Source organism: Dermacentor silvarum, chromosome 8 (genome assembly GCF_013339745.2).
Source record: "Dermacentor silvarum isolate Dsil-2018 chromosome 8, BIME_Dsil_1.4, whole genome shotgun sequence".
Classification (NCBI taxonomy): domain Eukaryota; kingdom Metazoa; phylum Arthropoda; class Arachnida; order Ixodida; family Ixodidae; genus Dermacentor; species Dermacentor silvarum.
This window is the reverse complement of record NC_051161.1, coordinates 61,876,979-61,948,465: the sequence shown is the minus strand read 5'-3', so window position 1 is coordinate 61,948,465 and position 71,487 is coordinate 61,876,979. Positions and strand designations below refer to the sequence as shown.

General features: G+C 49.0%; 3 protein-coding genes across 3 annotated transcripts; 2 read left to right on the top strand and 1 right to left on the bottom strand.

Annotated features, from left to right (window-relative positions):
- The first annotated feature begins 9,535 nt into the window (after positions 1 to 9,535).
- LOC119462163 (uncharacterized) lies at positions 9,536 to 11,547 on the top strand. The gene has a single exon (XM_037723508.2). The coding sequence runs from the start codon at positions 9,757 to 9,759 to the stop codon at positions 11,113 to 11,115; it is 1,359 nt and encodes a 452-aa protein (XP_037579436.1). The 5' UTR covers positions 9,536 to 9,756; the 3' UTR covers positions 11,116 to 11,547.
- Positions 11,548 to 29,539: 17,992 nt separating this feature from the next.
- On the top strand, positions 29,540 to 31,308 carry LOC125947540 (uncharacterized). The gene has a single exon (XM_049672467.1). It carries the CDS (start codon positions 29,836 to 29,838, stop codon positions 31,159 to 31,161), a length of 1,326 nt encoding a protein of 441 aa, XP_049528424.1. The 5' UTR covers positions 29,540 to 29,835; the 3' UTR covers positions 31,162 to 31,308.
- A 3,445-nt stretch (positions 31,309 to 34,753) lies between these two features.
- Positions 34,754 to 66,294, bottom strand: LOC125947659 (neprilysin-11-like). The gene is made up of 8 exons (XM_049672858.1): positions 66,142 to 66,294; positions 61,280 to 62,143; positions 57,098 to 57,184; positions 50,748 to 51,058; positions 48,729 to 49,254; positions 40,067 to 40,645; positions 38,910 to 39,293; positions 34,754 to 35,368 (listed from the first exon to the last, which is right to left on the bottom strand). Exons 1-8 carry the CDS (start codon positions 66,292 to 66,294, stop codon positions 35,084 to 35,086), a joined length of 3,189 nt encoding a protein of 1,062 aa, XP_049528815.1. The 3' UTR covers positions 34,754 to 35,083.
- Positions 66,295 to 71,487: the final 5,193 nt, after the last annotated feature.

Sequence of the window (71,487 nt, the reverse complement as noted above, 5' to 3'; positions counted from 1 at the left end):
ACAAAGTGAAATATGTTTGCTTTAAGCAAAACCTCAGTAAAGTCATGATATCATCTACAGTCAGCGAAGTTCGACTTGTCAAAGTACAATCATCTTGTAGGCGTTTCTCGATTACATCGGTAGCCAGTTTTATCGGCACATTGGTGAATAAAGACGTGACATCAAAAGACGCCATAACATCCGCGTCACCCAGCTGCTGCTGACGTATCGCGGTGACAAATTCTTTGGAATTCTTAACCGTGAACGTGTTATCCTCCGCAAGAGGATTTAAGATTTCAACTAAGAACTTTGACAAGTTGTGTGTCGGAGATCCAACAAAAGATACAATAGGTCTCAGGGGACAGCCCTCTTTGTGAACTTTTGGCAGTCCGTACGCTCTCGGCGTTGCCCCGTCAGACGAGAAGAGACGGCGGTATAACGATTGGTCCACCATTCCTTTCGTTTTTAGCCTACGCAAGTAGTCCACTAATTGTCTTTCGGTACTTAAAGTAGGATCGTGCTGCATCTTTTCAAAGTGCAAAGAATCGTCCAAAATTTCTTGCATTTTTCCTTCATAGTCCTTTCGGTCCATGACAACAATGCCTTTACCCTTATCGGCTTCCAGGACCACGACAGAAGGGTCGGACCTCAGATCCTCAAGTGCAGCACGTTCACTACTAGTAAGATTCGAACGAGGCGTTCTGGAATTAGTAAAATGAGTAAAGCCAGTGAATATGAACGTTTGAATATGAATTCCCCTGGCTTCTGGAACATTTTTTCACGACATCCTCTACGTAGCTGATGTACGTCTCGCCGGGCTGTTGAGCGCGCTGGCGTAGACGCTGTTCAGCACGGAGCTTTCGTAAGGCTGGGCGGCCGAAGACTTCCGTGAATTCTGCCTTGAAAGCGGACCAGGTTTGGAGTTCCCGCTCATGATTGTGTAACCAGAGGTTCGCAACGTCAGCAAGATAGAAGATGACGGAACGTAACTTCGTCGGGTCATACCCACTTGTTGTTCTCACTGACGCGCTCATATGCAGAGAGCCAATCTTCCACGTCAGTCTCACCGGCTCCGCTGAAAACGGGCGGGGGGGGGGGGGGGGGAGGGGGGTCCCGCTGCCACTGGACGGCGCCGCAAATGATGGGCGCGGCGTAAGCTGCAGGCGGATTGTCGGTAGTCTCGAGCATGGTAGCGGCTGAAGCAGTCGGCAACGTTCGGCTGCGAAGTTCCAGGGTGAGGTCGAGGTCGGGGATTGCAGCACCTCCACCAAATGTGATATGACGATTTATTAGACGTCTCACGCAATCGAGGCAGTCCACGAACGCTGATGGTGCGCACAGCGACAGACGCAAGAGCACTTCTTCCTCTTCTTCACTACAGTACTATTAAAGAATGAGAAATATATATGATCCGGCGGTTTTCATTTATTTAGTGACCGCAGGGACCATGGCCTTATGGTCGCTATGGTACACCGCCATAGGGTGCACGGCAAAGGTTGGCACGTTCTTCATAAACACGTCACCAACGCCGCGCGCGTTCGGTACGAACTCGGGCAAAACGCTGCCGCCGTCGACAACAGTTCTGCGCGTTGTTTGTGTGACCGCACACAACTGCTGTCAAAACGCTGGCGTGAGCAAGCGCGCCAACAGCAGCGAGCTATCATGCGGTCTATCGCTTTAACGGAAACTGAGCGGCGAAAGCACAGCGCATACAAATGTAGGAGCCGTGTTGCAGATCGCTTTCAAGATACGGTGCGCGCGACCGCCCGGTGCCGCGCAAAGTACAAGTTCCTCGCAGAGCAGAAGCCGCAACCCTTCCCTCCCGCACTGCCTTCTCGCTGTCCTCCTTTAGCGTGGGAGATTGAGCCACCAGTTCCACTTGCGCCCTCAGGCAAGATGCGCATTCGGTGCCGCAGCTAAACGTCGCCTCCCCTCTCTCCCTCCGGTCCCCCCACGGCCTTTCCCGCAACGGAGGAAGTGGCATTTGCTCTCCGCCGTGCGTTCGCTCTCCGTAAAAGCATGCGTCCCTCGCGCGCTTTCACTCGCACATACAGCATACGGCAAAGGAGAGTTTTTTTCTACATCCGGACGCGACCATCGAAGACTGAGCCCTTAAAAGCTTCGCTGTAATAAAAAAAATTATCTTAATCTCAAGCCGTGAACGACTTGGCGGAAAGGGCAATCCAACCATCTCATAATCGTATAGGTTTCACTCTTGTTTTTTTTTCTTGTTTTTTTTTTTTTGCACTGCTCATCGTGCTGTACTATAATTGGCATTGTTTTCTTCTATGCGATAACCAAGAATCTAACCAAGATAACCATATCTCGAACAAAACAGATGAAGTCAATAGGTACAACCAACTGGCAGCTATAGTTGATGCTGCATGGGTGAAATGTAAAGAAGCCTATACGGCCATTGTGTCAAATTCTCAAGGAAAGGTGCAAGACGCTATCACTATTTTTACCAAGGAACCCATGGTGGCGGAACAAGTGGTAATTGCTCATCATCAGGACTAATAAGTGGGCCTTCATTTACAGTGATTCAAAAGCCGCTATAAAATGTTTTGATAAAGGCTACGTAGCTGGAGTTGCAGCTAAACTCTTTGAAAACATTGGGATTAGGAGAACAGAAATCCGATGGTTTCCTGCGCATATCGATGGGGAAAGTGGACGAGATTCGGGTAAACCTCAACGAGGTTGCGCATGACTTGGCACGAGGACTTGCTAACCGTGACAGTCATAACCGAGCCGTTCACCATCAGGCCGGGGAATATAGAGATAATTTAATAACTTATAGCGAGATTGCCAAACATTACTATCTAGGACGCAGGTAATTCCAATTGCCACACTTAAAACTAAACAGGGCTCAGGCAGTCTCGCTGCGCTTATTGCAAACGGGTACATACCCCACGCCGTACCACATTAACAAAATATATAGAGAGAGGGAGATTAGGAAGGAATTTAATTATTGTAATGGCGTCACTGAAATCAAACATATGCTCGTGGGTGCCCCGCAACTCTTCCCAGCCTCCTGGAAGAATGGACTCGATGGCAAAAAAGAGTACAAAGCCCATTGCTTCAAGACCAACTAAGGGCTGTCCAGAGGTCCCATGATGTCGCTGAAGGGCTTGGCTTGACAGTGCCAACGTGGGAGCGCCCCGCCTCGGCTTAAGTCGAGCCTCCGGACCTCTTTAAATAAAGTTTACACAAACACACACGCACACTGCTCATCGTATGTGACGTCAAAATGTTACAAATGAGGTTGCGCAGGCTGTTACTAAATCCCTTATATATGATTGTGACGCTTCTGAAAATAAATCTGTTGGAAGTTAGCGCCTGTCTTCGTCGGTTATTCACTCTGTCATTGTCTTGTGTTGTGCGCTAGGTGCAGAAATACGTTTGCTTGTTGAAACGTTGGCTCCAGGCTGAGGCTTTCCTTGCTCGCCTCTGTTACTCATTTGAAGTGTTCATCTCCTCGCAACCTTTTTGCATTGTTTGAATAAATAAAAAGAGTTTTCTTTTCTTCAACGTGAAACCGTAAATCGCGTTTTCCAAGGATCTGCGAGCATTAATTGGGCTTGCTTAGATGTTTACTTAGTGTATGTTTATTCACAGAATCGTCGCAGAAATCCTTGTAAGCAGTGTTGTCTCCATAACAGTCCTTTGCTTTCCTATGAGTACTCCACTTGTGTCAAAGCCTTTACTGATGCACCTGAACACGAAATGTGCAGCAGAAATATCAAGATCAGACATTATGTGCTGGAAATTTTAGCATAACGTTTTCTTTTTCTTTCTACACTGCATGCCGCTCACCAATGTGTTATGAAAAGAATGGGACATTGCACGTCAAGCTTATCTTGCTGACACTACATATTTGCCGAGAACTTCGCTTCTTTCGTTAATGCAGCTCAAATCGTCGAACGCGGACAATATACGTACAGTGAGAAACATGGCAACCAGCACTGTGCGCAACTACAGTACGATGGTAGTCCTGCATAAATATCGTTGTCTGAAGCTTCGCTCTTCCTGCCTTAAGCGGCACGCCAAACACGATGAGAAAAAGTCGCTCAATTTCAGCTTTTCATTCCATTTATTAGATAGCTATCTCTGTTTCTGTATGTTGCAAACTCACTGACTGACAAAATTAAGTCCATCTGACCTGCACCAAAACTGTTGGCATGTACTGCTTCATTCACCATTGACAATAAACACAATTTACGCTTACTTGTTTGAAGTGTTACTTTTTTTGCCAGTTGAGACCTCTTGGTCACCTGGCGACGTAATAAAGATATCTGTGGTCGTGTTAGCGTACCGTACACACGAATACCCCCCCCCCCCCCCCCCCGACAGCGGTAACAAAATGTCCATAGCCAGCGAGAGCGAGCAGCACGACCAGCCCCACCAGCCGTTACCGCAGAGGTCCTGTTATTCACTAAGTAATCATGATGATATTCGTTTTGATTCTGACAGCACCCTCTCTCAGTCGTATACTTTAGTTCACGATGCCACCGCTACTGTTACTAAAGCGAAGCTTTCTCTGTCTCACCCGCCGTGGTTGCTCAGTGGCTATGGTGTTGGGCTGCTGAGCGCGAGGTCATGGGATCGAATACCGGCCACGGCGGCCGCATTCCGATGGGGGCGAAATGCGAGAACACCCGTGTACTTAGATTTAGAAGCACGTTAAAGAACTCCAGGCGGTCGAAATTTCCGGAGACCTCTACTACGGCGTGCCTCATAATCAGATCGTGGTTTTGGTACGTAAAACCCCACAATTTAATTTTTTTCTATGCCTCACTGATTCGTCCGAGAGCGCCGAAAACGCACTGCAGGAAAGCCTACTTACACAATGGAACTATCTGCGCACGCAATAGAACAACGGCGCACGACATACGTACCGTAGAACACTACAGTTTACATTCGCAGTTGTATCGATAAGAACAATGGGAACTGCAACGCCACGCTACCCAGACGAACTGTATATATCTGCATTGCATTATGCGCGGCACACAATGCATTCCCAGCCGTCACCATGAGTAGGCCGCGGGTGCAGTTCACGGCAGAAGAGGCTGCCGCACGCGAACGTAAGCGCCAGCGCGATCGTGCTCGTAAGGCCGATCCCGTGTATCGGCAATGGCAGAGCCTCTAACCGTCTGCCACAGCGATCACAAGGCGATACTGTGCAAGTGTAGAGTCTTCCGTGAAAGTGAGAGTGTGGGCGTGTAATCAACGGCTACATGATCTAAAACAAAGGCTATGCAACTTAACGAAATGTGTCTTCATTCAACTTCAACGTTCAAAAAATACAATCCTAAACAAGCAATCAAATCATCGGGTCGTACAGCATTTCCTGGGTTCGTTGCGTGGTGGTTGGCTTTGGACTTCGATTCAGTTTGCATGGGAGAAAGCTTCGCGTACAACCATCTTTTAACGCGATAGCGTTTAGGGCCCCGTGTCGCAGAAAATCCGGCGTCGGCGTCGGCGTCGGCGTTGGCGACCGCGGCCGAGAAAATCATCCCCAACCACGTTTAGGTATGCCACACCATTCTATCATTAATGTTGCTCATACCTTGTCTTGCATTCTTGGTCTATGTGTGTGCATTTTTCTTTATCTTTCTGTCTCCCCTTACCCCTTCCCCAGTGCAGTGTAGCAAACTGGATATCTACCTTCGGTTAACCTCCCTGCCTTTCCCATCTCATTTATCACTCTCTCTCTCTCTCTTACACAGTAAATATACACAGTAACAGTAGGAAGAAGAGCACTGATCCAAACACCCTTCTTGATTGATGTCAGCTATTGGCCAATAGTAGCCGCGTATGCGAATCTGCTATATTACGAAATAAAACGTCTTGAAAAGAGTGAGGAGCAAGCTTCTGTTGAAAAGTGAGTGTGAGAAAAAGGTGACTTCGCGCTCCGCTTGCGAGCTCCACGCGCCGCGCACGACTGCAAAATTTGGCTGAGATGTTCGCAGCAGCGTATGCTATCCACCCGCCGTGGTTGCTCAGTGGCTATGGTGTTGGGCTGCTGAGCACGAGGTCGCGGGATCGAATCCCGGCCACGGCGGCCGCATTTCGATGGGGTCGAAATGCGAAAACACCCGTGTACTTAGATTTAGGTGCACGTTAAAGAACCCCAGGTGGTCCAAATTTCCGGAGTCCCCCACTACGGCATGCCTCATAATCAGAACTGGTTTTGGCACGTAAAACCCCATAATTTAATTTTTTTAGCGTATGCTATCCGCGGACTGTGTTTTTTCACCAAGCCCGAGGGGTGGTTCAGGACCACTTTAGGCATAAATGTACTTTTTTATTGTGATAGCAATTATATGGACACTTCTACCGGATTTCTGCCGTCGCCGTGAGGTTCCCTATAGATAAAATCTTCGCCGCGCGCCGTATGCCCGAGCGGAAGCGTGCGGGGACGCGCGCTATCACGCAGAGCGAACGCACTCAATCACCCACGCGCAAGCAAGGAAGCGGGAAGCCAGCGCCGGAGGGAGCGCGGGGGGGGGGGGGGGGGGGGAGAGGGGGCACACTTCTACTCTGCCAACAACCGCGCTCGTCGCTCGTCCGCACCGTCTCTTATCTCCACACGGCTCTGACCTTTATGCGCCGTGCATTCGCCGCTCAGTTTCCGTTGAAGCGATAGACCGCACGTACCTTCGCCCGCTGCGGCGTATGGGCTCGCTGCCAGCGTTTTGACAGTCGTTGTCTGCAGTCATTCAGTGTGATCTATTCATGTTTGTTTGTGCGCGCTCACACCACGCTTGTTCATTCAGTTAGTAACAGTCGGGCCACATTTTCCAACGCACGCTACACATGCACTGCTGCCCGGATCGGCAGTCCATTGATCGGCAGTCCACTGCTGCCCGGATCGGCAGCACTACAGGTGTGTCCCTTCGCACGCGCTGCCCACGGGAAGCGCTTCTCATCACCACCACCGTTTCACACGCGCCTACTCGTGGCCATCGAGTCTCTCTTCATGTCTGTCTACTTACGCCGCAGCACACCTGCTTACTTAATCAGCTCATGTTTACTACAATTCATCTTGCTACCAAAGCCGCTCACCTTACTTCGTATGACATTGCTGTGTTGCTATCGTATTCATTGCTTCGCGCTTAGGGCGAAACTGTGACATTTTTTTGTGTGTGTGTTTGTTTTCTGCCGCGCGGTGCTGGCGCGCGCATTGCGACTGCAGCATCGGCTTTCATTCTATATTATAGCAGTTTCCTTCGAGGAAAATTATTACAGCGAAGCTGTATATGGCTAGGTTCTGGCGGATCGCGTCCGCGGACGAAACGACGCATAGAACAACAAAGTGGGTCGACCCTGGTGATAGTACAGAAAGGGTCCAAGCTCAATGGCACATATATACCCCTGTCATGTGAGCCGATCCAGGTGATTGTGTAGAAACGGTCTCCGGTCAATGGCACATACCCCTGTGGGCTCGGGTACGTGTAACGCGCCCTTCAGCTAGCCTTGTCACACGTGGGATGCAAAGAGACAAAAACAATGCTCTGGGGCGATGAACCCTTTTGCCCAAACGCTAGTCTGTGACGATGCGTGTCGAAACGACAGTGATAAAACGTCAACCAACCAATACTTGTGTCTCATTCTCTCTTGAAACAGCCATTTCCCTAGTGACGTCATCAGTTGCCCCTTGGACTTGGTATTGGTAAGAACCGTGTCGCACGCTCCGAAGAGGAAGAGCGTGCCTTTAAGGAGCGCCGGCGCGCTCAACATCGCGAATGGATGCGAAAGCGACGATACGCCGAACGCGCAGCTGCCCAACGTGCTGCAGCCGATGGTGCAATGTGGTGTGAATCTAGTCGCGCATACAGCCTACCAACAAAGTTGTGTGTTATGGGAAAACGGCGCCGCGGTAGCTCAATGGTAAGAGCATCGCACGCGCAATGCGAAAACGTGGGATCGCTCCCCACCTGCAGCCAGTTCTCTTTTCATCCATTTTCATTGCCATTATTTATCATTTATTTAATTCAATTACTAAGTACAAGTAATTTCCCCTATGTTGTCCTTCGTGCCATTGTTTGTTGGCTTCTTATGATCTGACCAATAAAAATCGGGCACCTTGCTTCCATTTCTTCTCGTTCAAATATATATTATTCAGTACCTGCATTGCCAATCAGGCAACAGCAGGGGGGATTGAAAAGATGGAAGAGAAAAAGTATCAGACATTTTATACGCACTAAACGGAAAGTAAAAAATCCCAGCCATTCCACCCTGTTAATGTGGGCGAACAGAGGAGCTGATCTTCGGCAGTACACACTTAACGCTGCCTCTACATGTGTCGCTGCCTATGTATATATATATATATATATATATATATATATATATATATATATATATATATATATATATATATGTCCCCTTTGATTTACCGAGCAGATCTAGTTTTAGACACCTCCTTCTCCTCTTCACGTCAAGCAGTTAATAAAACTGGCTAATTTCATTATAATATTGTTTTCTGCGATTATTTTCACAGTTCTTTATTATTCCACCAATAAGAAGCGGGCGTGCAACAGCACGATATCAATCACATTTTCTTACGTAGCTTTATGTTGCAGATCGGCGGCTCGTGTGACATTGTTGAAGCAATTCACCTTGCAAAAATTACTATTTGCACCAGCCGACAAGATTCATGTGCGCACCAACCAAATAAAGACATAAAACAATTGGGAGGACGCTTAAGCTTCGCTTTTAAGAGTGGAACGCGATAGCATTCAAAGATCCCTGACTGCTACTCATGGTTCCCGACGATTGTAGCTTACGCAACCGTAATGGTTACTGGCAAACACTAGCGGAGAACGCTATGCACGTAGGCGAGCGTTCTGGTGGAAACGCGGCCTCTTGCGTGGGCCAATCCCGGAGATAGTGCACAACTGCGCCAAAGAAATTACATCATTTTCAGGTTTCCGTATTTGTTTCGAACTTTTAATACTTCCAGTCTGAGAAGACTTAACATAAAAGGCATGCGCTGTCGGTGTTTTGTTTCATGATATTTGTTTGTAGATTGTCATTCTCAAAATTCCGAGGAATAGCTTTGCCAAGAATGCAACGCAAAGTATAAGCAACATTAATGATAGAATGGTGGGGCATAACTAAACGTGGTTAGGGATGATTTTCTCGGCCGCGGGCGCCAATGCCGACGCCGACGCCGGATTTTCTGCGACACGGGGCCCTAAACGCTTTCGCATTAAAATTTACTGTACAAACTTTCTGCAACAAAAGTGGGCGTCCGCCAGCGTCCGCACAATGAACGCGCCCTCGCTAGCAGACGACGCACTTGACAACGGCAGCAAAATCGAAGACGTCGTGTTGTATAATCCATGCTTCCGATATATACAAACCTGGCAAAAAGGGTGTCAATAGAAATTTGCAGTTGAAGTAAAGCACCAATCTAAGAGCGTACATGCGCCATCGTTCTCGACGCCCGCAGTGAAAGTGCGTTGAATATGCCGCGCAGCGCTTCTTCGCACCAATCCAGTTCGCTCGCAGCAACGTTTATAGATACTTTAAACGTTGGCTCGCAGCGTCCTTGCACAATTCTCCGCCATGCGGCGCTAGCGGCGCCGCAGCGTCCACCTCGCTCAACCGTTACGCCGACGACATCGACGCAACTCGCCAGGCGCGCACATTGGGGCGTGTCACCGCCGCCGCTTTCAACACCTCCCCACACTACCCACCTTACTTTGGTCTAGTTTGTTCTGTCTCGCCTTGACACGTGTTGCTGTGTGGCGAAGTGTGATTGCATTTCGTGAAATGGCTCTCCAAGGGTCCCGTAAAGAGAACTTCGCCTTGCCGGCGGAAGACAGGTGGCCTTTGCGGACGCTCGGTGAGCCCAAATCTCGTCCTCCCCCCGAGTACCCGTCACAGTGGTTCGCGGCGCATCCGGGATCGAAGCCAATCGCCTACGTAAAGCGCTGCTTCGCTTCGGAAGAGGATCTCGCGAGAGCCGTGTCGGCAGGCCTAGCTTCCGGCCGCTTGCCCGTCGAGTACGTCGTCCAGTTCATGCACGTCGAAGGGACAAAAATCAAGGATACGCTAACGGAAGATTGGACTTCGTTTGGTGTGACCATCGGCTGCGCTGGCGAAAAGATATCGCCGTGGGACCTTTTGACCATCACGGAACAGTCAGTACCCCCGGGAGACCTTGTCGACACAGTGCCGGCTGCGAATGACGATAATTGCTCGCCGGACTGTACTGGCCTCTTGGCGGTTGTGGTGTGCATCTACCGCCTTCTCGTAGCCAATTGCCTCGGAGGAACGCGAGATTACATACAACACTTGCAGGACAACAACCTTAAACGGATCTTGCAGATATTTAACAGCAGCGGTCGGTATTTGGAGGGCGCTGAGAAGAACTTCGGCCAATGGATTAAAGACAGATCCTACCTGTCGTTAATCGCTGCCTTGGACATGTTCCTGTACCGCTTTAGCAGTCACAATATGGCTATCCTGAGGGCCGGAACAAAGGTGTCGAGAAACAAGCACTGTACCGTCCGCGACGATATCGCACGCTTGTGCAAGGAGACCGGACTACAGCCACCCGAGCTTGTCGAGTGGGTTTTTATTGAACGGGCTGCGAATGAACTACACGTGATCTTTCGAAAAGGTCAAGAGATGGACGTCAAGTATTCTTACGCGCCGTACCTCAGTGACCTGGGCCTGTGTCAGCGTTCGCCGTACTCTGCGACCGCGAATCCCTTGGTTCACTACTGGTGCAACGCTACAATAGCACTTAAGGGCTCATGGGCAGCTCAGAAATCGAGAATTACGTACGATGGTGATCTCTCCGGCGTAACCATCAATGCTGTGGTACTTGCTTACGCCAAGCATACAGTCAGCTTCGGATGTCTTGTCGCCTCAACATTGAAAGAGGATGAAAAGATTCAGAAGATGCTGCTAGCCGTACAAAATGCCCCCAGGGAATTTCGCCACATGCCCAAGAAGTTCGAGGCTGCACAATGGTACCAGTACCTCTGGGAGAATTCATTCATTATCGACCCTAAAATTTCCAAATACTGCGTCTCGATGCTTCGCACTGCTGAAATGGAGAAGGGTTGTGGGAGCCGAATTGGCTCTGTGGGAGCCAAATTGGCTGAGCTTATTCCAAAGTAATGTATGAAAATGGCTTTCTTTTCTTTTTCCGCGAGGACATTGGTCCATTTGGTCTTCTATATACAACCGCACTGAAGATACCCATGGTGCCTCGTATCTGCTATTTCGTTACAGCTAATAAAAGGTCCTGAGCCGTTTATGCGTTTATACCGGCTGTGTGGTGCAATTTACTTCGTGATTTAAATCATCGCTGTAGCGCTTGAACTATTTTTTTCTGGCCACGTGCTAATACACTGTTCTTGTTTGATAGTGTGATTCACGGTGCATTTGGGAATGCTGTCATATTCCACCATGTTGTCATTTTGGGCTAATCGGTGAAGCTGTACGATGCAGCCCCGTGAGCCAATCAGAACTCGCGAGATGGTGAATTCGAAAATGTGGCAGTATAAGAGCGTGTGCAGATACCACCCCCGGTGTTACATCCAAAACGCAGTGCCTCCGCTAGTCAGAGATGTTTTCAAGTGGACAAATCCGAGCCGCACGCTTACGCGTTGTTGTCTATTGAATGACTCGTTCGGTTTGGGTTAGCTGTGTCACAAGGGCACTTTCCGTCGCGATCAGGGGCGGATCCAGGTTTTTTCTGAGGGGGGGGGGGGGGGGGGGGGGTCACTTTCTGTCAATGATGATGATGATGATAGTAGCCTTTCTTATTTACCGAAATTTACCATTTTTCCTCACGATAAACCCACGTTTTATACGGCTTAAGCAACACCTGTAGCCCTCCGTGGTGGCTCAGTGAGCTCAGGCGTTGAGCACGAGATGGCGGGATCAAATTCCGGCCGCGGCGGCCGCATTTCGATGGAGGCGAAATGCAAAAACGCCCGTGTTCTTGCGTTGTAGTGCAGGTTAAAGAACCCCAGGTGGTCAAAATTAATCCGGAGCCTTCCACCACGGCGTGCCTCATAATCAGAACTGGTTTTAGCACGTAAAACCCCAGAAAGAGGAAGAAGACCTGTAGCGAAGCCAGGTATCGGTTTCTCCGAGCTTATAGGAAAAGGACGTTACCCAATACAGCCATTTGCTTGGCGGCTGCGCCTGATAATACAGGGTGTTCAAAACTAAGCTTTATGGTTTTCTTAAAGTTAGGCACTGGGAGGCACGCGAAGACCACCTGTGCAAATAAGTTATGTGGCTAAGGGGGCACAAAGTGAGATAATAATTATCGCTGTGAGCATCCCAATTAACTAAAATTGAACAATTATTTTTTTGTTGACTGCAGTAAGTGGGTATGTTTGTACTGAAAACTTGGAGACAGTCGAGTTTCTACACAGTATCAGTCGGAAGAATTATTCTAGCGTGTCCGTGCTCCGAGATATCAGACTCCAAATTTCAATTGTCGTACTGCGCAGAATAATCGAGAATAAAGACGCGACAATTCTCATGAATTCCCGTGAATGATCATGAAGCTCAGTGACCACTTCTGTAGAGGGATGGCGGTGCCATCTTCTCTCTTGAGCTGTGGTGGTGGGTTGACTAGAGGAACGTTCTTGAATACGGGCGTAAGGCTCCGCTCCAACGCAGCAACCACTACGCTGGTTGTTTACGATATGCGAATCACCACGTATGAAGACTCACGACGCCACCTACAAGAATAACGATGTGGCGTAGTAGGCGAGAGCGCGAGCCAGCGTCTTCATGTTTTGTTTCCCACGCGACGTCATCCTTTTACACAAGGCGCGCATCTGCTCCCGTTTCTCTAACCACGCGACGCCATCCTAGGCCCGCGCGCTGGCGTTGGCCGCTGACGTCACGCTCCCCCACTTCGCAGCTGCGGCTCGAGGCTTCGCCCCGCTCCGCGAGAATGCCCACTCAGATAAACGGATCCGGTGGGCTCGAGCCTCCTATGCTTAATGTACGACAATAAAACTGCGAAGTTACAATGAAAAACTTGTATCGTACGAACGGTATTGTGCTTGTACTGGATATTGTCAACGTGCAACTGTGATCACAGTGAGTGCTACAGTTAAAAAAAAGTTGCCTATGCGTAGTTCTTAGTTTAGCTGTTAGTTGTTATTATTTATATATGAACACTTCAGCAAGAGATCTCTTTCATTAAGCAGGTTGGTCGCGGAACCGATGACAGCCAATGAGGCAACCGTTGACACCCCAAGGGGAAAGTAAGTTAATCAGGCGCGAAGGCGCTCGAGCGGACCTCGGCGTGTTTGGCAAAAGGGACGTCCCCTCGTTCCCTCGGCGTGTTTGGCAAAAGGGACGTCCCCTCGTTCATTCGATGTCACCGACGGGACGAGTTCATTCGATGTCACCGACGGGACGAGTGTCCCGTCGGTGGCATCGAATAAACGAGGGGACGTCCCTTTTGCCAAACACGCCGAGGTCCGCTCGAGCGCCTTCGCGCCTGATGTCCCGGCGGTGGACCACATACTCGACGGCACAAGTGCCACCCGCCGTGGAGGTCTGTTTAGAAGTAAAGTTACAAGGTCTTCAAGAACGCCAAAGGCGAGTAGACGCACCTCACGCTACTCTCAATCGGCTCGATAGCGTATCCAATTCAGCGTTCAGCCTTTCCCTGCTGGCACGAGCGTTGTGGGCTCAAACACGAGCTTTCCTCGTACCATACCTAGGCTCCTACAGCGGTCTGAGCGGAATGGACAGTACACTTCAAGCAACAATCCTTCTTTTTCATCTCATATGCCATTCATGGGCCGTATAACGTTAAACTATCCCATTATGATTCTGTTCCAACTTCCTGGCGTTAAATTTGCGTAACCGTCAACGCAAGCATCGGGCGGTGATCCTCAGCGTTCTTTGTATCGCCCAATCAGACGCTCTCCTCGTTCATAGGAGCTCACTTTTGTTTGATTTCAATGCGAATAGGATTGCCTACCTTGACAGATTTTCCTTACCTAATTGGCCGGCAAGAGGGCAAGAGTGCTCAGAAGTGAAGAATGTTTTGGTGGGGCCAAGCTAACGCAGTGAAAACAGTGCAATCGGGGGAGGAGCGTGGTGCCGGCGTCTGCGATTGGTTTGTTTCCCTTTGCTTAGCTTGCGGTGGCTGGTCTAAAATCGCGGCGACGTGCATCGGGAAGTTAAAATGCCGCCAAAATGTTTCCTCAGCAAAGAAGATTTAGCAGAGCGAAATCGTATACGTGCCAAAAGGGCTCGACACCATTATGCTGCCACGCCAAAAATGGTTATTATACCAAAAAAATTCAATTCTCGTCCACGAAGGCCTGTCGCTTCAAATTTCCTTCAATATCACTATGATTCCCCTCAGGAATTGAAAATGCACGCATCGCTGTATACGGTGACCTAGGTGCACGGGACTCTTTATATTGAATGCTGTGTTTGGCCGGTTTCTCGACGATATAAACAAGGAATGATTTCAATTAACAATACGACGAAATATAAGTGATCACTTTGTAATATTATTCTATATCATATAAGTGATCATTTTCATCATTTTGTAATATCACAGCGAAGTGCACCGGAGCTAAAACTTCCCTGAGATGCAGCCATATTACTCAGGTCACAAATGCAGAAGCCCCAGCAAAGCGCCCGCATTGGCGCACCTCTTGGCACCCTGAGCACTCCGGTGCGCTTTCCATGCCCTTTCTGCCATTCCCCTTGCCTCTTCACGGTGCCCTTTCACCACTTCCTTCTGCCTGGCTCGGGGAAGTCTGTTGCCAGCGCAACTGCGGTCGTGTGAAGCTCGTGGAAGAATTCGCTACTGTATTGAATGATACAACTTAACCGCGCTGAGGGCGACTGAAGCTGACCGAGGTATACCGACAACCGAATTAGTTTGGCACCCTTTCGCGCATAATTGTGGTCGACTGTCGCCATTGCCGAAGAGATCGCTGCGTGCTTTCTTTCCTGGCGCCGTCCTCGCCGTCTGCTTGGCCTCATAACAGGATGAGCATTCCGCGAAGGTGTCTTATATTGCTTAGTGAAATGAAAAAGAGATTAGTTTCCTTTGTAATTTACAGTGCTCTTGGATATCACAGTGCACGTTTTCGCCGGCATCGTTCGGCATTTGATTTTTTTTTTTTTTTGCAGAACATGTGACGGCAGAAAAGAAAATGTAAATTATGGTGCAAAATACTATATCTGTAACGATGCCAATATATTTGGCTTTCATGCTGTGTTTCTCTTGATATATGGCAACCTGCTACTAAAGTGGGGACAGGTGCTACAAATGACATTCTCATATACAAAATCTGCACCAAAGCGCTCTTGACGATTACCACCACCGTATTTGCAGAAAAAGTATGTACAGCATGCTGCAGCTGAATAAAATTAACACTCATCGTACTTGTATGTCTGGTCATCTTTTTCTACCCTGACAACGTTTTACAAAATAAATTACTGAAGCTTAAAGTACTTGTTAGCGAAGCATGCGCCAACAAAACATCGATTGTTCCTATTTCGAATACCTTGCTCTCGATGGCACTTTCAGGCCTCCGTCGGACCTGATTTGCGTCGGGCCGGGGCGGGTCGGGCAGGAGAAAATTGTTTTCTGGCTCGGGCCGGGCCCAGCTCTCGCTTTGAGCCACCGCGCCGGGCTCGGACGGGTAAACCTTTACAATGGCGGGACCGCTTCCGGGTCAAGTATCACGGCCCATGCAATGCTATAGTGCTTAAAGGGAAACTGAGACATCCACCCAAATGTAGCAATTTGCTACCAATGGAAACCCAACCGGGTTCCTCGAAAGAAAGCCTAGCAGTTGAAGAAAAATTCGTCCTGGTCCGGGACTCGAACCCGGGACCACCGCCTTTCCGGGGCAGCCGCTCTACCATCTGAGCTAACCAGGCGGCTAGCAGACCAGGCTAGCAGACCAGGACGAATTTTTCTTCAACTGCGAGGCTTTCTTTCGAGGAACCCGGTTGGGTTTCCATTGTAGCAAATTGCTACATTTGGGTGGATGTCTCAGTTTCCCTTTAATTACTTATCTCCCCCTAGCGGATTTCCGCTGAACTATTACGTCATACACTTGCATTTGCTTCAAGTTGTCGACAAATTCGACTTCGCCCTGCCATGTGCTAGCCGCCTGGTTAGCTCAGATGGTAGAGCGGCTGCCCCGGAAAGGCGGTGGTCCCGGGTTCGAGTCCCAGACCAGGACGAATTTTTCTTCAACTGCGAGGCTTTCTTTCGAGGAACCCGGTTGGGTTTCCATTGTAGCAAATTGCGACATTTGGGTGGATGTCTCAGTTTCCCTTTAATTACTTATCTCCAGCTAGCAGATTTCCGCTGAACTATTACGTCAATGCTATAGTGCGTACTCGTCATTTTGATGGGGCGAATTCCCACGGTTGGTAACGTTGCGCGACAGAGAAATTAAGTGGGCGCAGCCCGAAAGAATGTTTACCAATAGCTGAACGGCTAATGACGACAAGGGCATAGAATCGGTAAGAACTTATTTTTCCTTTGTTAGGCCTGATCATGCATACTCAGCGTGTACACGTCATATCAGATGGGGAGTTTCCGCTGTTTTAGTGACGTCTGTGACAGACAGGCGAATTGGACGCGGTTCGAAAATTTTTAACCACTCGAGGAGGGCTAATGACAGAAATGGACCAGAAACGGATTTAAACAACTTTACCTTATAGTCAAGAGAGGTTTTTTGTACTCCGTAGATTTCTCGATTACCTGATTTATGGCATGGATGTGATACATCGTAGAATATCCCTTCCTGAAACCAGCCTCTTCTCTTGGTTGACTGAAGTCCAGTGTTACCCTGATTCTATTGGAAATAATTTTGGTGAATATTTTATAAAATACTGAAAGCAAGCTAACGGGTCTATAATTATTCAATTCTTTAACGTCTGCCTTCTTATGGATTAGTATAATGTTGGCGTTCCTCCAGCTCTCTGGAACACTTGAAGTCGTGAGGCATTGCGTATAAAGGGCCGTAAGCTTTTCAAGTATGATATCTCCTCCATCCTTGATTAAATCTACTGTTATTCCATCTTCTCCAGCAGCTTTTACCCTGTTCATGTCTTTCAAGGCCCTTTTAACTTCATCGCTAGTTATAGAAGGGGCCTCTGTATCCTGTTCATCACTACTTCGAATGAAAGTAGCTTGGCTACTCTGGGTACTCTACAAGTCAGTATAGAATTTTTCCGCTGCTTTTACTATGTCATCAAAATTGCTGATGATATTACCCTGCTTATCTTGCATTGCATACATCTTGCCTTGTCCAAGGCCAAGTTTTCTTCTCACTGAATTCATGCTGCGCCCATATTTTACTGCTTCCTCAATCTTTTCCACGTTATAATGTCGGATATCCCTTACTTGCTTCTTGTCGATCAGTTTTGACAGCTCAGCGAATTCTATCTGATCTCTTGAGCTTGACACTTTCATGCTTTGTCGTTTCTTTATTAGGTCGTTTGTTACTTGGGAGAGCTTACTTACTGGTTGCCTTGGTGCCTTACCTCCCACTTCAATTGCTGCTTCTGAGATCAGCCTAGTTACTGTTTCAATCATTACCTCTACGTTGTCTTCATCTTCCTGTTCTAAAGCTGCATATTTGTTTGCGAGCAACAGCTTGAATTGGTCTGCTTTTACCCTTACTGCGTCTAGGTTGGTCTGATTCTTCTTGACTTATTTCATTCTTTCTATCTTCAAAGTGGGAGAAATCCTATACCTCACTAACCTATGGCCACTGCACTTTACCCTACCTAATACTTCTACATCCTGCACTATGCTGGGATCGGCAGAGAGTATGAAATCTATTTCATTCCTTGTTTCTCTATAAGGGCTTTTCCAGGTCCGCTTCCTGTTGCTGTGCTTCCTGAAGAAGGTATTTATTATTCGGAGCCTATTCCTTCCCGCGAATTATACCAACATGTCTCCTCTATCGCTCCTAGAATCGATGCCGTAGCTGGCAATTGCTTGCTCGCCAACCTGCTTTATCCCATCTTTGGTATTGAAGTCGCCCATGACTATAGTATACTGAGTTTGCACCTTTCTCATCGCTAATTCAACAACTTCATAAAACTGTTCTATTTCTTCATCATCAATATTAGAGGTTGGGGCGAAGGCTTGTACTACCTTCATCCTATACCTCCTATTCAGCTTTATTACAACGACTGCTACCCTCTCATTAAGGACAACACAAGAGCGATGGAACGAAAATGTTACGCCTAACGTTAAGAGAGAGGAAGAGAGCGGTGTGGATCAGAGGAGAGCAAACGGGGATAGCCGATATTCTAAGTGACATTAAGAACGGAGTTGGGCAGGCCATGTAGTGCGTAGGATGGATAACCGGTGGGCCATTAGAGTTACAGAATGGATACCAAGAGAAGGGAAGCACAGTCGCGGACGGCAGAAAACTACGTGGGGTGATGAAGTTAGGAAATTTGCTGGCGCAAGTTGGAATCAGCTAGTGTAACAAAGGGGTAATTGGAGATCGCAGGGATCGGCCTTCGTCCTGCAGTGGACATAAATACAGGCTGATGATGACACATGATGACGTTATAGCGCCCCAAGTGCAATGCCTGCAACGTCGTGGGCGACATTCCTCACCAGTTCAGATTAGGATGTCTTGATGTCCTCCACGCCCGCCGCTCCGTACCGAGTGAGACGCGAGGAGGACATTGGGGCACCCTAGGTCAGCTTTGCGAGACCCCTGATAGCGGCCAGGGCACTGTTTCCGTTGCGCAGAAAAAGTTTCTTCGCATGCGGCGCCGCGCCAACTTGTCACCCCCGAGTATTCTTACAAGTTAGAAGAACACTGTCTGTCGAGCTTCTGTGCAAGGCTACACCTTTCTATCGTTTTCAATGCGTCGCCCTTCGGACGAAACTGACATTTTTTTTTTTTTTTACAGTATCTGGCGTCTATGGGGAACTTGTTACCTTGCGTATTGTAAAATAATCGCAAAAGACCGTACATGTTTTCCTGTATTCTACCAAGAAACCAGGCACTACATTCATTAGTGAAATCCAACCCTGACCTCAGCGAGGCCAACCTGGGTAACACAACCGGAGTTGTGCCAGACGTGGTTCCGACACATACCATCACCATGTATTTTACGAAGTGCAGCGGCAATCCAGGGGGTCAATTAGAAACTGATATTTAATAATATTAATAAGGGCGCACCACAGTAGTTATGGCAACGACAACCTACTTTCAGCATGCGTTGGCGCTTCTTGCAAAAATGAAGAGTGGCACAAACACACGGCGAAAGTCGGCCATCAGTTAAGGTAAGTGCTCATTGTAAAACATCAGCCTGCACGACTTATGTGCTGTGTATGACTTCGGAAAGAACCGAGAGAGCTCCAGACCACGGTGGAAGAATATAAGAGCTGCATGAACTGACCTCCAAGCTAGAGAGCAGACTCGCTAATGTTGCGCGCTTTCTATAGGGTAGATGGCGCGGGAGAGCGGGGGGCATTCAAGGAGGTTATATACTTATACAATAAAACTTCTGGAGTGGCAGCCGCTGTTCCCGCCTAAGGGTGCGAGTGAAGCCACTGGCGGCCATATTGCCGGGGGCAAAAGACGGCGAGCCCAGCATACAGGCGGCCGAGGAATACGCGCGGCACTCTAGTGAGTTGTGGGTTCTCCGATCAAAAAATTGCACAAGAAGTATTTTTTTTTTGTCTTACATAACTGTTCTACTTGCGATGAGGCAATTTAGTTACAGTAATATATGATACATTGATTTTAGTGCGATATCAATTATATGGACACGCCAAGCTCATTTCTGTCACCGTCGCCGTGATGTTCCCTATAAAGTCCGAACACGATAACATCGTCGCCGCGCGCAGTACGCTGTATGTGCGAGTGAAAGCTTGCGAAAGTCAACCGACGATCGCGGCTAAATCTCGCGCGTGCGAGGGAGTAAGGCGGCGCGGAAGCGCGCCGTCTTCTGTCGCGCGCGAGGTTTTTTTTTTTTTTTTTTCTCTTTCTCCTCCTCTCTCTCACTTTCTTTCCCCTTTCCTCCACCCGCACAGCGCTGTTGAGGTGCCCTCTCACGAGAGGCAGTTATGGCGCTGTACTTTTCTCTTCCATTTTACAATCACTCACACACACGGGAGGCGAGGGAGGGGGGAGGAGGACTTCTATTCGGGTGGCTGCTGCTAACGGCGCGGCCGCCGTATCTTGAAAGCGACCCGCGACGTGGACAAAGTGTGCCAACTGCCGGTAGCTTCGTATGCACTGTGCTTTCGACGTTTATAGTTCGCGTTGAAGCGAGAGGCTGCACGTAGGTCAATTCGCTCGCTCCTACCACCGCACTTTCTCACACCGGCGTTTTGACAGAGAGTGTGCGCGGTCATCGAGTGAGTTGTGTTCAGGTTTGCTTGTGCGCACTTCACATCATGCTAATTGATTTACTTAGTAAGCGAATGTTTACAAATTTATACGGCTGATAGAACTACTATACTTACTTCGTATACTGTCTACTAATTTGCTATCGCAATCGATGTTTCGACTTTTGGACGAAACTGCGTCTTTCTTTAAACATGCATGGTTACCACGCAGCTTCTATGAGAGCGAGCCTGTCGTTACGAAGTTGTGTACACGTAGCAATAAAATTAGCCCATTCAGGCATGTACCTCATACATGCCAAAGAGTATAATCACGATAACGGAAATAGTAAAAGAATAGTGTTCAGATATAACTTATGTGATTCGATGCGACAACCTAAAAGCATTAAATCGCGTGACTGTTTCGGGTGCACCTACGATAGTACAGAAGCTTATTGAACAGAGATAACATTATTGCAGATGCACTAATGTAGAACATGTGGCTGTAGAACATGAGCTGTAGAACATGTACAAGTAGAAAATTGTAAGGGTGCGGTAAAACACAAGACAAAAAAATAAGCATACACCACGTATAGTGGGAATAGGAGTTATGCCAAGCATTTTGCAGTTATCTGTCTATGGCGTCAACCCTGCGCTGGTGCGCCATGACCTGCAGCTCTTTGACTTTCTCGATGAGGTCAAACAGGCGTTCATTGTAGACCTCAGACATGCCGAGGGTGAGAAAGAGCGTGGGCTTGCCTACAGCTGCTCGATCTTTGCGAGCACGTTCCTCTTCCTTTGCGTCCAGTAGTACCTCAGTAGTACCTCAGTAGTACGCCATGCTCGTGCTCCTGAAGTAAAACCCTGAGGAAAACAAAGTCCGATTTGTCGCACGTTTTGATGAAGCTGCATACTGCCCTCTAAGAGCTTCCTTGCTAGCGTCAAAAGCCAAGCTCTTCGATCCGAATCACTGTAATGACGCTGCCACGGTGGAGTTCGAGCGCTGCATTTTCGTACTCGGACTCCGTGTGCAGCACAAAATGGATGGACTCGGTGCTTGATTAAACGGCCGGGTAAACACGAGAAGGGCCGTGGATAGTCCGGTACGAGCGTAGGGAGGAAGCGAGGAGGCGGCGCCTTGCTGTCAGGCGATCCGAAATCAACGCTCGTGAGCGACTTGCTTTTGAATCGCTGTTCGTACGAGATGACAACCAGCCGGTGTACCGCAGCCGAGATGCCCGAATCTGAAGTCCATATATAAGAAAAGTACCGCCATCTACTCTTTCCTCCGCCACCTCCTCTCCTAAAGCGCTTGCTTTTTTCTTTACTTTTTGCTTGCGAAAGCCAAGTCGACGGTGGCGCACCTAGAAAGTCCACATTGAAGCTTTCAGGCCGGGCGCGCACCGCCGCCGCCGCCGGCGACTGCGGCTGCGCAGAGGACTTTCAACATGGCTCTGAGGCGGAAAAAAAGAAAATGTAAAGAAGTGAAAAGCGCGCGCTATCATCATCCAATCGGAGATACAGGAGAGAGAGAAGCGGCGTTTATCAAAGAATGGCGGTACTTTTCTTATATAGGGACTTTACCTGAATCTTCTTACGCGCGCCACCTGGCTCGAGCGCAGGTAGTAGGCGAGAATCAGAGGCGAGAGTCGGATGACGAAGCTCGAATGACGACCTACGATGCAGCGAACGCGACGTCATCACGCTTACGAGCCTCAAGGCTCACGTTGGTAGGCACCGCCAGCACCGCAGCGTAGAAGGCTCGATAGACAGGCACAGTCAAAACGCTTCAAGTTCGCAAAGGAACGCTTCGCATTAAGAAGAAGCTTTACGCCGGGGGTTCCTATCTAAATGCATGGGAAAAGAGAAATCGTTTTTCTCGGCAACGACTGCTCCAAATTTGATGAGATTTGTTGCATTTAAAACAAAAAGTTAAACTCTAGTGACTGTTCGAAAATTTTAACTCTATAGTGACTGGTAGTGAACTTTTGATTTATGTCGTCGATGTTTTAATAGAATTTGGTGAAAATCGCAAATTCGCAGAAAACGAAATTATCATGTTTACAACTCCGTAACTCATCAATGACAACCAGCATCAAAGTTCTGTAAATTGCACCTAATAGTACATCTAAAGCGGACAAAATTGATATGTTACACATTGCTCTCAAAAAGAAACGAGTGATATGTAAGTAGATCTTTACCCGTGTAAACAATGAAACAAATTATGTAAAATATATTTATTTGAGTGGTGCACGGCGTCGGCGGAAAGATCATTCTAATCCCGGGCAGTCATCACAAAAAAATAAAGTGGGTTGTGGTCCGAGTACGCAGATTTTTCGTGAGGTAATCAGCAAGATTGACGGTGCGCTGGAATGATGGCTGAAGTACTAGGAGCAGAATGATAAAAATTTGTGATAAAGAGATAGTCTAAAAACATGACGCCTAATATCTAGATCGGAAATTCCTGCGTTTAAATTTACCTGAGAGACATCAGTGTGGTATGAATAACCAGAATAAATAAAACGAGCTGCACGGTATTGAGCTGCTTCTAGAGCGTTAAAAAGGGCAGTGTGGTGTGGGTCCCAAACAGAGACTGCTTAATCTAGCTTAGGTCTGACAAAAGTTAGACAAGTTCGTATTTTTTAGGATGGGGATACGAAGGCGCAAGTTGCGGCGGAAGTACCCAAGCGTGTGATTGGCTTCGTTAGTGACGTTCGTAATATGAGAAGACCAAGAAAGGTTATTTGAAAGTGTAAGGCCAAGGTACTTGCATGAATCCACAGATGATATTTCCGAGTTGCAGAGAAAGTACTTCAGAGTATGGTAAAGCTTCCACCGATGAAAAGGTACTAGTAAAGTCTTTGTAGCGTTCAGTGACATTAACTACATGTTAAACCAAGTGGGAACATTGTCAAGATCACCTTGCAATGCGCGGTTGTCAGTACCAGTGAGGATTGAAAAATAAATGACACAATCGTCAGCAAAAAGGCGAATGTTAGAAGAAAGATTAGCCGGTAAATCATTAATATACATATAAGGAAGAGAAGGGGCCCAAGAACTGTGCCTTGGGACATTCCGGAGAGAACAGGGCTTTTAGAGGAGGAGTGGTTGTTAGCATACATAAACTGTTATTGACCTGTCAAATTTGTCTGCTTTGGATGATCTAATGGATGTAGTTAAGTTGGCTCATCCAATCAGCCTTGCATGCATTGAACGCCACCCGGGGCCACAAGCATGACACTCGCGCGGTTGTTTATTCTTTCACAGCCGACATCGTTTGCGTTCTTAGAACAGCGCTGTTTTTTGAGACGGGGACCGCTGGGGATAGCGCACTTCCACTGCGGCGCCTAGGATATACGGACATTTAACCGAGAAGCGTACGTATACCGAGAGGCCAAGCAGCCGCCTCACAGCGCGCATGTCACTCAGCGGCATATAGGCGCGTTCTCGGGGGCTAACACAAACACAGGCACTGCCGGGGGTGGCGGCATTCCCGTTGCGGTGTGGGATACACACAGTTTACGCCGCCGAGCATACGTATGTAACGGGAGACCTCGCTGCAACGCCGCGCTCGAGTACGATTCTGCGGCATGTCCGTGGTTGGTGGCTCGCGGGGCGATTTATGTGTTCGCGGGGCATGCCATTGCACCGGGCCAACTGCACCGAGGCGTGTGAGCCTCGAGCAAGAGGGCCATGTGGCGTTCGTTTACGTGATATTGGTCGGTGTGTTCCAAAAACCGGACTGGAAATTGGGGGCGGGTACAGTGTGTATTGTTGATGATCACGCCTACTTGGAAAAGAACTGATTGGTAGAATGTGAGCGAGGGGACCTAAAACAAGAGTCCCGCCCCAATTCGCAAGGGATTTAAACGGATGTGTAGAGATGAAACGAGGGGGGGGGAGCGAGCGAGCCGAGAATCGGCCGCCGCTAGTCGGTGTATGCCACTTTGTCCTACAATAAACTGATGTATTCCTAAGTTGGTCTCCCTGAGTGCAATGTGTCACCGGACGGCTACGAGGACTCTTTGGAGAATCGTCTGCCTGGAAGACCTGGAGGAGGAGAAGAAACTTAACTGGTGCCGTGACCAGGATAGTCCGAGTGACTTGCTGCATCAGGGCTGGTGACGACTATCGTTTTGGGAAGAGTGCTGGAGCGTTATTCTCGCAAGAAGTTCCAGGAGCCAAGGCTCAAGATTCCGTGGCGACATCTTAGTGAGAGGCCCGGACCAGCGTTTGACGGAAGCCTGTGGGACAACAGGTGGAGGACACCAAAACAGTGTTCTGTCAAGGAGTCGGCATTTGCAGAGCTTGGGCCCTGCAGTATCGACCAACAGCGGCGTCGTGAATAGGATCGCAAGGAGCCACAATTCGCGGTGACCGGTCGACTGACCGGAGGGTTGTCCGACGACTCCGACGACCAGCGTTGAACGACTTCAACTGGCATCACCACCTGTCGGCTCGCCGAGTGTCCACGACGAATTGGAGTTCAGGTAGGCCCTACCCTATTTTCTCCGGGACCACCATGTCGGTCACCACGCGGGCGCAGATGCAGCGCGCAGCGGGAGAAATAACCACTCAGTCAGATCCGAATGAGACAGATTCAGCGGCGTTAGAGGCCTCGGAAGCGCATATTACTACAGCCGATTCCAATAGCCAAGGTGCGTTTGCACGGCTCAGAGAGAAGGAGCTAGACATAGAAATGCTGAGGCTGCAAATTCAGCTTCAAACGTTGAAGTTGCAAGAACATAGTGCTCAGGAGAACGAAAGTTGGCAGAGATCAAAATTGGGTAACTACGCTAAAGACTTAAGAGCAATACTCGCGCCAATGCCAGAGTCAGATGAGCTAGTGCCAGCGTGGTTTAAGAGCACTGAAAATATGCTCAGAAACTGTGAAATCCCACAAGATGTTGCAGGGTCAATTATTGTCCCATTCCTGAACGAGAGAACTCGTGCTCTTGTAGCAAACAAATCCGATGACCGAGTGTTATCGTATGAGGAAATTCGCGAACTGGTACTCTCGGAGTTAAAACTGACACCCGAGGAGTACAAGCGCAGGTTTTACACTTGCCGAAAAGGTAGTGAGAGCTGGGGACAGTTTGTCACTAAGTTAGAAGTAGCACTTGGCTACTATCTGCGTAGCCGAAAGGTCAAAACACTGGAGGATCTCCGCACACTCATGATTTCCGACCGCGCGAAACAGATGATGTCGGATGAGTTACGCGCCTATGTACTCCAGCATGAAACAGGGGAGTGGTTTAAACCCAAGGAGGTAGCACAACTCGCCGAGAAGTTTGAGGACAGTAGATCTGGGCATCGAGAAAAAGGTTTTGAGATTCCAAGTGAGGCCGAATCTAAGCCACGCGCAGTGTCGAATGCAGCGACGGGCAGTAAGCATATGAACGAGCAGCGCACTCCTCCGAGATGCTACGGATGTGGGAAACTCGGTCACGTACAGTGGAGCTGCCCCCACACTAAACCGAAGGCAGCCACCGGCTACCAAGATGATAAGCGAATGCCAGAATCGAAATTTGTGGGACGAGTCCGCTGTGAGTTCAGTGGGAAAGACGCTGCCACAGGCGACCCAGCGTCAAAATCTGGAATAACTTGGGTTACCGTCGCATGTGGTAAGCAGGCATTTAAGGCGTGCCTTGACTCGGGAACCGACATAACACTACTTAAGAGGAGTGTGCTGCCAGAGGAGATAAAAGGAGAAGGCAGCAGGAAGGTACGCTTGCGCGGAGCGTTTGGGCGCACCGTGCTGGCAGACCTCATGTATGTTCCCCTTAGTTTGCCTGCGACGGATAACAGAATAAACCCGCAATGCTGGACATTGTGTGCAGTTACCGATCAGTTAGCGCATGACTTTGATGTTCTGCTAACTCCTGTCGTTCTTGAAAAGCTTGAGAAAGAGAGAAAGAAGGCTACAGAATACGTAGTGGGAATAACCCAAGTAGAAACTGAAAGCACACAACGCAAGAAGGAACCCTACGGAGTTCAGGTGTTGGAATTTGAGTCAGGCGAAAGCGTTCAGCTGGATACGATGGGAAAAGCAGGGAGTGAGCAGTCTCCGCCGTATTCTCCAGAGCAAGGTAGGGCTGACCCGACTGTTGGGATGGAACGGAGGGAAGACCCTTTAACAAATTCGTGGGAGCAGGCTACAGGCGACAAACGTGGCATGGGTCAGTTACATAAGAAGGTGTCGGATGTGAGAACTGGTCAACAACTTGTACGGTCTCAAAGGCTCCGAAAGGAGGTGCTTACCCGCACAAAGGACGTGCGACGCGGAGGGCATCTTTCGAAAAAGAAAACCAAGAAACGAGTTGACAGCGCATTTTCTGGTCCCAAGTTTGGTGTTGATGTCAGGAAGCACCGTCAGAAGGGTCATACATGTACAACTTTAGCAAAGAGAGGGATAACTTATAAGGTGCCAAATAGGTTGTCGGCACGACCAATGGAACCGTTCAAGGTAATTTTCCTAAACGACACAGGACCAATTAGGGCGGCGTCAGGACAGAGGTATCGGCCCCCTTTATGTGTCATCAAATTAGGGCCGAAGCATCAGAGAAGCTCGGCAACACAAAAATAGCGCCTGCATCTTAGGCTGCGACATGGTGGGCCAAGGAATGTATAGGGTAGCGGCCCAACCTGCCTGTTAAATATGTTGGTGCTGTGTGAAGTGGAGTGGACTGTACGTGGACTATAGTAAAGCCAAAATGTAATAGCAGCACATTGCAAACTACTGGATTGTGTAAACTCTGAAGATGGTGTGACAATGCCTGTACGCATGCTGTGGCGCCCTTGTATACGTAGAAGAATGTTCCTTCCTATCCATTGGTGTATAGCATAAACTCTGAAGATCGTGTGACAATGCATGTACGCATTTCAGCAGCGCTTTTATACTCAGAAGGGTGTTCTTGCCTAGTATTTAGTGAATCGCCGGGGTTACAACGTCGCGGTTGTTCATCTATGTAACGTGAAAAAGTCACGATGTACCCTCCATGTTTTCCTTTCTTTTTTATAGTGTGTTGTGTGTACAACAAGTGTACCACAACATTCTCGGTGGGGAGGAGTTAAGTTGGCTCATCCAATCAGCCTTGCATGCATTGAACGCCACCCGGGGCCACAAGCATGACACTCGCGCGGTTGTTTATTCTTTCACAGCCGACGTCGTTTGCGTTCTTAGAACAGCGCTGTTTTTTGAGACGGGGACCGCTGGGGATAGCGCACTTCCACTGCGGCGCCTAGGATATACGGACATTTAACCGAGAAGCGTACGTATACCGAGAGGCCAAGCAGCCGCCTCACAGCGCGCATGTCACTCAGCGGCATATAGGCGCGTTCTCGGGGGCTAACACAAACACAGGCACTGCCGGGGGTGGCGGCATTCCCGTTGCGGTGTGGGATACACACAGTTTACGCCGCCGAGCATACGTATGTAACGGGAGACCTCGCTGCAACGCCGCGCTCGAGTACGATTCTGCGGCATGTCCGTGGTTGGTGGCTCGCGGGGCGATTTATGTGTTCGCGGGGCATGCCATTGCACCGGGCCAACTGCACCGAGGCGTGTGAGCCTCGAGCAAGAGGGCCATGTGGCGTTCGTTTACGTGATATTGGTCGGTGTGTTCCAAAAACCGGACTGGAAATTGGGGGCGGGTACAGTGTGTATTGTTGATGATCACGCCTACTTGGAAAAGAACTGATTGGTAGAATGTGAGCGAGGGGACCTAAAACAAGAGTCCCGCCCCAATTCGCAAGGGATTTAAACGGATGTGTAGAGATGAAACGAGGGGGGGGGGGGGGGGGGGGGAGCGAGCGAGCCGAGAATCGGCCGCCGCTAGTCGGTGTATGCCACTTTGTCCTACAATAAACTGATGTATTCCTAAGTTGGCCTCCCTGAGTGCAATGTGTCACCGGACGGCTACGAGGACTCTTTGGAGAATCGTCTGCCTGGAAGACCTGGAGGAGGAGAAGAAACTTAACTGATGTACTTTACAGAACTGCGACATCTTTTCTCGGTGCAGAACTGTGCATTTGTAATCTTATTTACAAATTAAAAATGTTTTTCAAATGTGCGAAATTTTGAAAATTCCTTTGAAAGAATTCAGGCCTTAAATAAAAATTCTGCTTCCAACAGTCACTAGAATTTAACTTTCTCTCTCAAATGCAACAAATTTCATTTAAAATAGGTCCAGGGGTTATCCCAAAAAACCGTTTATGCGTTTTACGTGTATTTGAATAGGTAACACCGGAGTTGGGCCTGAGCTAAAGCTTCCTCTTTATACCTTTACGCATTGTAACAGTATACTAGATTGTGCTACGCTGTCACTTTATTGCACACGACATGGTGCTCGAAATGTTTTTCGCACGCAGAGTGTGTCGGCTGAAGGAATCGACCCTCCCTCGGGTTTGCACGCACTGTTCAGAGGTATACTCGTAGTATAAAACTTTATTTGTTGTTTTGTAATGAAGTATCATCATCTTTTGGGGTAAAAAAACAACCAGAACTTTTCTTTGCCGTACGTGCACCATATTAAAACGCAGGGAAAAGCATTTTTTACCCCAATATGCGCTAGCAACCTCGACACATTGCTGGGACAGCACGCACAAAACGACCTTGTGCGCTGATTTTTTTTTTTTTTTTTTTTTCGTTAAGAAAGTAAAAGACCGGCCCGGGCACTCTCGGGTCGAGAATTGCTCGCGCCATCTACTGTCTGGTCACCAGAAACCACAGCGAGTTGCGGATACGCCTTCTCCACGGCGCCGCCGCGCAGTTCACACACCTCTCATATTCCTCCGCCGTCCGACAGGTTCTCTATTGCCAATGCTTCTTGCGCCGTCGATCTCGAAGGCCCGCTCGAAGCTGCGCGCAGCGCTCGCGGTGGCAACATACTTTTAAAAAAAGGTTTGCATCCTTTGGGCCTTCTGTTGTCTCACAGCGATAGTCGTCATCTGCCTTGCTGGCGTTTCGTTTCTTGAAAACTCTGCGCTGGCTACTTTCCTGTCGAGAGTGCAACGTCACGCTGATAACACGCATGCTGTTCGTGACCTTGAAGAACGGGGCTCGCAGCGTTAAAGGAAGGAAATGTGGTCAAGACAGACGACGATAATCGTTATGGGACAAGATAAGCCCAAAATAGTGCAAACCTTTTTTAGGAATGCACTACCACAATACCGCCACCTCGAAACGTCGATATTGAAATGCTCGAAACGAAACCGTATGGCAAGTAACAGCAAATGACTCAATGCGTAGAATATTGAGCCAATGTAACGATATGTTCTTGATTATTATGTATATCCTGCATTATTCTCTTGATACGTGACAGCGCAGCCATGTCGCCTTGTTTATTTTCATGTTCTTAGTCGAATATTTACAGCGTTGCTCTAAATATAGAGCACTCGCGAATGTCAGGATGGCAACACTGCGCACCTTTTAGTTCCGTTTGGTCAGTTTAACACGCCCTGCCTTGCCACGTGTTGCAGTGTTTCGAAGTTCGGCTGAATTCTGTGAAATGTCTCAGAAAGGTGACCGCAAAGAAGACTCTGCCTTGCCGGCGGAAGACAGGCCGCCATCGCGGACACTCGGTGAGCCCAAATCTCGTCCGCCTCCCGAGTACCCGTCAGAGTGGTTCGCCGCGCATCCGGGATCGAAGCCAATCGCTCACATAAAGCGCTGCTTCGCTTCGGAAGAGGATCTCACGAGAGCCGTTTCGGCAGGCCTGGCTTCCGGCCGCTTGCCCGTCGAGTACGTCGTACAGTTCATGCATGTGGAAGGGGCTAAGATTGAGAGCACGCTGACTGACGATTGGGAGTCGTTCGGTGTGACCATTGGCTGCGCTGGCGAAAGGATATCGCCGTGGGACCTTTTGACTATCACAGAACAATTGGAACAGGGCGACCTTGTCGACGTAGAAACATCGGCTACGGCTACCAATGATAGCTCGCCGCACCGCACTCACCTCTTTGCTCTTGTGGTGTGCATATATCGCCTTCTCGTCGCAAAGTGCCACGGAGGAAGACGAGACTACATAAAGCACTTGCACGACAACCTACAACGGATCCTTGGGAGGTTAAATTGCAGTGGTCAGTACTTGGAGGGCGCCGAGAAGAAATTCAGCCAATGGATTAAAGACAGATCCTACCTGTCGTTAATCGCTGCCTTGGACATGTTCCTGCACCGCTTTAGCCGTCACGATATGGCCATCCTGAGGGCCGGAACACACGTGTCGAGATACAAGCACTGTACCGTCCTCGACGATATCGCGCGCCTGTGCAAGGTGACCGGACTACAGCCATCCGAGCTTTTCCAGTGGGTTTTTGTTGAACGGGCTGCGGACGAACTAGACGTGATCTTTCGAAAAGGTCAAGAGGTGTACGTCGAGCACTCTTACGCGCCGTACCTCAGCGACCTCGGTCTGTGTCGGCGTTCGCCGTACTCTGCCACCGCGAACCCCTTGATTCACTACTGGTGCAACGCTACAGCTGCACTGATGGGCTCACCAGAGTCTTCGAAGTCGAGAATTACGTACGACGGTGACCTTTCCAGTGTAACCGTCATTGCTGCGGTACTCGCTTACGCCAAGATGCAACGCTGCTATACAGCGATGTTTTTTCCAGGAGCTGCCGAGTTTATGCGTCAAGTGATAGCCGAAGAAGATAACCCCAGAGATCTTGGGCAAATGCCGAAAGTGTTCAAGGCTGCACGATGGTACCAGTACCTCTCGGAGAAATCGTTCATTATTGACCCAGAAATTTCCAGGTACTGCCTTTCCAAGCTTCACACCGAATCGCGCGATGGCTCCGTGGGAGCCAAATTGGCTGAGCTTCTTCCAAAGTGAAACATCAAGCGACGTTTTCTTTTTCCAAGGGCACGTGCCGACCCGATTAGATATAGAAAGCCACTTTGAAAGTACCCCCTTGCGGGGTATCCGCCCTTTGGTTCCAGCTGTAATAAAAATGTTATAATCCATTTCATGGGTTCATGCTGGCCGCGTGGTGCCGCTTACTTTGTCACTTATCGGTGTAGCACTTTTGGCTGTTTTGTAGAGACGTAATAATCCGCTGGTATAGTTTGATGTACCGATCAGGTTTCACATCCAAAAGCAGCTCCTAGGTTTGGGCTAGTGAAACATGCTCGGTTCAGCGGACGACTTCGAGGAGCATGCTAAAACATTGTTGTCTGATTCGGTTTGCAACTTCTTAAGCAGCACTAGCACAACCCTGGAGACCTTGCCGCCACTTTCGAATGTTCTTAGAAGGATGTAAAGGTGGGCAAGCTTGTGCAGTGCTGCATATCAATTATCAGGGGCAACAAAAACAAAGCATGCCGTAAGGAAGGACGCAACACGGCGCTCAAACTCCATTTATAACATTCTTTACATACGAAAGCGTAGATGTGCGCTTTCTTGTGAAAAGATACGCAGGAGAATCGCCTATGACAGAGCAATGCACCCTGTTTAGGTGGATCAAATTTCAACACATGTTTTAACTTTGATTTTTTGGTTTATGTGATCAAATTTGAAAGCGCATTTCGCACCCGGAGTTGAGTGTCACGATAAATAGACTACTCCCCTCCCCCCCCCCCCCCCCCGGCCCCCGCTCCTCCCCCGATGTGGCGCAGCCGGCATGACATGTTTGTGTCGGAACACACGCGCATTAAAAGTGTCAAATCAAATGGAGTTGTCCTCGTACACGGTTGCCCTAAGTTTTTAGTGCACGCATTTACCATAGTCGCGAAATTGAAAAAGCAAATTTTTTTATGCGCTCGATTACTCGTTCGTGTAAACTGCGTCCGCCAAAACGCATGAACCACCTGAACAGGCAGCATGTTTGGCAGCTAGCATACGCTTTTTAGGTAAAATGAAGCTTAGATTTGAGGCCCCTGCGTCACATTGGGCAGGAGGTGGGGAGCTAGGAGCGAGTCGTCTATTCATCGTAATTTCGCACTCATTCATTTTACTAAGAATCAACTGTTGACAACGATTTTCTAATTAGAGAAATGCACACAGCTGCCTCTGTCGCGGTAAGCTACGTATGATTATAATTCCAGCTGCGCTTCCGCACAAAAAGCCGCGATACTAAATCAGAGTTTTTGCAGTACTGTTCGTAGTGTCCTTACGTAGCTTGCATTTGGTCCGGTATCAACTGGGTCACCCACAGTCATCTAAGTAAATTTTAAATACATACGTGATCCAGTTTTGTATTTAACCGTGCCGATTTTCTGCAGTCGGTTCCTGCGTTGCGTAAAACAAGAGCGAACGGCACATTTGCGCGTCCTTGCGGAAGCACAATTGAAATTTTAACCGTGCGTAGCTTACCGTGACATAGGAAGCTGTGCGCATTTCTCTAATTAGATCATTGTCAGCATTTGATTCTTAGTAAAATGGATGAGTGCGAAATATGTTTAAGGTTCATATTTAATAGCTTAAAACGGCGTACGCAAAAGGAGTACAAATGATGCAAAAGACACAACTATAGCGCCTAATATCAACCGATGATTCCACGGAAAGCAACAACTCTATAAGAAACAGCCTTAAGGGACCTAAGCCTAAAGAAACGAAAAAAAAGAAAAGTTGGTCTGTCAGACTTATCACTAGGCCACAACAGCAACATGTCTACAGATAAGATGCACGCGTGATCGGCGTCACACATTCCATCCCTCTATCCTCCCTACTCGGGGAGCACGAGCTTATTCCTTAACTATTATGTCGCATATACTGACACACTGCAAGTTATGTGGTTCGTCTCTTCACAGCCACATCTGCCGTTTTTAAACATGCAAACCAGCTGACTCTGAAGCGTACAACCTAAGCTCTAGAGACACGTATCAGCAACCAGCGGTCGGTGCTTTCTTTTTTTTAAATAATTTGGTATGCATCAGTCCTAGACCACTGGCACTCATTTTTGTAACCATGGCAAGCAACAAAGCCCGTTTTCTGCTGTGGTCGTTCTTGTTTATTTCAATTTCCTTGGTTTATTTTCAGTGCACTACCCGATACTATTTTTTTTCTACTCTGTGCCCTTGCTTCGTTTGAGCAGTTTCGAATCCCAGAAGCAAACGCAGTTTCAAGCGGAAATGTCTTGTTTCCTTGTACCAACAATTGGAAAGCTATTCGGTGCTGTAACGAGTGCTTTAAAGGCTCCTGCGGAAATTTTGAAGTTTCCCACGGTGCCCTAAATGTGCCCACAAATGTTGAATTGCGCTAATTTGTTCGTTCCCACGGATGCTTTCCATCTCGATATGTCTAGTAGGTGACAAAGAGCAAAAGCTTTAAGATCAAAATTTATCATTTCCTACAGCGTCCCAAAGCACCTGTGCAATGGCCATTCCATCAGCATGTTGTTCCCGATACAGTTAATCCTAAACTTTCAACACGCCCGATTGCTTCGAGACGATGCACTATTGAAAACGCCTTAGGCTAGCTTCAAAGCTTAACAGAACTTCGGTGATTTTCCGCACAGTCACAAATCATTCCGCACTCAATGCATGTTCCAACAAAGTGTTACCAACTGAAGCGGTAAATTCAATGCAACAGGTCGCCGACCCCGCACAAGAAAAATGCCATAGGAGTGCGTACGTTCATTGATCTGAAATATACCAGAGTTCAGTTATCCCTTTTTCGTCACATATATATGTTAGTGATGTTTTCTACCTGATAACTACTAGAGCACTGCACGGGCTCGGGCTTACCCGAAAGCCCGAGCCCGGCCCGGCCCGTGGGCCGGGCCGGGCCGGGTAGAGCAGTTTTTTCACGGGGTCGGGCCGGGCTCGGGCACGGCGTGTGCTTTTTGACCCGGGCCCGGGCCGGGCTCAGGTTTTTTGACGCGGGCCCGGGCCGGGCTCGGGCTTTCTGATGGTGCGCATGTAACGTGCAGCGAGTTATTCTCGGGCGTCTCAACTCTGAAAAACATGTATTTTTCGGTCTAGGATCGGGTTCGGGCCTGTTTCGAGCCGGGCTCGGGCTGGGCTCGGGCCTAAGGTAAAGGGGTGGCGGGTCGGGCCGGGCGGGTAACGAAGATTATTTCCGGGCCCGGGCCGGGCCCGGGTCTCGCCTTAAAAGTTTTGATCGGGCTCGGGCGGGCCACCCAATCTAAAAACGGGCCCGGGCCGGGCCCGGGTCGCAAAAATCGGCCCGTGCAGTGCTCTAATAACTACCGTAAAAACCGGAATATACGTCGACCCCCGAAGCTTTAATTCTAAAAAAAAATGAAAAAAGACGTATAAAAAATTCCCGGTATATAAAACGGGAGTGAAATTCTTCCCTCAGTTTTTTGAAAAAGTTCGACCTATTTTCCATTTTTTACGCTGGATAGGTAAATGCCAAAAATGCCAAATATAACGTAGTATTGCTTGGCGCAGCTCTCATTGCATATTTCGGATATTGATGCCTTGCGGCTGCTGTCGTGTTTTTCTTTTTGTGTGTGTGTGTGTGTGTATAAGGGTAAGTATTCTTGCTTTGTTTGTCTTGCTCTTTTTTCTGATACATGCATCGTTAGCTGTCCTTGTGGTATACACGAATTCCTTTCCACTCGTGTCAAAGCCCTGCACAGGGCTGACAGTATACGTAAATCAATAAAAAAAAATATACAATGCGCACAACCTAAACGACGCAGGTTTACGTACATCATAGATAAATGCGGGTCTGTAGACTACCATTAAGCACTCAAGATTAGTATAATACACGCAAAAGTAAAACACAGCTATAACAACGCACTTGCATCGTAAACATAAAATATTGCGTAAGCCGTTAGTCGTTGTCTCTAGGCGGCGAAGAAGCTGCACTTCTTAGCGGCGCTCATTGGAGAGTCCAGCGGGCAGCTGAAGGCCATTGAGAAAGGCACGAAGTGACGCAGCGGAACGTTGCAGCGCTCCCTCGCGGAGGGGGCGCCGCAGAGTGCGTGGCAGTAGGTGATGAAGAAGATTTGGTTATCCGTGTACGCCTCCAGGTAGGGCAGCTTGAAATCTTGCAACCGCCGTAAATCTTCATAGATGGCCTGCCTGAAGGCCGCGAAGGCTATCTCCAGCGCCACCAAGGCCGGAAACACCTGCGAACCGCAACGCTGTCTCTGTGTGATCACGCCCCGACTCCGCAGTTGCTGCGAGGTTTGAATGTGAATGCATGGAAGTCACTGTAGTCGGCGACAGCCTAAGAATGCAGTGGCAGATGTAATACCACTGTCTAGCTCAAGGATTTGACAGATGCGCGTCACCCAGTATTACTCACATGACATTTGAGGCTTATTTCTTTTTCGCGTTAAACGAAAGTCCTGGACCTCGAAACTTTACATAAAATACTAGAGAGGCTCGGAGCGCCCTAAACAACTTTTTTTTAAGCTTTTCTGCGAACCAGTTGCGTTCTTTATTTCTTCTTTTTTTTTTCATGAGGTGAAATGGGTGTTGTGACGTCGTGACGAAAGAAATGGTCACGTGGAAGCAGCGAGTCGCGACTTTTTGGCACTCGCTACGGCTCGTTCGATAGTGTGTTATGCCACCACATCGGGCAGCGCTATGAGTAGCAACTAGGGATGTGCGAATGGTCATTCTTGAGACCGAACAGAATACGAACCGAACTGTGCCACAATCCAATCCAATCGAATGTCGAATAGTTTTCGAGTAACGAACAGCTGTTCTCACAAAAATTCACGCAGAAACTCTACTGGAGTTGTCTAAGTATATGCGTAAGCATTGGGTCACTTGCTCATCTCCACGCAGAGGGGTGTCATTGTCAATCGTATCAAACTTGATACGACCAGCATAAGCACTTATCAAGCTTTATCGGTAGTTATCAAACTTATCGGACTACATACGGCCCTTATCAACCCTTGTCGGTTGTTATCACCCTTATCGGACTCGAACCGACCCTTACCGGTCGTTATCAACCTGCGGAAATGGATGTCCAGCGAAGCGGTTGCAAAACCACCATTAGAACTACTGTGGGGGGTATGCAATGCTTTATTGATGGTTCGGATGCTTGTTTTTGAGCTTGTTCTTTAGTGAAACATATGCTGCACGTTAAGAACCCCAGGTGGTCCAAATTATTCCGGAGTCCCCCACTACGACGTGCCTCAAAATCAGATCCTGGTTTTGGCGCGTAAATTTTCATGATTTTCCTTTTAACGTATGCTGTTCTGTGTGCTGTACGGGTGATTTGGATGAGTGTACGCACTGTTCGCTTCAATTTGCTGAGCGCTTGTAGCCTCGGCCTTAATTACGGCGGTATGATCCATTGCATTTTCACAGCCAAGCTGTATATGGCTACCCCGGCAAATTTTCTGCGTCCGTGCGTGTACACCGTGGCGTCGACAAAGAAAAATTTTCGTCCCCTGAGCTAGCGTAATTTTGAGTTTCCGCGTAACAGAATTATGTTTTCTCGTATGTTCAAATTACAATCCGATGACATCATGTTTGCAGATTGTGTGTAAGACGTACTTTACGAATTTTGTGACACACTTTACTTTGAGAAATTGAATTAGTTCAATAAAGCACTTGCGCCATGCGGAGGGTCTACTGGAATGAGGATTTATGCTGCGCTCCGGCACACCTGCGTGCGCGCGTGACGAACGTGTGCACACGATGTATCTGTCCTTGAGTGGCGCTCTGTCCATTGCATCGGTCGCGCAGAGTGTGCTGCGACCATAATCGACATCTGGGCAAGACTTAAAAATTAGTGACGTAGAGTGCTCTGCCACCGTAACATCAGGGCAAGACTTAAAATCTACAGTGACGTTCGCTTCGTGAACGCGGGTTACGTGCAAGTGTATGGACGCTGCGAACGTGCACGACGGCGTCGAAGCACCAACGCAAAGGGCGCGAACAAGGTCGTGGACGCTACATTGATCTCGACGATGCGACGCCTTGTGGTGGTGGCGCTTGTGTAACGTCTGCAACAGCTTCACTGTACATCCGCTTTCACAGGGTGGTATGGAGGCGGACATTTTTTTACTTTCTTACGGGGGTATGAGCCATTGCATTCGTCTTACGTGACGGATGGATAGGCTCCCTCGTTGGGAAGGCATAGAAATGCTTACGCATTTAAAATTTTAATATGGTGCTCACATCATTTACTATTCGTAACGTTAGCAAGATTTTGTCATTATTATTTACACATACTGCCGTCTCAGTGCGAGACATCGCAGACTCGAGTAGGTACAAAACGAACACACAGTTCGCGCCTAAGCAGCAACCGCCGGAGTATAACGCCCTCCTCCCTCCCTCCCTGGCCGATCCGCCTGTGCCTCGCACGCGACAAAATACGGCGACGATGTTATCGTGTTAGGACTTTATACGGAACATCACGGCTGCGACGACGGCGGCAGAAATGCGCTTGGAATGCATATAATTGTTATCGCAATAAAAGACGCAATGCCACTCGATATCTTCAAACTCAAACAAGGCGACTTTACTAGCAACAGGTCTGTACATTGTGGTCCACTGAAGCACAAGAGTGTAGCGCACGTGCGAATGCATTTCCCTCTGTCAAGGAGGCAACCAACCTGCTATGCACCAGATGTCTTGCGGTTAGTGGCGCTAGCAGCTTTCTGCACGTGCACCTGTGCAGGCACTGGCATTAAGTGCGGGCGGCATTCTAGAATGCCAGCAAAGTGAGGGCCGCACATTATAGTAGTTGTTCCCTTTAAAGGGTCACTAAAGAAGAAGGATTTCACGTGTACTAGTAATTTACCCTACTACAATACCAAAGAGAAAACGCCACTCCTATACCGTGAAAAGAGGCTTGGCAAGTCAGAAAAAGTGCAAAAAGGGAAGACGGGTGGCGACGCCACCTCCAAGTTCCCGCACTAGCTCGCTGTGACGTCATGGATTTTGACGGCGTCTGCTAGGGGCTAATTAATTATTTATCGCTAAAAATGCACTACATGCATTGTGTTCTAAAGAAGCCATATGTTGAACACGGTAATTTCGGGGAACCTTTACTGAGCCAAAGCGGCCCAAATATGGAAGAAAGAAAAAACAATACATTGAAATCATTGACGTCACAGACGAACAAGCGTTGGGGTTTTGGCGCGTAATTCAAGAAAAACTAACTTTGACCTTCATTTTCCCTAATAATCAGCTAATGATCGCGAAATTTACGAATATAGTTTTCAAATACTTTATTAGTCTGAACTTATTTAGTGTTTGTCTTTAGCGAATTTTGTTAACAGCGGACCCTACTGTACCTTCTGTGGTACCCACCATGGTTGCTTAGTGGCTATGCTTTTGGGCTGTTAAGCACGAGGTCGCGGGACCGAATCGCTGCCACGGCAGCCGTATTTCGATGGGAGCGAAATGCGACAACACCCGTGTAGTTAGATTTAGGTGCACATTAAAGAATGGTGGTTCAAATTATTCCGAAGGACCCCCCCCCCCCCCCCCCCTAGGGCGTGCCTCATAATCGAATCGTGGTTCGGGCACGTAAAACCCCATCATTGAAGTTCACCTTTTGTGGAGTTCATCGTTGCGCAACAGGATCCGTAATGCAAGATTTGTGATACAACTCTATCTGGTCCCGTCAGCATTCGGACGAGCACGAAATTCAATTCGCCGCAGCGAAAAATGAACAGCAATGAGAAGCAGGAGTTCCCTTACGCGCATCGCATGGGGGGCGGAGTGGTTGCCTTTGTATGCCGCGAGCTTGCACTCTGCCCGGCGGTCGTAGTCGGCCTGCTTCCACCAGCGCGTTCGCCTTCCGGATTCGTCGAGCCCACTGCCGCGCAGATCAAAGCTCCTGGCGTACTGCGCCGCCAAGACCGTGCCCAGAGCGGCGTAGTTCGTGGCGAACGTCCCGTCGAGGTAGTACAGCGGCGCTGCGACCGAACCGAGCGACACGTCGGCGCGGTTGGCGATGTAGACGTAGCTGGCGTGGCGGTCGCTCGGAAACATGCGACGGCTGTAGACGCCGTCGAAGGACAATCTCTCTGAGCGCAGGTCGCGGTAGGAAAGCGAGGCGCTCAGCAGGTTGCTCAGAAAACCCTGCGGGATCGAGAAATGAAAATTGGCCTAGGGCAGGCAGTTCTCAAACGTGGTCCATGGAGCATGCATAATGTCACTATGCGGTTGTTAGAGACATCCGAAGGCACAACGTTGTCAAACGGCGTTTTTCCTCGATTGCTTAATTTTAGTGCTATATGCATCACATACAGCAATTGGCCCATCAAAGGAGCGGAGAGCCCATAAATTTTACCTTAACCGCAAGAACCCGGCACCTTGGAAATGGCGAGCGGCGACATGCACTGTGCCGTCGTAAGCAAATTGAGTACTTGAGAAAAGTCAAAACGACATAAAATACGCCACGAAAGAGTATTCGATGTAGAATAATAAATTAGCTTCACTAACACGCACGCGAGAAACAGCTTGCTCCTATAAATTATTTTGACAAATGGTGCAAGAGCGCAGATGAGAGAGATAAAACGTTTTGCGCACGAATAAAGACGTAGTTAATGATAAACAGCTGGATCAGGCCTAACCTCAAGGTTTGTGAGGGCTAACCATGCGCGCTCCGCACCTTGAGCTGCCATCACGCACCGTAATTTTCCCGTATACCCTATTTTTGCCTCCCCCGCCACCTTGCGTATGCATTAGTTGGGAGAGCTGGCAAGCAACACCCCATCTTCACCGCGTGGTTTCTGCACTAAGCACAAAATTAGCAGGCCTCTCCAGCACCATGCATGCAAAGATTAGATATATACCAAGTGTCCTTCCGAATTTTAAACGTCTAGCGACACTTTCTGATGTTGTTGCCTTACCGTTCCAGCGGCGGCGTAGCGATCGCCGAGTCCCTGACGCCAAGTCTTGTTGAAGAACTCGGCCCGCGGCAGCAGAACGAGCGAGAGCCTGTCAACCTTGCGGAGCGCCACCTCTTTAGCCGGAGCTTCGATCCAGGTGGACTCGCGCAGCTTCGCGGCAGCGGCGAGGTTCAGGATTCTCCCGAAATTAGCCACGTTGCGCCTGGCGTCCTCCTGGTCGAACCTGATAGCCAGGAGCTCTCCCACGCTGAGCAAACCGAATCGGGACTCGGCGTACTCGAAGCAGGCGTGCTTGCGGTGTCCGACGATGTTCTCGCGGAAGGCCAGCTCGGCCTTGTTGGCGACGGCCCATAGGTGCGACTGGACGAAGACCCAGGCGAGCCCCACGACTAACAGATGGTTGCCGTAGGCCTGCAGCAGTTTGCCGACGCGGCTGAGTACCGCGGGCCCGTCGACGACGACCCAGTGCTGGTCGGTCCAAACGAACTGCCCCGCGAACTGCTTGTTGACCAGCGTAAGCCACGCGCCGGGTTCAACGGAGGGCGTCTCGTTGCCGAGGGAGCTAAACTGAACCCAGGTCTGCGCGGGAAAAAAAGAAAGTGGCGAGAGAGCGAGCGAGAGAAGTATTTGAATTAGTAAGGCAAATCAGTTCTGCAGAAGCAAGCAAGGTGGAGGAAGATTTATGAGAGGGAAAAGTTGTCACAACCCACATTGTAACACGATGTTATACAAAGGAAACCCATGCGGTTTTCAATGCGAAGCATTTTTTGGCGAACATTTGCCACTTTGATAGTATCTATCTATCTGTCTATCCGTCTATCTATCCATCTACCCATCTATCTATCTACCTATCTATCTATCTAGCCGCCTACGTCTTGGTGCTCTCATGGTCATCTCGTTAACTTTGTATGTACCAAAATTGGCATAGTATGACAAGAGTTTATAACGAACCTAAATGATAGGTCATCAGTGAATGTCATGACATGTGTGTCATGTAGGTCATGAAACAGCCGCCAAAGTCTTGGTGCTCTCATGGTCGTTTCGTTAACTTTGTAGGTACCAAAATTGGCATAGTATGACAACAGTGTATGAAGAACACAAATGATAGGTCATGAAATTAATGTCATGACATGCGTGTCATGTAGCACGACACAGCCGCCCACGCCTTGGTGCTCTCGTGATCATTTCGTTAACTTGGTAGGCTAACTGCACACTGCTTCGCATAACATCGATTCCCACAGGGCGTGGGATCTGCCGGCTTTTTTCCTCACGCTGTCGAAGAAAAATTCGTAACGGTCCGGGCATCGAACCCGGTACCAACGCCTTTGCCGGGGTGGTCGCTCTACCATCTGAACTAACAGGAGGGAAGATGATCGCAGAGCGAAATAATCGACCACTCGATTTTCTTACCAAGAAAACTGTACGGATTTCCTTTGCAGTTTCGTGCTATATATATGACAATTTTTCTCGCTCATATTTGGGTGGGTGAATCAATGGACGAACGAGTTTGTATTTGAGAGAATTACGCGTAAGGCGAGACAATGCGGCAGCTCACTTGAGAAAATGAGTGAGCTTATAGATAGAATGGGTGGCGCTGGAGGTCAGTGTTATAAAATTGAGCAAAGCAAGCTGAATAGCAGCTTCACATTTCTTCTAAGCGAAATATGCTCGAATTTATCATCATGTGGTTTATGATGGCATGGTACAGCGGTAAAATGTCTCATTAGTCAACTGTAGCAGTAAAGAAGTCGATGAGAGTGGATATGTGAACTTGATGAGACATTTAATAATTACTTACAGCCAGGCGCAAGGGCACGGATATGAAAGACATACGAGATAACACACTGTGTGCACCTGTTGCAGGAAGTTAGCGTTGCGTGTTGTCTCGTGTGCCTTTCATGTCCGTGCCCTTGCACTTACGCTACAACAAATTAGAAGGCGTAGCCCAAAAGACTATATCGGATATTTGAGACTGTATTTGTCCAAAGACTACTACGAGCACGTTACACCACCTAAATGGCCCCTGAATGCATTTATAAATCAACAACTCGTTTGCCTGGATACTTCTCGCTCCTAATTGAGTGTTTTCGCAGAGCGCAAAACTACGACTGCTGCAAGCGACAGCTTTACCGGCTGCCCGAGTATCAACAGTGAAAATGCTGCGCCCCCTACCTGCCATTGTAAGCAGCGCGCAAACGGACGAGTTGTGTACAATTTACCTTTAACCTATTGCAAAGTACAGACGGATCGCTCCAATAATGTTCGTTTAAGAGAGCATGCTATGTTTTTATTTATTTTAATGTACCGGGTTCTCATCTGTCGAGTCATTGTCGCCAAGTGAAGTTGCGCGCCGTTCTTTGACAGCACGCCGGTAAAAATTTAATTATATTCTGGGGTTTTACTTTCCAGAACCACGATATTATTATTGCGATAGCAATTACATGAACACTCCAAGTGGATTTCTACCGTCGGCGTGGTCGTCGCCGTCGCCGTGAGGTTCCGTATGAAGTCCAACGGCGATGAAATCGTCGCTGCGCGCCGTATGCTGTATGTGCGAGTGAAAGCGCGCGAGGGACGCGCGCTTTCACGAGGAGCGCACGCACAGCGGAGAGCAAACGTGACTTCTTCCGTCGCGCGAAATGCCGTGGGGGGACGGGAGGGAGGGGAGGCGACGTTGAGCTGCTGCACCAAATGCGTATTTATATAAAGACGTCGCGAGGCGAGAAGCTGGTAAAGACTTCCGACGCTCCTCGACGCGTGTCCCTTTCTGATCTCGTCGAAAATCTCCGAGCCGCCGCCAGAGGCACCGGCAACAGTCACCAACGCCGCGTGCGTTCGGTGCGAACGCGGGCAAAACGCTGACGGCTTCGACAACAGTTCTGCGCGTTGCTGGTGCTGCTACATGTCCCAGTTTATATAGCTGATAATACTACTATCCTTACTCCGTATAGCGCTCTACTAATTTGCTATCGCAATTGATGCTTCGCCTTTCGGGTGAAACTGCGACATTTTTATGAGGAACGCCGTAGTGGTGGAATCCGGATTAATTTTGTCTACCTGGGTTTCTTTAACGGGCACCCAATGCACGTTAAGCGGGCGTTTTATGGTCGAGCGTTGTCCGCCGTCGCGCCGTCGCGCCATTGTAGCCACGCTAGTACTCGCCGCTCCCGCTAGAGGCGCAGCTGTGCTCTCTTTCTTACTCTTTATCTGTCTCTCTCATTCCCGACGCGCGCTATCTCTCTCGTCCATAGCTAGGGGCGCTGCGGTGCACAAGGGCGTAAAGTCCCTATATATAAAATGTAGCGACACTCTCCTCCTCCTCGTTTCTCCTCTCTTTCGCGCTCCTTTTTCGACTGTTGCGCCGCCTACACCGCTTGAAACACGTGCACTTGTTTATCTTTCGCCGCTGATCAGATTCGACGATGGCCGACTGTGTTCGTCGCTATCGTCGTGCTCCTCGCCAGTCGGTAGACGCTTCTCGGGTGAAAATGGCGATGGAGCGTGATCGTAAACAAATGCAGCCAGCGCCCGGGGGCTCGACGGTCCACGTGATGCCATTAGGCCAATACCGACGCGGCGTCGGCCTCGGACAGGGTGTGCGAGGAGGCGGCGGCATTCTTCAAAGCGTGACGCTACTTTTTTATATAGGGGCTTTACAAGGGCGTTCATTCCCGACGCGCGCTCTCTCTCTCTCGTCCGTAGCTCTGGTTTACCCGAATTATCCCCCACTGCTTCGCCCACTCATCATCATTCACGTCGTGGATATGCGTTGATTTTTTTGCATTTCGCCCCAATCGAAATGCGGCCGCCGAGGCCGGGATTTGATCCCGCGCCCTCGGGCCACGCAGTGCAATGCTAAAGCCACTACGCCACCACACCTGCAAGCATGCCGGTAATCATATGTAATGAGGCATCGCGATCAGCGCACGTGCGAATTCGCTGAAAGCTTTTCCCTGGCCTCCGAGATCACACCGGCGCACTTGCGCCGTTGTGATCGCATTGTAAAACGTGAGAGCATGTGCATCAGCCAGGCGCCGGTATTACTATCGAGACAATAAACCAGTTTTTTTTTACCGATAGCTCGTGATTGTATTGTTCATGGGACTTTAAACAATATTCGTATTCCTATCCGCTCTGTTGTATCTTAGAACGTTTTTCTCAATAAACTTTCATTTGATAGGCAACACTGGCCCTGCGTTATTTACTCGCTGTCTTCGTACGTTCGCGCGCTGCTTACAATGGATCATTTCCAACTTGCCATGCTTCACCCTCTGGCAGGCGCGTAGCCAGGGGGGGGGCTGAAGCCCCATCAGCCCCCCCCGAAATTTTTTCGTGCTGGCATGCACCGCCGACCAAAACTACCACCGACGCCGGGAATAATAATAATAATAATAATAATAATAATAATAATAATAATAATAATAATAATAATAATAATAATAATAATAATAATAATAATAATTTATTTCCCATGAAAAGAATTGCATGGTTGGGTTCTGAATAAAAAAAGTGGTCGCAGTTTCACCTGAAAGGCGAAGCATCAATTGCGATAGCAAACTTGTAGAGAGCTATACGGAGTAATGATATTAGCTTTATCAGCTGTATAAACTTGGACATGCAGCAGCATCGGCAACACGCAGAACTGTTGTCGACGCCATCGGCGTTTTGCCCGCGTTCGCTCAAAATGAGTGCGGCGTTGGTGACAGTTGTCGGAGCCTGTGATATAAATAGGCACTTGGTGCCGCAGCTAAACGTCGCCTCCCTTCCCTCCCCCTCCCCCACGGCTTCTCACGCGTCGGAAGAAGGTGCGTTTGCTCTACATATATGGTGATTGTAAAGGAGAAAAGAGACGCCTACTTCTGCAGCTCTTAAGCGAGCACGGCGCAGAACGCGCGTTTGTTCTCCGCCGTGCGTTCACTCCCCGTGAAAGACTCGCCCCTCGCGCCCTTTCACTCGCACATACAGCGTTCGGCGCGCGGCGACGATTTCTTCTCCAAATGACGTCATACGGAACCTCACGGCGACGGCTACGGCGACGGCGACGCCGACGGCAGAAATCTGCTTTTGAGTGTCCATATAATTGCTATCGCAATAAAAGTTGCACGCAGGCAACTTGACCAGCCCAAAAACCCATCAAAGGCAACAGAGGGCGTCGGGCGCTCACATGTGAGTAAACAGATCGGAAGGTGTCAATTTACAAAAAAAAAAAAGAAATGTGTATACGAGACAGGTAGTAATACAGTTTAACAATTAGAAAAACAAGTAGTCTGCATTAACAAGCAAATATTGAATTTATACATTATCAATATAGATTACATATCGAAAGTCTTATTATACGCAAACAGGAAAAAAATAGGGGAAAAAAAACATAACATAGCACTATATTCAGTGCAGCATAAACTAAAGCAAATAAAGGGGGGAAAAGGCATACAGTATTGCATATGAACAAACTCATTAAACAACAAGGATTAGTTTGACTGAAAGTAGTTGTGCAGGCTGCATAAGTACAGAAGGTTCTCGTAAGGCGAGGTTATTGAGTAAAGTCGGAACTGTATGTCGAAGCATTTGTTGACCATAATTCGTTCTTGACTGCGGAATGTTCCATTGTTCAGGTGTCTTAGTGTCATAGGCTGCGACATGTTCGTGTAGGCGAGCTATGTTCAATCATTCTGCATTCTGTCTACAATGTCTTTTTCACGCTCGAAAGACATTTCGGCACGAACATTGCGTACTCGAGCTGGATTTCGTGGCACCTAGGGTGGATTTCGTGGCACCTGGGGTCATGTAACGCAAGGAGCCCCATCCGAGCACAAACTTTCAAGAGCTTCTCGATAGCCAGCGGGCGCGTTGCGGCATCTCGCAGCGGCCGCGGAATCTATGGAGCCCATGGATTTCAATTCCGAAACTGTATGGGTGTAACGCTCTCAAACTTTTGACGCGAAAGGTGCACTGACATTTCCAAAGGCGTGCTTTAAAAGATTTTCAATTCTGGAACTTTATGGGGTTAATGCTGTTATAAACTTGGACCAACATGCGTGCACTGGAGCCCTCGTGTCCAAGCCGTTCCAGAAATTAAAGCACGCGCTCGCAATCTTCCACACACACGAAAATACTAAATATTACCGTGACTCTGAGCTAGCAGCTGATAATTTTGTCCAAACATTTTCAGGACACGTGCCCAATGTAATCGATCAGCTGGACCAGGGCAGGCCAAGTAAAATTTGAGAAAACAGGAGAAAGGAAATGGCCTATTATTGAGGAAATTGTTTTTGCGGGCTACAAGGTCTGGCTCTCGTTGGCCACAGGGACAGTGGCCCTATGGATTTAAGCATAGGCCCCGCTGAAAATACAGGTATTTTCAGAGCGCTTCTTCGCATGCGAGCTGATTGTGGAGATACATATCTGAAGAACCATTTGGAAAGTTGCCCCAGTAGTGCCTCGTATTTAAGCCCAGATGCAAAAAACTAAATTATAGAAATTTGCGGCGAAATTATCAAAGAAAGCCTAGTTGCAAAAGCAAGCTGCTTCTCCATACTTCCTGACGAAACGACGGACATCGCTGTTTGTGCAAGGTACCTAAACAAGGATGCCAACGACATCGAGGGAGTGTTTTAGGTTTTAGCACCGGAATAGATGCTCTCCCTCATTGCGACTGCAGGTTCTATGTAAATGTGTACAAACTGTTCCAGATTCTAGTCACCCTTCCAGTGACCACTGCCAGCGCAGAGAGAATATTTTTTAACAAGCGTTTACTAAAAAACTACTTGCGCTCTAGGATGTCTGTGGAACGCATGGTTAGACTGGTGCTTCTATACACCCACAGAGACGTCGGCATCAACGTGTCCGAAGTCATTGACCGCTTCGCTCAACTTCCCCGCCGAGAGAAGTTTGTCCTTTAGATAGCGAAGCCGCAAAAATCAATGCAAGTAAAAAGCTCTGTTCCTTCACGTCCATAAGCTCGTAATTATAAAAACGTATAACTGTTCGTTAGCTTTTAAAACCGCAGAAATTTTAGCCGTTTATTCTAGCAGTTAGCATCATGATCAAAATTATCGTGCGAATACGGAAATTACGAGGACATCAGTAACCAATTTTGACCGACCTTGCTCATTGAAAGCCCGGCCCAGGCTGCGTTTGCCAAAAACGCACTCGGATATTGGGTAGTAACTTGCCGTATCATCTGTGGCTTTCGTTTGTCCTTTTCTTTCCTTTTTAGCTACCTGCTTTTATTTCTTTTTTGAAACGAAGCAAAACCCTCCTTTAATTTTGGGTGCATGATAATTGTTGCCGCTGCGCGCAGGCTGGTAAATTACACATTTTTGTACCGATTTCTGCATTATTTCTCTATTATTCTACCTGTATGGTGCTGTCGCGACCACTGCATGGCCCGAGTACATATCACGATTTCTGCGATCATAGTTTTGTTCTTGCCGAGATCATCTGTCTTTCTGTGCGCAAAGTTTACTATCTCTGACTCCGCAACGTGTTTATTTGTCTTGTTTGACGCATAATATACAGTGACGTTTGCTTAAATACGTAGATTTATTGGAGACTTAGACGTATATTTAAATATTTTGTTGCGAGGTTTTGTGTATACAAGCAGTGAACTTTGTTTCCAGCGACTCTTTTTTGCCCTTTAGCGAGTTGTATCTTCGCATTTGTATATTCCATTCTATCTTCGCATTTCTAATGTATATTTTGCAGAACTCCTATTTTTATGTGACTTCCACAGATACGAAGATGAGAGGATTGCCCTTCGGACGGCTTTGGGGCACTTAGACGACAGGCCTTTTACGGAGGAAAAGATCTTGGGCGCGTGGCCTCGTGCGTCTGCTATGTGCAGGGCTACAAAGGCGCTGCTGTGCTTTTTGAAGTGCGCAAGCCTGTATGACCGCCTGTGTCGAAACTCAGCGATGAACGCTTAACTGTAAATGTGCAACGTGTGAACTGTGAACTTCTCTCTTCCTCCTCTTTCAATCCCTTCTCCCCCTTCCCCCGTGCAGGGTAGCCTATCGGGCTCAGCATGGTTAACCTCCCTGCCTTTCCCTTATGACTTCTCTCTCTCTTTTCTACTTTTTATTTGTACTCACTGTTGCCAGTATAATCTCGGTGTAATTACAATACACGACCGGTAACAGCTGCTCCTGCGTAATCTATTGCAACGAGGGACAGCGTCATTGAGGTTTTTTCCTGGCCGTTGCATATGTGCAAAAATGTAAACAAGGTTCTTGAATGACGAAGATTCATCAAAATATTTGCCCTCAACTTATTCATTTCATGGCCTTTACGTTCTTCATATCAGCTGTATACATTGCTTTGCTGGTTTTGAACTGATATAGTTCTAATGTCCGTGTGATATTTTCTTTCCTTATTAAATAGACAAAAAAAAACGCGGCCGCATTGATATCAGTTATTTCTACCAGAATTTTTAGGACATATTCTTTTATGAAAAAATACTTATTTTACTTGACAGTGCGTAGCGTCCAATAATTAGTTTGCAGCATCTAATATACAATGGTATTGGCAATGCAGTTATTATTCATCTATATGATCCCTCGACAACTTCTATAAGGAGGAGGCCGCGCTGCAACCTGAGCCCCCCCCCCCCCCCCCCCCCGAACAAAATTTCTGGCTACGCCACTGCCCTCTGGCATATATATACCTGCTCAGACTCGTCAGCAGCCACGTCAAGCTTGGCCGCCAGGATGGCCTCCTCCAGTTCCCGCAACGTCGCCGCCGTGACGTTCGACTGTGGCGGCACCGAGAGGACCTGGTGATACTCGCGCACGTAGACTTCGTATTCTTGCGCACCGGCTCGCGCGGACCTGCGGACGTTGTCCTGCCAGACGTAACCGAGCTTGCCACGCGAGAGCACCAGCGCGACTTCCTCGGCCTCGGCCATCGGCAGGTCGATGACGCGCACGTCGAAGAGGAAGTTGAGGTTCCAGTTGATGGCCAAGTCCAGCATCAGGTCCAGCGGGTCCACGCCCTCGGCCAGCTGCGGGTTCTCGGGCCACAGCATTCCGCGCGCAGCGCGAAATTCGCGGAACTCGGTGAGGCTGCGCTCGGTGTCGCTGCGGTCCGGGTCGACGCAGCTCCGGTAGAGCAGCTCGGCTGTGAGCTTGGACCCTGCGGCGGCGGCGACTGCTTGGCTTCCCTCGAGCGCATTGACGCCGGCATCGAGGGTCCTGCGACACAGGGCGGCACTATTATTGGTAACTTAGCGAGAAAGCAGGTAAATTTAGCGAGATTTTAGTCGCCTTAAAGGGCCCCTAAACCACCTCCGATAGTTTTTAAAGATTTCAAGTAAACACGCGCATCGAGTTCAGAATGCTGTCACGATCAACGATGCCAAACGCTGCAGCGCTACGCGCCGCGGGCGCCCCACAAAATAAAAATAAAACGATGCTGTGCTCCTCTCCGAGCCTTTCCGGTATTCCCAGTGGTCGTCGTGACGTCACCAGGGTGCATCTAGTGATGCCAACGGGGGCGACGATGTCGATTGGTCGAGCAAGAACCTACGACTTCCGGCTAGTCTACTAGCAGGTACGCGCGCTCCCTGCTCTTTCTCGTCGTGTTGCTCGCTTGTTTTCTTACCGTTGTTGTCGCTCTTCGCAATAATTGTACACGAAGAAGAAAATACGCTGATATTAGCGGCGCCGTCGGCTGCGATGCGAACACAGCCGAGCCGGTCGTCTGCCGTCGGTAGCCGTGCACTGAAGCGGAGCTCGACAAGTATTGGAGCTCTCGATTAACGGTTAACGTTTGACCGGGGATATCGCTTTTCATAAAATGTACAATTTAGACATCACTTTATCTAGCGGAAATGATTTTGCTTTGAACAGAAGCTGCAGCCGATGTTTGCGCCGCTGGTGGCGGAGGCGCGCAGCTTCGCGATCGTTGATTGGCCCGTTGATCGTGCGGCTGGCGGTGCGCCGGTCGAACTGCCGTCTACTTTGGACACCTCTCGCACGGCATAAGTTCTACGGTATTGGAGGCCGGTTCGCCGTCGGCATATTTGCCGCTAGCGTGGACGTATACCTTAACCGGAAGTGGACAGTGTTTTGAGAAGCGCGTTGGCGATGACGAGGCATTTGCATATTTTTAATGTTTAACCCAAGTTAAGTGAAGCACCCTGTATATTTTCCTATAAATCACCATAACAAGCCGCTTTTATTTCCTAATGAACATTCCCTGGTCTCTTCGCGCCAATTAGGCCGCAATCTGACGGCGCGCGGCGTTGCGAGTAGTAACTCGTCCAATGCTGCTGTCGACTATACCTGTCGACAACCGTTATAATGAAATGTACTATCGACCAAAATAGTTCACGGACCAAGGGATCTGACAAAGAGCTGAATATCACCGCAGCCTCAAAACGCAGCCTGGTATTCCCATTTCCAGCATCGATCTACTGGTATATGCGAACGACATTGTGACGTACGGTTTTACTGGCTACTTTTAAAGGCTGCTCGGATATTTAGCGTTTTCTGAGATCCCGTGGTCCGTAAAGATTTTTGGTCGATAGTACATAACGAAATGGGTTCGCCTCCCCCTTCAACTTCGTTTTTAACGACGCCTTACTGAAAGCATCACGTATAGTGTATTCTTCAGTACACGCCAACTTTTACGGACACGGTGCGCGCTCCCCGGCATAAATTCGCCCACAAATGCAAGCGGTTACTTGAGATACATCCTGTCGACGAGTAGATCCCTCGCGCTCTTTTCAGTCTTCTTCGCTCTGCCGCACGCAAACTCGTAGAAGTCTTGGCACGGGGCGGCCGTCTTGTTCATCGTGCCGAGCAGCTCGGTGGCGTGCGCCACGCAGTCGTCGGTGAGGCAGTAGTCGACGCGTCGGCGAGGATCCTTGAAGAACAGCAGGTAGACGAACAGCAGCGCCGAAGCTGCGACCACGAGCGCCAGGAACAGGCACATGCCGGTCCGCCAGCGAAGGGCCCGTTCCACGGCGGACAAGCGCCGAGTCGTGTCTTCCTGCTGCAGAGCGCAAAGCACACTCGCACATGCAATATTTGCGGTGCACTTGAAGTACACGTTTTAGAAGCGACAGTTCGATCGCGTGCGTGCTTACAACACGCCTCGGTATAATGAAAGCGACTGCATCGCGGGAAAACAGACAAGAAACGAATCACAGGGACATCCACAAGGGTCGTGTATTGCGCCTGTCTGTTATTCGGTGCTTGCGCCTGTATCTGCGCTGTAGTCACTTTCGTTGTGGATCACAAACTCTATCCTGCTGTTATACGTTACCGCAGTATAGAAAGAAGGTGATTGCAGTCACAGTGTAGCGAATTAAAGAAACGGTAATGTTTTTTTAAGGAACAGTAAAAAGAAACACCTGCATCAGACGTTAGGATTATAAACTGTGCGTGTTGGTTTAGCATATTCTGAGGCATAAGGCGCGCAGACAACGAGGCACATAAGTGGGATACAGGCACCTTGTGTGTGTGTATCTCTTTTGCGTGTGTCGTCATCTATGCGCCTTTCACTCCAGGATACACCTGCATCCGTTTACATTGATAAAGTAGTCTTGAAGAACCAACACCTGCATCCGTTTACATTGATAAAGTAGTCTTGAAGAACCATAATTTCGTTGATTGCGCAGTAATAGGCTTATTATTAGAAGAATGACCGTATATATGGTCATGTTTCATTTTTGAATTTCGCGCCGAAAGCCTGGGGCCGGTAAGCCAGTGTGACGTCACGGGTTGCAAAGTATTTTCGCATTTTGGCCATTATCGATCAGTAAAAACAAAAAAAAGAGTTCATGAAATTTTCTAAGTTCACACTTTGCTTATTTTAGAATACAATGTAGTTCATTTTCACTGATAAAATCCTAATTTGGTCCAAGCAGACGGCGCCAAAAAAAAAAAAAAAAAAACATGACGTCACGGCGGCCTGGTGCGGAAACTTCAAGGCGGCGTCGCCAACCGCCTTCCGTTTGCCTCATTTCTCGCTGACCAAGCGTCTTCTCGCTTTTAGGCATTACGGAAGAGTAATTTTACTAACACAGCTCAAATCGCTTTTCGCTGTAGTGTCCATTGAAAGAACCTGTAATTATTTTGACCAACATAGGTACCAAATAGTACTCGGCAGACGTGAGGCCTGTGTTAGTGTCCAATCTCGGCTGCAGCTTGACCCGAAGCCGTGAACCCAAGGTGAGCTTGTATTTTCCCATTAGCGACACCAAATGCCTTGTGGGCTGTGTTGCATTAGTGACTGACGCAGAAACGGCCGCTCGGAGTCCTGCAGTGGTCTGTCAACAACAGCTCCAAGGCCGGGTAATTCACTGAATCAGCGCATTTTTTTTTTTTCGAAAGCAGCCTGCCTGTGGAATTCCCCAGGTCCACAAGGAACCAAAGATATTCCTTCTACTGTGTGGTATGGATTCAGGGGTGTCTGGAAGGAAGGAAGCCGCCGCCGATGCTCGCCAAATCACTAATGGTCATGGAACCTCTAAGCTCAGGGGTACGGGTAATAGCTTCATTGCTTCCAACTTTTCCGAGTGTAGCCCGACTCCACATTCGGCGACTATACTTTTTTTTTTCCAGTGCGCGAAATACGCGTAAAAACCTCGACTTCACAAGCATTCCGAATTTGCCTAATTCATCTTCTGTCAAGTCGAGCTTTTCAGGGTCATTTGGTTTCTTTGCGCATGCATGTACAAAGACGCTCTTACTTGATACTTTTCGCGTGCCTGGATAAAGTTCCGTCCCGAAGCGAACAGGTAGTTCTCGAAATCCTACAGCCAGACAAGCCATTATTCGATCGCATTGGGGAAATAGATGTGCGGCGCGGCTGGTGGACCCCAGACATGCCGAGATGCTCTCGGCGAGCAGCAGCAACGACGGCTTCAGGTTCGCTCGCCGCGTTCCCAGCGAACGCGAACATCTGACACCACGTCGGATGCCGGAGGCGTCGACGAGGAAAGCCATGCACGTCGGTGTACGTGTACTTACTGTCTGCAATGCTGGCGGTTCGTGTACGCTCCAGGAGCGTTCCTTGCCTGCATAACGCCGTTCTTGCTTCTAGGTGTACCACCAAATCTAGTACATTTTGTTTAGAAAACTTAAATCCCTGACTTTCTGCCATTTCCTTGGTGTATAATTATCATAGTTGTATCCTTGACCTGCATATGGCACCGGATCCTTTGACCTTCATCTTTGTTTTTTTATTTACTATATACCCACAGGCCCTATCAGTATTAGTGCGGGAAAAGGGAGGGGGGGGGGGGATACATAAATAGACTAACACAGCAGATAAACATGACGTGGCATAGGGGGGGTTACAGACATAACATGACCATTGCACACAGATATACCTGCGCTCGGAACAAACAGTCAATCACATCGATCAGCGTAAGATAAAACAGCAAACAGTAATTGTACTTTCGACATCTTTTGTGGGCCCATAGAAAGTCCCTACTTAGCATAGAAACAAACGAAATAGATATAAATGGAGTTGAACAAGCTGAAACTTTGTTTGTTTTCAAAGGTGAAGTTAAAGGATCCGGTGCACTGCGCAGCAGTGCAAAAGTGCACTCGTACGAAATGCAGTTTTAACAAACGTTTCGGCCTGGCTTCAGTCGTAACACATTTTTGTATAGGCAACGATCATGGGTGCTCGCGATACTTACTGCAGAGCTTACTGCAGCGCCACAAGTGGTCAAAATACGCAGAACTTACTCTCGCTAACTCGTGAAATATATACTTAGCTTAGGATTTCACTCAAACGCAGGCCACGCCAATATCATATTCAATTCGGCTCGCTTGGACCCAGATTCACCAAAACCACACAGAAGGTAAGGTTTACTCAAACTGTATAGACGGTTTTGTGCGCGCTTCAGTATAGCAGTGAGTCTGAGACCCCAAGAAAATTCCGGTCACGTGTCCTATAAGCGTATACTACGCTTTAAAGAAAAGAGTCAAGTAAGAGAAATACGTTTGTTGACTCAAGCACAAATATTTAAATTTTCCCCTGTAATATACGGCGAAATTAATTTGTAAGTAATTACCTCTACAGAGGAAAACTTGAAAATCTACGGGCTTGTGCTTTGCCGCACTACAGTGGCTCGCCGTTGTCTTTCTTGCCCGTTCTATTTATGTGAGGAAAAACTATAAACTTACCAACTTCTGCAAACAGCCAAATTGTCGATGCGGACTCTTAAAGCTCATACTCATTCAATTTCGCGGAATCAGTATTCAGTTTAGCGGTAGTATTGGAAAGGGGAGGGGGTAAGCAAAGAAAGTTGGGCATCCTGGGGCGATCACATTCGGAGATAGTGGCCGCACAGTGGCCGCACAGACGAACTTTACTGAGTCAGAAACATGGCAAGCCGCTGCTTCAAAATGTTTGCCAAATAAATAACGAGCACAGTGATCCTGATTTAATTCATAAGCGGGAAATTTGGACAGGTTGGAATACATTTCTAGCCCCGCTTTTAGTACAAGCACCCTATACGCTGCTCGCGCCGTTTGTACAAGGCGTAATGAGCTCTGAAAGCACTTACATGTCCTCTAAAGCTGGGGCCAACGCTTCGTGTCGTCCACGTAGTCACCGTCGACGATATGCGTCGAAACGGAGGTTTTGCTGCGCCGCACCGGCGTCACGCGCTTGCATTGTAAACACGGAGGCAACGGAGGCAGCTGAGGCAAGCAATGGACGCGTCACCACGTGATCAAACATGGGAGCGCCCATGGGAGCGCCGGGAAAAGGGTCAATACCCTACGAACCCGTACCCATGGTTACTCATAATCAGGGGTATGCAATTCGAAATTCAGAACACGAATCGACTAGCCTTGGTTATTCGATCCGTAGTTGGTCCAAGAGTTCACTACTCAAAATTAGATATATTTCTGTCTGTTGGCACATAAGGAATAACACGGTTTATAGGAGCCTCGGCGAAGAAAGACCGATACAAGTGGATACTTCCTAATACTCTGTTGCGGTTCCTACGCAGAGGCACCAGTGTTTGCACCTATAAAGAAAACTGCACCAAGATAGCAGCGGACGAGCAAAGGGCACGAGAAAGCTGCTTATATATATATATATATATATATATATATATATATATATATATATAGAGAGAGAGAGAGAGAGTCCCTTCATGTAATAACAATATAGTCCCTTCATGTCGCCATTAAAGCCAATGTAGGCTGCTCAATACTGTCTTGCGTTTTTATAGCAACATGCGTCAGTATTGACTCGTCGTACCACGACAACCAGTTCCTGAGTGAACGCCAGATATCTGCCGAAGAACTTCCTATCACTCAATACAGTGGGAGACCCTAATACGGTCCCCCGAATAAAAAATGTCACAGTCTCGCCCTAAGGGCGAAGCAATGAATGCGATAGCAACACAGCAATGTCATACGAAGTAAGGTGAGCGGCTTTGGTAGCAATATGAATTGTAGTAAACATGAGCTGATTAAGTAAGCAGGTGTGCTGCGGCGTAAGTAGACCGACATGAAGAGAGACTCGATGACCACGAGAAGGCGCGTGTGAAACGGTGGTGTTGATGAGAAGCGCTTCCCGTGGGTAGCGCGCGTGCGAAGGGACACACCTGTAGCGCGGCACTGCCGATACGGGCAGCATTACATGTGTAGCGTGCGTTGGAAAATGTTGCCCGACTATTACTAACTGAATGAACAAGCGTGGTGTGAGCGCGCACAAACAAACATGAATAGATCACACTGAATGAATGCAGACAACGACTGTCAAAACGCTGGCAGCAAGCCCATACGCTGCAGCGGGCGAAGGTACGTGCGGTCTATCGCTTCAACAGAAACTGAGCGGCGAATGCACAGTGCATAAAGGTCAGAGCCGCGTGGAGATAAGAGACGGTGCGGCGAGCGACGAGCGCGGTTGTTGGCAGAGTAGAAGTGCCCCCCCCCCCCCCCCCGCTCCCTCCGGCGCTGGCTTCCCGCTTCGTTGCTTGCGCGTGGGAGATTGAGTGCGTTCGCTCTCCGTGATAGCGCGCGTCCCCGCACGCTTCCGCTCGGGTATACGGCGCGCGGTGAAGATTTTATCTATAGGGAACCTCACGGCGACGGCGACGGCAGAAATCCGGTTGAAGTGTCCATATAATTGCTATCGCAATAAAACTACAAAAAATCAATCATTGCCAGGGTGGAAGAGGTCGCCGCAGACAAGCGGTCATCTACAATGCCCTGAAATTTCTCTTGAATAAAGTTGCTTCCTCCTCCTATCGTTCAATTAAAATGTATCGCTTTTATGCAGCACACGAATCCTCGTTGTCTCGGTTTAGGCAAAGCAATTTGTCCTTCGGGGCACACTTGCCAAGTTTGCGTCCAACTAAAACTATCTGCGATGCCTATATATAGTGTAGCCCTCATCTCGCTCAACATACACTGCCCTGTGAATCTGGTGAGATGTTGTTCCCTTGTTTAAGCAATTTCATTTTCATGGCGCATTATGTAAGCGAACATATAGCTGTTTATTATTTACAATATCCAGAGTACTGGCACTACATGCACGTATCACGTAATGTTGACAATTAAGCCCTCTTTCATCCAACGGACTCGCCACGCAAACTGTTCTTTAGACAATTCCGACGCACACTTTCTTCCCCGAAAACTTACTCACGAAACCTACATGCACGTTAGATTCGAGTAAGAAACTAAACGTGCAATAGTGACAAGCCGTCATTTAACAGCCTTTTTGGCAACAAATCCTCATTACTCTGTATCTTATTATGAAAAACCAGTAAGGGAACAATCAAGGGTTGTGAATTTATAATTTCCTAATGTACGAAAATTGAGGGGCGTATTACGATCGAAGGCTTTTTTTTTTTTCCTGGCCGTAAAACTCAGGCGCGCGTAAGAATCGAGGGCGCGTTGTAATATAGTAAATACGGTATATGTCACTACCGGCATAGGAATGAAAACAAAACAATACAAACTATAGGACGTATGCGATATTCGAAGGTCGTTCTTCTCGAATATCCTTATTCCATTCGATTCAGAAATTTCAGCAGATACTAAAGGATTCACTCACGCTTCTTCTGGGCGATAACCAGGATCCTCCTCGCGGCTTGCGTTTGCGCGACCGAGGGCTGGCGTTCTTGGCCTGCTGATCAGATGCCTGTGGGAAAAGAACGCGGTTACCACTTGGCGTGGCAGAGCAGGTGCAGGGCAGGCAGTTTGTGGCTGAGCACAGGATGGCGCCTAGATGGACACACGTGGTCACACGTGGTCACACTGTCATTGCGTTTCATGATGATACATGCGGTTTATTGGTGCAAGGACCAGGGATCGCCGAAGAGCGCCAAGAAAAATGACCTCTGTGTTTCCGTCACAACTGTACCGCGACAGATTGTATACTATTCGCAGGGGGCGACGCCGAGGTGGCTTAGTGGCGGTGGCGTTACACTGCTAAGCACGAGGTCGCAGGATCAAATCCCGGCCGCGGAGGTCACATTTCTATGGGACCGAAATAAAAAATTAAAAAAACGCAAGTGTACCGTGCACTGCGTGCTCAAAAAAGAACCTCAGGTGGCCAAAATTATTCATAATTCCCCACTACGCTGTGGCTTATAATTAAATCATGCTTTTGTCATGTTAAACACCATAATTTATGTTTCTGCATTAATTATTTGCCTCATCTGCGTTTACTTTTGCAAGCGAGCGTACTGTTTTGAAAGAAAGCGAAACAATGTGTGCGCTGTATTTAGGGCAGAGGATTCACTTGAATTACGCCGTGCCCAGCGAATTTCAATATAAATCAATAATTTAAGTACAACGCTTAATGATTGATTGATTCATGGGAATAACCCCGGGGCTACGAGCAAGGCTGTAGTGGAGGGCTTTAGGTCAATTTTGATTATACTGGGGTTCTTAAACGTGCAGCTGGATGTAAGCTACAACGCTATGAAGCAAACAGACAATGAAGCCCAAAAATTAAGCCCCTCGACCGAATCCCCTTATTCATCCCGTTCATTGCATAGTACAGGCCTCGACTTCGGCTGCGTTTATTCAACGGGCATACAGGGCATCCAGGGCTTATCGACTAGTTGGGGGAGGGTGGGGAGGGGGGGGTGCTCCTCAGTTCACGTACTACGTGACGGGTTTGTTTAAATGATGTTCCACATCCGCCGTCATAACCGTGAGGGGCACTGGTTGGTGAGGGGAACATCCACACATGCCCAAGAAAGTTGACAGGGGGACGGCTGCTGTGGCTGCTAATGTGGAAGATGTGGGATCCCGCTTTATATCTACATTTCAATTAAAAATTACAGTTCAATCCACTCCCACACCCACTGTTTCCACTGGCTCCATTGTTTGTTTCAAGTGGTAACCAGTTGTAGGTAACAAAAATTGTCGCAGTTTCACCCGAAAGGCGAAGCATCAATTGCGATAGCGACTTAGTAGAGAGCTATGCGGAGTCAGGATAGTAGTTTTATCAGCTGTATAAACTTGGACATGCAGCAGCACCAGCAACGCGCAGAACTGTTGTCGACGCCGTCGGCGTTTTGCCCGCGCTCGCTCCGAACGCGCGCGGCATTGGTGACTGTTGCCGGTGTTCTGGGTGGTGGTGGTGGTGGTAAACATTTATTAAGGTGTTATTTACATAGAGGTTGTTCGGGAAAACCAGCCCTTAGTGGGCCAGCTCCCTACAATACTAGGTGGAGTCCCTATTCAGGGACCCCATTGGTCGTGGCCGCTGTCGTGACACGCTGGACCATGGCCTGTTGAGCCGGAAGGTCCAGGCAGCCCAGCAGGGCCGCCTCCCAGTCCTCTCGGGTTGGGTTGGGGTTGGGGGTTAGAGAAGGATTGAGTTGGCATGCCCATACCATGTGGTAAGTGTCAGCCACCTCCCCACAGTACCGGCAGAGGCCGGAAAAGGAAGAGTCAAAGTGTTTGAGCACTGCCGGGCACAGTAGCGTATTCGTGAATAGACGAAGAAGAATTCTCTCGTCCGCCTTCTTGAGCCCTTTGCAGAGCGCAGGAAAGCGGCGGTGAGAGTCCCGATAATGGGTACTTATGTCTTTAAAAGTGAGAAGAGGAGGATTATATTCTGGATCAGAGTGGTCATCGGTGGAGGAGGCAGTTGCCCGGGGAATGAGTACGCGGGCGGCAGCGTGGGCTGCCTCATTGCCTGTGAGTTCCTGATGGCCGGGGGTCCAGACTAGTGAGCGGGGAGAGGGGTCACCTACCCGCGGGCAAGGTCGAAGAATTTGAGCAGCTAGGGGTGAGATCCATCCCAGCTGGAAATTTCGACAGGCTCCTCTGGAGTCAGATATGATGGTTTTGGAAGTGTCATGTGAGATAGCTAGGGCTATGGCCACCTCTTCAGCATGGGTAGCATTGGGTGCACGGAAGGAGAGACCATCCACCTGCCTGTCTTGGTGGACTACGGCGGCCGTATACCAAACCCCATGGTAAGGGCCGGCGATGTCCGTGTAAAATACGCTTTGTTTGGAGCCGTAGTGGCGTCGGAGGGCAAGAGCCCGCGCCTCCCGGCGACCAGTGTGTGACTCATGGGACATATTGGTGGGGAGGGGTCGAACATGGATCGCGTATTTCCAGTGTTCGGGCACTCGTACCCGCTCCTGTGTGTGGAATTCATGCCTGATGTGTAGGCGATCTAGGAGTCGTCTGCCTGACGGGGTCTGCGCCAAGCGGGTATATTGATTTGTCAAGTGAGCCTCCCGAAGCTCCCGGTAGGTGTTGACCACCCCCAAGGCAAGAAGTCTCGCATTGGAGGTAGAGATGGGGAGATCTAGGGCTCGCTTGATGATTTTGCGGAGGGTGACCTCCAAAAAATCTTCATCGTGTTTCCGTAAGTGCAGGTATGGTGTCGCATACAAGATGCGACTCGTGACAAAAGCTTGTGCGAGACGAAGCGCATCCTTGCTTTTGAGACTACCCCCCGCTTGTTGGAAACCCGGCGGACCATGCGGCCCACCTGTTCTCCAACCTTACGGAGTTTGTGAAGTGTTGTCTCTACTCGGCGGTGTTTGTGTATGTGCAGTCCAAGGACACGGATCTCCTGTGCCTCGTTAATGGGTCCGCTATGCAGGGAAAGGTTAATGGACGAAGTGCACTTCGGCGTGGGCCGAATGTGCACGAATTCTGACTTCTGTGGGGAACATTGGAGGGCGCAGTATGCCGCATATTCGTCCACTATATGCGCTGCGGCTTGCAGGCTGTCCTCCATGTTGCCCAGGTTGCCGTGTGTGGCCCACAGGGTGATGTCGTCGGCATAAAGCGCATGCTTTACCCCGTCGACAGCATCCAGCCGGGCCGGGAGCTGTACCATAGCTAAGTTGAAAAGGAGAGGCGACAACACAGCGCCCTGTGGTGTGCCTCGCGTGCCCAGTGGGTAAGGGCCGTATTCCTGATCTTGGATGCGAATGTACGCAGCCCTGTCAGTGAGAAAATTTCGAATATAGTTGAAAGTGCGATCGCCACAGTTAGTGGCACTGAGGTGAGCTAGGATGACTTCGTGCTTAACGTTATCGAAGGCTCCCTTAAGGTCAAGCGCTAGAATGATCTTGTCATTGTGGGGGTGTTCTATGGGAGTGAGGACTTCGTGGTGTAGTTGTAGGAGGATGTCCTGCGCAGATTTGTTGGGTCTGAAGCCGTACATGGAGTCAGCGAAAGTGTTACGCTCTTCCAAGTAGGAGGAGAGACGATCCCTGACCATAGTTTCCATTAGCTTCCCCGCACAGGAAGTATGAGAAATGGGTCTAAGGTTATCAGTGTTGATGGGTTTCCCTGCCTTTGGTATGAAGGTTACTAGAGATGTTTTCCAATCTAGGGGGAGGGGTGTTTCTCCGGACCAGATAACATTGATGTATTCGAGAAGCGACTGGTGTGCAGTATCGGATAGGTTTGCTAGGACTTTTACGGTGAGTTTGTCTCGCCCGGGAGCCGTGCCCCGCCTCATTTTGGCAAGAGCCGCACGGAGGTCGTGTAACTGGAAAGGAGCGTCCAGTTCCGAGTTCTCCCTGCCTGCGTAGTGATACTCGGGGCCTCGCGGGTCCTGCTCAGTGCAGAGATATCGGTCCCGGAGCGAGAGAGCTAGCTGTGTTGTATAGCCCTGAAAATTGTGAAAGGCTCGATGTAGATGTCTTTGTGTCTCGCCTCGCGTTTGCGCGGGGTCGATGAGACTACGGAAGAGTCTCCATGTATTGCGGCCAGACATTTGCCTGGCGGCAGTATTACATCGGCCTACCCAATTCGAATCGGCGAGCTGGGCAGCGTACTCGGCCGCCTTCTGGGTGAGATCCAGTATCCGCATGCGGAGTTTGCGGTTGTGTTTTTGCCGGCGCCATCTCTTTGTGAGGCTGCGACGGGCCTCCCAAAGATGGAGGAGGTGGTTATCCACGTCCGGATGGCTGTCCGTGAGTTGTATTGCGGTCTCGTGTTGTCTTAGTGTTTGGAGTATGGATTTGGCCCACTGGGAATAACCATTGTGAAGAATGGGAGAGGCAGGTACGGACTGTCGGAAGGCGTCCCAGTTGGGTACGTGAGCCTGTGTGATGGGGCGTTGTAGGGGTCGTGTTGAGAGTGTGGTGTTGAGAATGCAGTGGTCGCTGCCGAGGGTTTCCTCGGTATTGACCCAGTCTGCGTGTTTGATGTTTTTGGTGAAGGTAAGGTCGGGGCAGGTGTCCCGGGTCACAGAGTTACCTAGACGAGTTGGTTGCGCAGGGTCGGTGTGAAGAGTGATGCCCAGCGTGGAAGTTAGCTCCGCGAATTTCCTTCCACGCATCTCTTCCTTGCGATAGCCCCAAAGCCTGCTAGGGGCGTTAAAGTCGCCCACTATTAGGAGGGGATCGCGCCCTGCGATCTTCAGCGCCCTGGTGAAGGTGTCAGCGAAAGTGATCTTTTTGAGTTTAGGTCGGCAGTAAATGTTAAGGATGTGTACCGGGGGGTCGGCTCTGCGCAGGGGAAGGATTGTGACCATGGTGTACGAGTAGGGTATTGAGAGGTTGAGGTCGACTTCTTGTGCAGTTAAGGTTTTATGTACAAGAAGGCAGGTGAATGGGTCCCGCTGAAAAGTGTTATAGCCTGTGAGGCGCACGGCATTGCCGGGCTCCTGAAGGGCAACGACCACGCACAGGTGTTCGAAGGTTTCGAGATAGAGGCTGAAATTGGCCCGTTTGGCCCTATCCTTGAAGCCTCTACAGTTCCACTGAATTAGAGAAAGTAGTTGAGGTTTTCGGGTTCGCGATGGGGGTAAGCGTTTAGGTGCTACCGCCATACTGAGAATTTGGGGTGGCTGGGATGGACTCGGCCCCTACATTGGTGCCTTGTGCAAGTAGGGATTCGGAGTCCTCAGAGAGTTCGGCGAGGTCATTGGTATAAGAAAATTTAGAGGGGCGGTTAACGTCCTTGAGGGGACTAGCCCTGCGGCTGCGAGGGTTGGTGTCCTGGAGCCAAGCCTTAATGTTACTCGTCACCTGATGGGTGACGGTATTGGAGAGATTTTCGATGCTTTTGCTCATGGTGGTGAGTTGTGTCACCAGAGCAGTCATAGCGCTTTCAATAGCCTGAAAACGCTGTTCAGTGTTAGAGGGCTCCGAGACGGACGGAGCGACGCACATGGGCTTAGGTTCCGGAACGGCGACGGTAATTTTGGGGAGGGGAGGGGGCGGTGACGCGGGGTGGAGGGCGTACTACCTGCCTCCAGAGTGGTAATTTTGACTAGAAGCTGCGCGTTCTGTGCCCGGAGCGCAGCGAGCTCTTGTTTGAGCACGAGGAATTCGTTTCCGCCGCGCTACACCCTCGACACCATATTGCCCTACTTCGCTCATGACGAGTCAATTGATGAGACCCTCTGTCGAGTAGAAGAAGCGCGACGCCTCCCTACGCTATACACACCCTGACATCGCGAGACTGGTTCAAGATACGCTATGACGGGCGTCACCGCCACGTTTACTTCGATCCTGGTGACCTTGTGTGGTTCTGGACGCCGTTGCGGAAGCGTGGCTTGTGCCAGAAGTTTCTCGCCCCCTACGTCGCCCCCTATGTTATTCTGGAGTGCCTCAGCGAAGTGAACTATCGCATTGCGCGTCTCACGAGCAGTGGACGACGCTCGGCCAAGGCTGAAGTGACACACGTCGCGCGTCTGAGGCGTTACAATCCACGAGATGACTGACTCGCCCGGCGGGCTTCGTCTGCCAGCGGGGAAATGTTACGAGCTCTTGCCATGAACCACGGCTGCCGCACAGACAACCAGGTGGAAGCAAGAGGAGAACGACGTGAGCCAAGCTGCCTCGGGACCGCGCTCGAAACGCTCTCATCAATCAGATTCATCTGGTTCGACATTATACACCTCGTGTGTAACAATATAATTGCTATCGCAATAAAAGGAGATAAAAACGTGCCCTTCAGTTCTCCTTATTCTGCCAGTTAAACGAAGCCACTCGAGCACTTTCGCTAAAATGCTCGTTTGTTTGAGTTAGTATGCCAAAAGCTTAGATAATTTATCACAAGAACGTTCATATTGCATTTTTATATTGCAAGGTGACCCGATGTTAATGGGCACAGCGCAGTGAACTGCACAGTTGCGGCTTTCGGCGTTCTAGGAAGCAGTGTTGATATACTGGTACCTTGTATGGCATCTATAGTTGTAACTTTCCACGTTAGTGCGAAATATACCAAGTAGTGGTGAACATGCATTAATTCAAACATTGCGGCCGACATAGGAAAATGTTTTCAAAGTGTCTAAAGAGAAAATGTTCATAGGAGATTTGAAATAGTTGACAAAGTCTCGATGTGCCTAAACAAATCTTGTACAACACTGGATAGATGTTCACAAAAGTATGTAAACATGTTTCAATTCAATGTCGTGGCCAATTGTCAGCACAATGTTTGTAGGATGTCCAAGGAAAATGTTAGTCAATTATTATTACGACCGTTACAAAAATTTAAAGAATGTTACTAGGAAGTATAAAGAGAAATGTTTATAGGCAGTTAGTAAGGAGTTGACAGGAAGTCTATGAACATATTTCAAGTTAACGTCGGTGGCGAATTGTTGATAGAATGTTACTAGGAAGTTTTAACAAGTCTAAAGGCTGTTGGTAAGATTTGAATTGAATGTTGGTAGGTTCTAGTAACAATATCTGACAAACATTCAATGAAATGTACTAGAAATTTCCATAAGGGATATCCCCGCCGGGGTAGGGAATCGGACCCGCGACGTCGTGTTCACCAGATGAACGTCATAGACACCGAGCCAGCGCGAGGAGTACGGGGTCAAATTAATGGTACATAAAGCGCCTCAACCATGCCGGTGATCTGTGGCTCTGAACATCACGAAATAAATTGGTGACCCGTAAATCATCAATCTTGTCTTTGCCAAAACATTGCCAGATTTTCCTTTCGTTCATCGCTAAATCAGCACAATGCAAAGAAAATCGCCAGGTCTATAAAATTGCTATGAAATTGCTATCTATAAAATTGCTACTCTTGACAACACTCATCCCTTTATCAGACTCGACAAGCTCACTACCATGCTTGCTATATGTAAATGGATACTTAGACACCTTGTTTTCATAACAATATTTTGCGCCTAAAGAGGGAGATATAAATATTAGCGTGCACGTATATAAGACGTTTCTTTGGATCACGGATTTATTTAGCGCGTACCCTACAGGCTTTCTCGAGTGATCTGCAGTTACTTACTGACCTCGTTGCAAGCACCACAGCTGGAGAACGAGTGTTGGTTGCTTAGTTTTTCTACAACATCGCCAGGTCGCGGCCCAGACATACCATATTTAGTGAAACGTCGCCGAGTGATGATACGATGTTGACTTGCTAGAAATCTAGCGCTTTTCTTAAACTCTTATTCTTTAAACTATACAGCTTTAAATCCCCTTCTGCAGTGGCAAATCACCGGTCGGAATGCGAAAATGGAAAACAACTCCAGATTTTCTAAAACTGTATCAGACTTCAAGCTTCTGCACTGTCTAGAAAAGGAGCTTCGATGAATCCAGATGGCAAACTAATAAGCTATAATAATAATAAACTAATAAGAAGAGCGAAAGAAGAGGCGCACGCAGAGAGAAGCAAGAGGCAGCCGGGCGCTTGTGGAACGTACTCTAAAGGACCGCTCCCTTGACCGATCGCGAGCCTGGAACAGCACCATTTTCAGATTTTTTAAACTTTTTTTATTGCATCGACGAGATACATATCGCACCAGTGAGAGTGCGTGCTCCAAGGATATGACCTATAAATATAGAGCGCGACGGATTGGGCAAGTTGGAGGCTTTCCGTGGTGCTCGGGTAACAACGGAAATAAAGGACACGCGACGAAGTAACAACGTACTTGTCCTCGTCACTTGTTACTTTGTCCTCTGTACGTGCATTTGCGTTGTTACCATGCAAGCACCATAGATGTAACGCCGCCCAAAATCGAAAGTATCTACTAAAGCGATCGACCTATACTATACGGCACTAATTTGGAGACTGTCATAAGTTGTCAGCCCGCCTCGGTCAATCGGTGGCGCAATGGCGTTCGGATACGGAAAGCGGGGTCGCGGGCACGGTGTCAAAGGTGGCCGTGAGCTTGATTCCCAGCCGCGGAGACCGCATTCCCATGGAGACGGAACACAAGAAAACGTCCGTGTACAATTCACTGCAGTGAACGTTAAATATTCCCACCACTGTAATCACAGGTCTAATTTACATCCACTGCAAGGCGAAGGCACTCTCCCAACGACCTCCATTACCCCTGTATTTCGTCACCTTATGCCTACAAATTCTCCAATTTTTTACACCATCCAATCCGTGGCCGTCTTCTAGTTTAATCTATCCTAATTATTTCTTACTCCCCATTCTGTTACGCTATTGGATCAATGGTAATTTATATGTTCACGTCCGAGTTTCTATACCCATGGGATTATACGGCCACTGAAAGCAATTATTGTACACTTTCTTTTCAACGTCCCCAACGATCCCCAAGTGGTCAGAAATAGCGCACAGCCATCCCTCAACTACGACAGGTGCGTGAACTGCTTTGGGGCACTAAGACTCGTAATTTAATTTAAACTAACACTTCAGGAGTGTGCAGAATGCTCGGCCGCCACTCACGTTGGAGCTATCGCCACGTTTGGCTTGCTTGCTCGAAGCATCGTCCGATAACCGAGCTGCCGGATCGTCGACCGCGGACTGCGAGGGCCGGGTCCCCGTCTGCGGCGTCCCTCGAGGTACTTGCTCCTCGAGCACCTTGGTCTTGTCGCCCATGGTTCAGGATGTGCTCGCAGACCAGAGCGGACGAACAGCCTTCCTCAGCTTCTTGTCTTCTTCTCTATAGCTCGCGACGCACGGTCGGTCACGCGCTTGCACACATCTTTGTCTTCTTCGTTTGCTGCAATGCACGAACGCATTTGTTCGTTTGTTTGCCTTCAAGACTGGCTTATACCCACTATGGGGAATTGGCCAAGAATCTGGTGAGTTAAAGGGTCCCTGAAACGGTTTGAACAATTTTTGTAGACGCACAGGGTACAGCTACAGTAAAACATTCGCGCCACAGCTAGTATATAAGTGAAGTCTCATATTAAGGGCTACGGACGATTACAAATGACCCTTCTCCCTAGCCATGCTTTTTCTCCTCAACTCGTTCGCCGAGTGATCGGGGCTAAGCTCCGCCTTCACTGGCTCTGCTTCATGATGTGGCGTCGCGTCGTTTACTTCCGGTTGTCTTGGAGTCAGCGCGCTAAGCCTCGCCAACCTCTCTGTTAGCCGCCTGGCCATCGATCCCCAGCGAGAGCTACCCAAGCAGCGTGTGTTGCGAGCGTTCTGCCACAGCGCCGAGCGTGTCCAGTATTCCGGTGGCCGTAGGCGAGCTGGGCGTTCTGACGGATATGCGGAGGAGTTAAATAAAGCTCATCCGCACTACTACCGCTGTGATGAAGGGGCTTTAGCGTAAACGTGAGTGGACTGAGCGGCCTGCACGAAGCACCTACCTGGTGGCGCAGAGCTTAACCAGTCAAACACAAAGCTAATATTGCTGTAACCAAGTGCAAAACATTTTAAACCTCTAAAAAGACGTGTTTGCGATTACGCTCCTGCCGAAAATTTACACCAGCAGCAAAGTAGAATGCACTCGGTTTTAATGTTATATTATAGTTCTGTGTTTGTCTGGTTGGGCTCTGTCCCATCAGGTGGCTGGGGGGGGGGGGGGGGGGAGGGGCATCGTGCAGGTCGTTCACATTTGCGCCTCCGCTCATCCGGTAAAATGCACAGTCCGCTTGCGCGGCCACGCTAAAACTATTAGAGAGTTTTAGCGTCTCCCGTATACCGGTAAACGCAGGAGGACTGGGCGTTTTACCGGAGGGGCGGAGGCGTAAACGTGAGCGGCACGCATGTTGCAGCCACCTGGTGGCGCAGAGCTCAGTCATACAAACACAGCTAATGTTGCAGTAATCAAGTGTATTCTATTTCGCTGCTGGCGTAAATTTTCGGCAGCGCTGTAATCGTGTTGCTGCCGAAAATTTTCACAAGGAGCAAAGTGAAATACACTTGGTTAATGCAATTTAAAACTCCCTATTGTGGTAGTAATCCTCCGGCGTGACGTGACGGCCGCAAACACGTAGATGCTGGCGATGATTGGACACCGACAGCCCTGTGAGCTGTATCCACTCTGCTCTCATGTTGCCCTGCAGAGGGACATGATGTCGCAGCTTGACATGTCGCCGATCGCTAGATTTGCAACCCACAACGTAACAAGGGCGTAACAAGGGCGTGACTTAGTGCTCGCGAAAAGAACGCTCGAGACCAACATTGACTGCGCTGCCCTCGTAACCACCGAGAACATTGTAACACAAGCAGAGGACACTTGCTGTGTGCCGGAAGTCATTGAGTCTAGTGATAAATTGCCGTTGTGTATTTTCTTTCTGTTACTTTTTTACCGAAAGAAATTAGCCAGCCTTTCAACTATTACGAACATTTGTTCACTATAAGGTTGGAAAAATTATCGATGACGCAGCCTGGGTAGCCAATAGTTAACTGACGTCAACTAGGATGCTGAAAACTCAAGGGAGCGGCGCCGCTGCGATCGGTAGAGATGCTCATTTTAACAGCGGCGCTGTTCTAAGTCGAGTCTTCGCTGTCTGTCGGGACTCCGGTGTCACGCAGGGCACGTGACCAGCAGAGGAGAAAGGCGCGCTTGGGGAGGAAGCGACCAATGAGAGGCCGCGCTGGGCGCGAGGAGGAGAGGTGATGAGTAAGCAGAAGGTACGTGTTTCTGCACGGCGCGCCCTTTCGGATAACGAACGCGCATCGCAGCTGTGCTGCGATGCGATTATGAGAAGACCACGAGTAGTGCGTACTCCTGCGAAAGAGGCTGCCTACCGAGAGCGTCAGCCAGAGTTGGCTCATGAACGGGCTCGTCGCTTGCTGTCATTACTGGCGCGCAAAAAAGGGGCGGCACAACTTGCACACGAAAAAAAAAAGCACGCCAAAACACAGGGAGAAACCTCACGCGAAAAAAGAATATACTGAGAGAACCGCAAATATGTAGCAGCACCAACGAGGCAACGCGAAGAGCTGCTGCCGACGCCATCCGCGTTTTTCCGCGTTCGCGCCGACCGCGCGCGGTGTCCGTGACTGCAGTCGATGCCTCTGGCGGCGGCTCGGCAGGTTTAGACCAGAGAACTGGACACTCATGGAGTAGCGTCGGAAGTCGCTGACTCGCTGCCTCTTCTCGCCTCGCAACGTTTCAATATAAGTTCCTGTTGTAGATCTGTGTTTATTGTGTTTACGCAATTGCATCACGTGCAACACATGCTCATGTAAGACGTACTCGGTGTAACTATATTATAACACAGCATCGCTGTTCGACCATCTGCACAGAGTGGAAGGGGCGGTGATCTTTTTTATTGCGATAGCAATTATATGGTCACTTCCACCGGATTTCTGCCGTCGGCGTCGCCGTCGTCGTCGCCGTGAGGTTCCGTATAGATAAAAAACCCGCATTTCCCCGAAGGGGAGTATGAGGAAGTGCGAAGCACGGGGTGATGCTATGAGGGGGCGCGCGCGACTAAACTGCAGTAAGGTCCCTGTATGTTCCAAAGGTAGCGCAAACCATTGTTCAAATAGGAAAGGAGAATTTCCTCCCCGCCCTCTACCCCTCTCCTGACTTCCTCGCCGTTTTCCGCTCTCCCATTGGACGAGGCTTGGCACGTGACGAATAACCGGCGCGGCTTTCGTCATCGCGGGAAAACGGCGCCATTAGTGAGCGTAGAAACACCGGGAAACGTGTGCGCTGTGCGTGAGCGTAGGCTTTTTACATTTTCGAAGACGCGCTCGGCTGCAGCACGATGCCGACTTGCTGTGCTGCTGGATGTTCGAATAGCATTGCCAAGGGGGACAAGCTTTTTGCGGTTCCTCGTGGCAAACGAAACCTCAAACGGCGAGCGATATGGCTCCACCGTATCGGAAGAAAGAAATTTGACTGCCACCGAGGGAGGCCATTACTGAGGGGGTTTCTGATCGCTGTTCTCAACCAGTTAGTGATGAACGCGGTTAGGTGGGTGCGTTCGCAAGTTCACCATCAACCAACAACTGAGTAAAACAAAAAAAAGTCCCGGTTTATGCCCTGCGGCGAAAAGGGCTCATTTTGGCAATATGAATACCAGCATGAGCTCTAATAAAATGAGCATAATGAAAGAGTCGACAATTAACGAGCAAAATGCAGAAAGCGCGCGCGCACACGGGAACCAAGGCATATAACTGACGGGGAAAGAAAAGCGCGCGAATGAATTTTCGAAAAAAAAAACACGTTGAGGGTATTTAGTGCATAAATGTCTCCGCCGTGTTGTGTGTGCATCGTTTGATGTAGTACCTCTCGTGAATGCGTCAGGTAAACAGAACACCATTCGATTCCGAGAAACAATCAGCAGTAGTAAAGACTGCTGAGTATTGCGTTTAACTTGTTCTACCTTTCGTTTTCCTTGTCTGAGCGATGCAAATTCTACTAATAATTGAAGGTACTACATATCTTACGTAGAAATCTCACGTACGAACAGCCTTGTGAAAATGCGCCCAGAACAGTCGCGTTTCAAGCAAGCGCTTCAACGCGCCGCATGCGATACAATATGAAGCGGGCGGTAGCGGCCGCGCACTCGCTCACTGGGCGAGGGGGAAACAGCGCGGAGAGAAGGAGTTTGCACTACCTTTGAAAAATACAGGGACCTTAAACTGCAGAGCCGAGCGAAGGAGACGGCAGCGAGAGAGCACGACTGACGCGCCGGCGCCACACACACAACACGTGACGGCGGAGCGAAACACGCCAGGCGGTTGGAGAGGGGGTGAGCGGTGGGGAGAGTACGCACACGAGGGGCTGTTACCGGGCGAGGAGGGAGCTGTCAGCACGAGGGGAGAGGCGGCGGCCGAGGGTGAGTGCAAACCTAACGGGGGAGAGGCACACGAGCTGCATGGCGCCGTGACGTCACGGCGCGGAGAGGGTGCGAGGAGCCGGCGCGGCGCGCGCAGCCACGGCGCGGAGGCGCCAGCTGCACAACGCGCCGTGACGTCACGGCGCGGAGAGCGGTGCGGAGCCGGCGCGGGGCGCGCCACGGCCGGGCTCGACTGGCGCGCGCGCTCGCTTCTTACGGCCTTCTCACCCGTCGGGGAAACAATGGGAGAGTTTCTCAGCACGTTTCGCCACCCGTCGACGGTAGGGGCGCTGCGACCCTGACCCTTCCTCCCCTGCTCCGCCTACATGCGCTTGCCTTCGCGCTTGCACGATCGTTTTCCCGCGCATTTTATTCGGTGCTTTGTCAGTGTTGTTCATCATCATCATCAGCAGCCTATATTTATGCCCACTGCAGGACGAAGGCCTCTCCCTGCGATCTCCAATTACCCCTGTCTTGCGCTAGCGTATTCCAACTTGCGCCTGCGAATTTCCTAACTTCATCATCCCATCTGGTTTTCTGCCGGCCTCGATTGCGCTTCCCTTCTCTTGGAATCCATTCTGTAACCCTAATGGTCCACCGGTTATCCATCCTTCGCCTTACATGGCCTGCCCAGCTGCATTTCTTCCGCTTAATGTCAACTAGAACATCGGCTATCCCCGTTTGTTCTCTGATCCACACCGCTCTCTTCCTGTCTCTTAACGTTACTCCTACGATTTTTCGTTCCATCGCTCTTTGTGCGGTCCTTAACTTGTTCTCGAGCTTCTTTGTTAACCTCCAAGTTTCTTCCCCATATGTTAGCACCGGTAGAATGCAATGATTGTACACTTTTTATTTCAACGACAGTGGTAAGCTCCCAGTCAGGATTTGGCATTGCCTGCCGTAGCCGTATGCACTGCAACCCAACTTTATTCTTCTGTAAATTTCTTTCTCATGATCAGGGTCCCCTGTGAGTAATTGACCTAGATAAACGTACTCCTTTACAGACTCTAGAGGCTGACTGGCGATTCTGAATTCTTGT

What these genes read in the sequence shown, in the direction of transcription:
- LOC125947540 (XM_049672467.1), top strand. Translation starts at nt 29,836, where the DNA reads ATGTCTCAGAAAGGTGACCGCAAAGAAGACTCTGCCTTGCCGGCGGAA.
- LOC119462163 (XM_037723508.2), top strand. Translation starts at nt 9,757, where the DNA reads ATGGCTCTCCAAGGGTCCCGTAAAGAGAACTTCGCCTTGCCGGCGGAA.
- LOC125947659 (XM_049672858.1), bottom strand. Translation starts at nt 66,294, where the DNA reads ATGGGCGACAAGACCAAGGTGCTCGAGGAGCAAGTACCTCGAGGGACG. An exon ending in AGCTCGCCGATTCGAATTGG is followed by an intron (nt 57,185 to 61,279) that starts GTAGGCCGATGT and finishes CTTTTCCCACAG; the next exon opens with GCATCTGATCAGCAGGCCAA. An exon ending in GTCGACAGGATGTATCTCAA is followed by an intron (nt 49,255 to 50,747) that starts GTAACCGCTTGC and finishes CCTGTGTCGCAG; the next exon opens with GACCCTCGATGCCGGCGTCA.